This window comes from Vipera ursinii (assembly GCF_947247035.1).
Source record: "Vipera ursinii genome assembly, chromosome: 1".
NCBI lineage: Eukaryota > Metazoa > Chordata > Lepidosauria > Squamata > Viperidae > Vipera > Vipera ursinii.
The window spans coordinates 106,216,499-106,283,244 of NC_139512.1; the positions used below are offsets into that span (position 1 = coordinate 106,216,499).

Sequence of the window (66,746 nt, forward strand, 5' to 3'; positions counted from 1 at the left end):
GTTTTGGATCATAGGAATTATAAAGAAAAACCTCAAACTGCCATGTCTAAGTACCAGGGCTCATGCCTTGCTTCCTGAAATCCAGTTCTTTGATTTAATGCTATAAAATCCATAGCTAACTAGCCTGGTTCATCATGCTTAAACACACTTGCTATGCCAGCATGAACCATGGAGGCAAAAATTATCCTGACTTTTCAATGTATGCTCTTTGAAGCAGGTATGCTATGTTGATTTATGAAGCACATAGCAGCACCTTTTTTCCATAAGACTTACATTTTGCTGCTTTGGGTTTGGAAAGATATCACACAGTTCTCAGTTCTCTGCAATTACATGTTTCCAAGGTAGATTAGATTCAAATGACAGGAGGGAAAACTTTAACATGCAGCTCCTGCATATTTGAAGAGCATTTCCAGTAGATTCCAATCCCACATTCAAACTGAGCATTACGCTCTCTTTTTTCATTCTTCAAAAATCCAATATAGAAGCAATATACAGTAAAAGACATCGCGAGAAGCTGCAGATTATCACTTTTGTGCTGGATGCAGATATCAAAAAATAAGCTTTTAAGTCACATTTCCTTATTATCCATTCTTATTCACAGATAATAAGGGCGAGGAAAGTATGTAAAGGGACAAATCCAATGTAGTTTTTTTCATACATCTCCCTTAAAGGATTTCAGAGATCACATAGAGATGTTTATCTATGATGCTAAATAGTAGGGACTTTCCTGGGCCATTTGTATGGAAAAAGCAACATCAGATTGTATGAATTATTTCATATAATATGCTTTAAAAAGAATAAGTTGGAAAATCTAATTTTGTGATGATCTGGATGATGTAATTGAAGAAATGTGTTCTTAAATGTTAGCTAAACCACATTAACGACTCTTATTGATTTGGCTACTATAATACTGTGCATGAAAAAAAAACATAGAAGGACAATAGGGAATGAGACAGTCTTTTTTCCTTTTTGAAAAACATAAATTATTTCTCAGCAGGCCTAATAGTGTAAACTCAAATACTATTTCCTGAACAGAGCAGTCCAAGTGGAGTCAGAAATTTATGTCATGGAGGGTCTCTCAGTAAATTATTATTTTTCCACAGAGAAACAGAAACAGCCATTACATTCTCTGCTTGTTATGTACACTCCATCTGTGGGACAAAAGCTGTCTCTGCTCCCTCCCATTCCATGCAGGAAGAAATGTCCTATTTTCCATTCTATCTGGTGGGTAATCAAAGGAATCACGTTTTGTGGGTATTTATAGTAGCAAGCCTTAGCAATTCATTACAAGCTTACGGTTAAAAAAATATTAGTATTGCCATCAGTGTCCATTTATTAGTTACAATATCAATTTGGCATTGGGGATTCTAGGTAGCACAAATGATCAGACCTTTCTGAAGGAAAAAAGAAAAAATCAAAGCTGTTTAACTATTTAACAAAAGATGATGATTTGGCCACTCTTCATAATAATAAACACAGAGACACACATACACACATACACACCTTCTAGAACAGAGCTTTTCAACCAGTGGTACAGGTACCACCTGTGGTACATTGGCACCTGGCAGGTGGTATGTGACCATCCTAGAAAAGAGGTAGCAGGGGAAGGGAATGGCATCACTGCACAAGCTTGAGCGAGAGACGGCTGGAGCTGCAGGGCTGTCAGAGCTCAGATGGAGCTCGGCACTAATCCCGGTGCTTCTGCTGAGCCCAGAAGAAGCGCCGATCAGCTGGAATGTTGCAGCATCTCCAGGGTCTTGTGATTTACATTCAAATGCTTGGCAACTGATTCATATTTATAATGGTCACAGTGTACCAGGGTCACGTGAAGTGACCAAAACCTGCTGCAACCACACAGCCAGGGGGAATAAAAACCAAACACCCCCACCCCACCCCATCCCCACTGCCAATCCTCAACAGAAATGCTCACAACAATGAAAACCTTGGACAGGAGGAAGAACGCTGCCAGGCAGGCAGGCAGGTCTCTTGCTTGGCTGTGACTTGGGGAGCACTTTTTTCAGTGCCATTGTAACTTTGAACAGTCACTAAGCCAACTGTTGTAAATCGAGGACTACCTATACTTCATCACTTTTTTCCTTTCCTTTTTTTTGCTCATCAAGTTTTTGACACCTTGCTAAGCGACTGGCGTTACTCGGATGCCGCCATATCCTAAAAGTGGTACAATGGGTGAAAAGGTTGAAAAGCCCTGTTCTAGAACATTTGTAGTGTACTGCATCCATCTATGAAAATGCTATACATATGTATTTATTCCTGGAGATGGATGCAAAAAAAATACAGTTTTAGCATAATTTTTGAAAAGCTTGCAACTGTTTAGATGATAATAGTTTAGGCCTCAGTCTCCATTTCAAAATAACAGTCATCTTAAATGGTATTGACACCCGCCAGCATCTTTTCTAGACCCCAAGATTTGGATTTTTTAAAACAATGTTTCAGTTTTTGTCACTAGGAAATAGAGTCCAAGATAATGGCTAAAGGGTTAGGAATAATAATAATACTCAGGATTCAAGTAAGTTAAGATGGGGTTAAATTCTGTGCATTCACTGATTAAATATTGTTAAGTGATTCTTCAGTGTAGCCTTGCATAACAAAATGGTCAGCGGTAGCACAAACAGGACTTGATGTCTCAGGTGGTAAACCTTCCTGATCCCTTTGACTCCTTCTGCAACAAGGCACTGTGGCAAAGCATCACAGAGAAGGAGGTCACCAGGACTACAGGTAGTCCTTGACTTATGACCAAGCTTTTCATTACGAAGCAAGGCGATTGTTCCATGAGTCATGCCCAATTTTATGACCTTTTTTGCCATAGTTTTTAAGCAAATTACTGCGGTTGTTAAGTAAATCATGTGGTCTCTAAACAAATCCACCTTCCCCCAATGACCATGGGATGCTGAAACTGTCATAAGTGTGAAAATTGTTCCTCACTTTTTTCAGTGCTGTTATAACTTCAAACGGTCATTAAATGAAGGGTTGTTAAGTCGAGAACCACCTGTACCCTGGTCTAAGAGATCTGTGTGTCTGTTCCTGAGGAGTTTCCAAGCCAGGCTTGGATCTGCAGAAACCTATCGATGTAAATCTTCCTCTGATGAATGGCACTTGTAGGCCCACAGGGACCCTGGACTAGAGTCCACACAGCTTCTCCACCTAACAGAACTGGCCCTCAGTGATCTTTGGAACACAATGATCTCTCACTTGATGCTTAGACGGATCAGGAAGATTAGTACAGAACAGAATAACAGAGTTGAAAGGAGCCTTGGAGATCTTATAATCCAACCCTTTGTTCAGGCAGGAAACCCTGTACCATTTCAGACAAATGGCTGTCCAGTCTCTTCTTAAAAACCTCCAGTGTTGGAGCATTCTCTGCATCTGGAGGCAAGTTGTTCCACTGGTGAATTGTTCTAACTGTCAGGAAATTTCTCCTTGATTCTAGTTTAAATAAGTTGATTTGGGGTTATCCCAAAGAACAGGGAGTGACTGGTTATTTAATTGATCATAACTTCCATTTTTTTAATTGCTAGCAAAAGAGATGCACCATAATTTCATTGGCCTTAGGTATCTGTCTACATTTTAATCTGCAGATAAATGCCCTTATGCATTGCTCTGTTTTGGGCAGGAAAATGATATTTGCCTTTCCTTTCTTACTTACATTTTCCCCTTAGACATAACTTTTCCCCCCTTGATGACACCAGAGTAATTAAGTATCACCATTGGCTGTTGTCTGGCATTTTGTAACATTAACCCCATTCAATCCCTCTGTGTGTGTGTTCGTGTTTGTGCATATGTATGTATTAAGACAGAGATGTGTGTGTTGTGCATGTACACATAGAAATCTTTAAGATGTTTAAAAAATGACAGCTGTTTTCATTGATCACTGGAGAAATACCTAGTGCTCAACAGTGTAAGTGGAATAATAAAAAATCACATTCAAATTGCCGACAATTTTCCATCATATCTTCTGTTTATTGCATTCATTGCATTTTGCCCTTGGCACAGCTTCACTCAGATTTCCACTTTGCAAAGTTCTTTTATTTGGGAGACATCATCACTGGGAAAATGCAGTTCTCTTCCAGTTAGTACATTCTTCACTACTGTAGTATGAAGTGAGTATAAAATGTGATTGAATATGCAATTTATACAGGCATCTATTGAAAATAAGTAGTGAGATAATTGGTGGGTAAAGACACAGCAACTCTGAGGGCTCAATTTAAAGACTTGTGCAGAAAAGCACAATGCTCGTTTGCTAATTGAGTGCAATCAACAGCTCAAATTTGCCACAGTTTTCCAATGCATGATAGTGGGCTTAGTACATTCTCCGAGTCCCCAACATGGAGAGGACAGATATTTCTGCATGCCTTTTACATATTGCACCATTAAAATGAGAAATGATGGAATTATGAATACAGCTCTTGTCAGGGACCTTCACCATCAAGAAGGGGTTTACAAAATAATAATTTTGCTTCTGTTATCCTGAAGCATAACAGACATTTTTCATGTGGGAAGGGAGGAGTGTCTGCTCAACTTTCTACCCCAATATTCAGTCCCATAAATCTCCCAGATGTCTCCATCCGCAGTCTTCCTTGCTGTGAAAAAGACAACTCCAAATATATTGAAAACGAAGATTAAGATGCCGAAGTGGCTGTCTGACACATCTGGAGCATATTAAGTCAGATATATTGACAAGGAAAACATGCTTCCAATCTGAAGCAAGAAAAGGCTTAACCCCTGGGCTGGGGCTGGCATAGTGGAGGGAACAATCACAGCTTTGTGGTGGATTTACTGGACTGGGAACAGTGAATAGATCCACAATCTCAAGTGGAAAACAATCATGAACAAAACCAACCTTTCATGTAAGAGAAAAATAGGCTTAAGTTCCAACGCAGCAGGGAACTGAATAGAGAACCTATAAGCCATCTCAAAGCCCCTGGTAATCTGTCTTCACTTAGGATGATTTTGTACATTACAGAAAAGAAATCTGAAGCTTTGGGTCAATTAACAACGACACAAGAAATTCTAAGAATTCAAAGAACTGGTACATGTAGTTTAAACTGCATTTTCCACTCCCGGATAATCATTCTTCAACAGTGATTTCTTGCACCAAACAGCCTTGTCTTCCCTGTCTAATTCTCCTCTGTTTCCTCCTCACTTTATCTGTCTTCTACAGTATCATCATATCGCAGAAAGTCTATTTAAGGCTTACTGTATTTTGGGAACTACCCTCCTCGGAATTTCACATGAATAACGTGAAGAAATTAACATCAGTGTGGAAGTCATTTGACATTGGTGATCAAGGCCATCTTGTCCTTCTTTTGTATTAGAAGCTGCCCGTTCAAATGTTGAGCCACTGCGGATGAAAAGTGTAGCCATTTACACAGAAGGGAGTCAACTACCAAGGAAGCAAGGCTTGTTCGATTCTCATGAGCGTGTGAATGTGAGAAACAGTGTTTCAGTTTCCTACCAAGTTACTGTCATAAAGCAACCTTCACAGATGTCAGAATCTCAATATTTCTGCTTGTGTTAAGGTTGGGACTGATAAACCTTCTCTCATCTTATATGTTTCTGAAACCAGTTCCTCATCAACATGCCATCTGCACGGATTTTTTTTCTTAAGGTATACAGGTAGTCCTCAACTTACAATGCTTCATTTAGTTACGGCACTGAAAAAAGTGACTTATGACCATTTTCCACACCATTTTATGACCGTTGCAGCATCCCCAGGGTCATATGATTTACATTTGGATGCTTAACAACTAGTTCATATTTATGACGGTTGCAGTGTCCCATATGATCATCTTTTGGGACCTTCTGACAAGCAAAGTCAATGGAGGAAGCCGGGTTCGCTTAAAAACCGTGTTACTAATAGAACAACTGCAGTGATTCACTTAACAAATGTGGCAAGAAAAGTCATAAAATGGGGTAAAACTCACTTAACACATTTTTCACTTAGCAACATAAAGTCTAGGCTCAATTGTGGTCGTAAGTTGAGGACCACCTGTCTATTTTGATGAACAATTCAATGAATCATGTGCAAAGTGGATACATCATTTCCACTAATAAATGTATTTTTGTATACAGCTTTTGTGTCAGTGGGGGAGGGGCACCTTTGAATCAGTCTTGGCTACTGGAAAGTGGCTGGACAAGACCCTGAAGTTTTCTTGGCAAGATTTTGGAAGTGGTTTGCCTTTGCTGCTTCTTCAGGCTGAGAGAGATTGAGTTTTGGTTTTGTTGGTTTTGTGCCTAATGCAGAACGAGACTGCCGGTTTCTAGCTTAGTTAACACTACATCAGTCTGGCTTTCAGTTCTAAAATTGCATTGCAAAGTAAGAACAACCAAAGACTAACGTGTTTTGTTCTGAAGCAAATAGGGAAATTAGGTGACATCACATTAAAATGCAAAGTGAATGAAATTCTCTCTATTCGGAGATTGCCTCTAATGTTGCACTAGCCACCATTCTCCAGCTGCTTTTAGAAAATGACACAGTGGAGCCTGCCCCCTTGAGGGCAAGCAAGAAAATGCATCTGACTCCTTACTGCTTAGAAGGGTGGGGGTGTTTTCAAAGCGATCCTTACTAGTGCAATGTTTTGCTTCATTCATGTTATCTTGCTTGTGCAGTGATCATCGACCCTATTGCATTTTCCCAGCACTTCATCCACTTTTCAGTGCCTAAAGCCATTAAGGTGGGGCAATTGGAAAAATGATTATATTAGAACTGGTCTTCCCAGAAGCAGGGAGATGTTTTGTGCAATAGAAGTACCTCATAGAAATAAGATATGCACTCTCAGATGCATATTCTTATATTTAGGCCACTCCAAATATAATTTGACAGATGCAAAGATTGTATGTTAAAAGGGTAATATGATTCAAAAGTTGTAATCTTGCATACCTATTGAGAAGAAAGTTCCATCAGAATTTCTCCTAAGTAAGTATATAAAGCTCCAATTAAAATTAAAATTGAAATCAATCAATCAACAGGACAACTGAAGTGTCACCAAATCTTCTTTATTTGTATATATTTGTACATATTTTGTCTACATTTCTGCTCTCTGGTCTTCCTTAGCTGTTTTGCATAACTGTAACTGTTAATTCCACATAACATAGCCAGAGGGTATGGTATCTGTAGGTAATGGGAACTGTAGTCCAATGGAGTTACAAATACCAGGATGATGAAGCTGAGCTGCTTTTCCAGCCTGGGTTAATCTCTTGTGGATGAGGGTACTGTTCTAAACTAACACCAGTCATTCTTTAATATCAACATTGTCCCAATGAGTTACTGCCAAGCTAATTCACAAAGAATTCCGCAAAGGCCATACTTTAATAATCGAAGCACTGAAGCTTACAATTATGAGAGCTTGTGATTAATTGAAGTTTATAGCTCTGACATTAAATCAAAATGAATTCTGGCTCAGATGTACTTGGAAGCAGAGAACTGGTAATCCTAAATTGGGGCCATCTATATGATTGTATTGATAACTTTTTCCACAGCTGACAAAGGCCTTGGATTTTGCACCCTTACAAGAATAGCATATCTGGCTGCTATGTTATTATGACTGTAAAACTCAGTTGCATATACTTGACATTGTCAGGTCAATAAGGGGCTCCCAAATATTTTAGATAGTACCACCTTTGACCTTTTAAAAATACATGGCCACTCAAAAAAAATGGCTGACCTTGGGGAAAAGCTTTGTCCATTTCCAAAATGGCTGCCACTGAGGGTGGTCATTTACAAATCATGAGGTAGATTTCTGCCACTTTCCATTGCAACCCAGGATTCTCATGATCAACTCACAAATTACTTTTGCCTTTTTTCTGGACATATAGGTATATTTATAAGCAAAATGCTGAGTTAAAGCCATCTGCCATCTTCATTTTCTAAGAATGTATCATTCAATCTATGTCTGCTGTAATTTCTTGTAAGTTTATATGAGAGAGAGAGAGAGAGAAAGAGAGAGAGAGAGAGGTTTATTTTAAAATTTCAGTGCTGCCACCCTCCCCATCACCAATGATAAATGTAGAGTTCTAGTGTTGAAGTTATCTCCTCTCTTAATCAGAAATCTGTAATCTGCTAATAATCTTAGTAGCAAAGTATCTTAGGCAAAGGAAAGAGTTATTGTATTCTCTCATTTACTCAGAGAGCCAGTTGATTAGGTACAGCTATTCAATATAACATTGTATTAATATTTAGCATAGGATATAGGCTGCTTCTGTCTAGAAGTCCATCAAGAAAACTTTATGCTTATTTACAAAACAGTGGTTCAGTATCAGCTTGCGTTTCAGTTGGTCCATCTTCTAAGTCAGAGGTGTCAAACCCACAGCGCCACATGATGTGTTGCAATGTATTGTGACTTTTTTTCCATTGCCGGCAATGGGGTGGGTGCAGTTTTGCCATTACACATCCGCCCGTGGGCTTGCAATTTGACACCCCTGTTCTATGTCATCTGGACAAGCCAACTGCTGGATTGTCAAACCACAGTTTGAACATCTCTGCAGTAATTTGTTGTTTCATGATAGAATTTGCCAGCCCACTCCAAAGAAAGTATCCATAGGGCAAATGATCTTGGGTTTAACAACACAGCACATCAACTATATATGTTAGATTCCAAGCATGATATTTTACATCTGTAGACTACTTCCAAGCATGATGTTTTACATCTGGAGATTCCAAGCATGATGTTTTACATCTGTAGACTACTTCCAAGCATGATGTTTTACATCTGGAGATTCCAAGCATGATGTTTTACATCTGTAGACTACTTCCAAGCAGGATGTTTTACATCTGTAGATTCCAACCATGATGTTTTACATCTGTAGAGGTAAGATTTTTAGCCCAGGATCTCAGAGAACCATCAATAATCATTGTTTCTATTGGTCTTGTGCTCAATGTATGGCAATTATGGTATCTGTCACAAAGCCCAGAAAATTGTCTGAGAGATTCAGCAGAGAGTTGTTTGACTATGTTGTTGCATCAAGACTATGTTGTGCATCTTGTCTAAAGATCAATTACTTATTGATCAAGTTGGCAATTACTGTAGCAAAATATAGCTTTGTTCTACTATAGATGTTACACAGTCCTATGATGATAAAATAGTTATCAGTTTTATCTTGAAAGACTGCTGAATAATAATGAAAAAAATGGTGGCAGATTATCTATGTGGGCATGGCAACATATATTAATAGCATTTAGTCCAAATGCCATTATCCTGTATCACACAGAAAAATTACTGCTTGATCTTGCATTTTAAAGGAGAACCTTTGTTTGAAATAGTCATAACGTGATATGTCCCATTTCCCCACCTTCTCTGATGTTTCCTCTATATTGAATTTTAGACTGTAAACTCTTTGGAGCAAGAAACTGTTTCTTCATACTCAAGAAAGAACTGTAAGTATTTATGGCATAAAGAAAAACTGCCAGTTCTTTTTTTTCTGTGTTTCTTACCAGTTTTCTAGGAACATGTATAGTTTATTTCCATTACCACATGATACAAAAACTTATTAAATTAGCAGTTGTGCCTAACCTGATAACAGAATAGCAACCTTCAGTGGGCAGCATGGAAACTTAGGAAGTAAAAATCAATTCACTTGGAACATTCAGTTGTCCAGGGTAGGCAACCTCACCAATAACTGGTTTCCTTAAAACCCATTATCACAAATTGTGTAAGCCGTGACAAGAAAAAGAGTACGTACAGGAAGGGGTCTATTCACTAAAATAGAATGTGTAGCTTTTTTACCATCTTTAATACAGCCCCAGGCACTGGAGTTAAACATAGAGCAGTACCTCTTCTGCTCTCCCCCACAGAATGCAGTTCTGAGGAGTCCAAAGATGCCTCCTTGGGTATCAATTTTCTTAGACAATCTCCTTCCAGTGCTGGATATTTTTAGCCATTGCTGTAATTGACTTAGGACTCTCCAAGTCTCCTCTAAGAGATCTAGAGAATTCAGGACAGCTGAGGATGAACATGCAAAGGAAAGGCTGTAGCTCACTGGCCCCACAAAGCAAGTCTTAATCAACGACCATATATGGGCAGCCTCCAGATATTGAGAACAAGAAGCCAGAGCAGGAGGCAACCTTGAAGGTTGGGCAGGGATAACTAACCATGTCTGTAAGGAACTATTTTCTAGTTCACGAGCTCATAGCTCGAGCCACAAAAATGGTGAGACTCCTTCACACAACACCAGCCTGCGCTCACACTTCCCTGCAATCGGTGTTCTCTCTAATTGCGTCCAGTTTTGATTTATGCAAAATGCAGAAGTTCAATTATCGACTGAAATGAATGGCAGAGAATATTTGTCATGCATGCTAAGACAACCCCCTCAGTTATCATATTTGTTGGAGGCACTATTTAAACCTACACTTTTGCCAGCCCATTTATTCTCCCCCTAAGGTGACTTTGGGGGAGGAGAATTACTGGAAATTTAGGGCAAGACACATATTTGTTGAGAAAGGTCTACCTCAGAGGGAGAGGAAGGTTAGTAACGAAACAATAACTAAAACTCCTTTCCATTTCTATGGAACATTTTGTGCTGAGTTAGTCAGGAATGCCACTTCAGTTTTAGAGAACAATCTAGCCCAAAATGTTAAGCAGCAACAATTTATTTATGTCCAGCCTTCATTGTTTTTACAAATAATTCAAGGTGATGAATGAATCCAATGCACCTTCCTCCTCTTATTTTCCCTACAACAACCTTTTGAGGTTGGTTGGGCTGAGAGACAATGATTGGCTCAAGGTCAACCAGCTGACTTTCAGCCGCTAAGGCAGGACTTGAATTCATTTTCCCTCTTTCTAGCCTGGTGCCTTAACCACTGGCTCGGTTTTGTTTCAAAAGAAAAAAAAGTCTTCAAATGAACAGGCACCAATCCCCCAATTCAAAATGTCTTAGCTCCACATTGTAATTACTTCAAAAGATCAAAATATTGAAGTATTTTTCGCTCATTTTTATTTTCGTGTTTTTGATGTGGGTGCCTCTGAAGAAGCTGGGCCCTGTGCTTAACCTTATACTTTTATTAGAAGCATTCGAATACTAGTTTAAGATTTTTGCGGATGTCAACGAACTTATTCTTTAAAAAGACTAAGCTGTCTTCTCCAGTTGCAGCTAACCACAGCAAAGACACATCCTGATAATCTTTTTTTTTTGCCATATCCTGTGCCATCACCAAGAAAACGTAGTTTATAATGAAGTACTCTCATTCTAACCCCATCCAAGGGCAAAATCTCAAAGACTTTGTCACCCATTTCCTTCTAGGGAAAGAGAGAGGTAACTGCAGTGAATGAGAACAGAGGAAATTGAGACAGCATAAGGACTGGGTAACAGGTTCAGCAAATGTTATGCTGCTAGAGTTTTCTGCCAAATGTACCAAGTGATACAACCAATTTTATTCTGTGTCCTCACAACCCTTCGTTTGCCTCATCCTCGCATCAAGATTTGCATAGCTTTATCCCTGCTTCTCATTAAGTAAGTACAAAATACACAGAGCTAAAATACTCTAGGAAATATATATTTATGCCAGCAGATCTTCCTTTCACAACAGAAAGAGCTGGATTAAGCTATGACTTTGTACCTGTATTTGCATCATATGCTTAGACATGGTTGACTTTATCAGGTTAAAACTACTGCATCTGTGTTGCCAAAATCCAAACCATCACTAGGTGGCAACCTTAAACTAACTACATATACTACACATGCACAACACAGTTAGCTCAACTATGTTGGCTATTTTATGGCTAAACGTGTTGCATAAATGTAATCAATATTAAAATAATGGATTAGAATCCATTGGCTAAGTATGTTAGATTTCAAAATCATTCATTCATTTAGGATGGACATAGGCAGTATTAACTTCAGATTGTGAGAGTTCTAATCCAATATATGTGAAGACTGTTCAGTTAGAGAAGGCTGGGCATTGTCTTTTTTAGATTGTTACATTTTGTTGATGTTTTATCTGCTGTATTTGTTCTAATAGCTTAGGAGAGCATTTTCCAACCAAGGCATTATTGTGTGTCCCCAGCAATGATTTGGAGGTTAAGGGGGAGGGGGGAAATCACCCAAAGAATTTACATGATTTGGTATTATTTTTCCTTGGATGATCAGAAGAGATTTCCTGAACTCATTTAAATTGGTTCTAAGTCTTTGAAATAATACCGTACCTTCATAGTAATAATAGTACCTAATTTGCTCAGAATATTATGCCAGATTCTGTTTGTATGGTATTGACATTACTTCATTCCCCAAACTGACAGCTTAGCTAATATATAAAATTGAAGTTGTGACTCTTGCTGCATTTGAGAGCTAAAAAAGAATCCCAACCAATTGAAGCTATTTAACTTATAGGAGATTGGAAAGACATAGCATTATATTTATGGCAGGGTATGTATGGCATGGCATGGCATGGCATGGCATGGCAAAGTATGTTGATATGCATTCTGCACACATCCATCAATAAATAAACCAAAATGCATCATTTATAAATAAACAAAGAGTGAATAAGACTGAGATATCTATGGAGATTGTCAGTCATCCAGGTCATGGTTGACCCAAAGGTGCTTTTTTCAAAAGGCAACTTGACTCTGTTTTAACTTGAAGGAAAAATGAAGTTCAGTTGCCTTTTGAAAAAGCACCTCTGGGATAAGACTGAGGAATTAACAGCCTTGGGAAAACTCCCAATATTTTTAAAACAACAGTTTAAAAAGTTAGAAAAAAGAGGAAGTAAGGCAACTGTGAGTGTTATGTATGCAGGTACCTGCATAGCAACAGCCACCAGGGGGCGTTGACCTGGATGGTTTTCGGCGGGAAACCTAGTTCGGCGGGAAACCTAGGGCCAACCTCATTGGCTGCACGCTTACCTGGCCGGGTATTTAAGGAGGCCAGGTAACCCTCACTCCCCAGTTCACTTCCCCCTTCCAATAAAGAGCTGAACTTACACACCGGCTGGCGTCTCTTCCTTGCGTCGGACCCACTACACAATAGTGAGGATGGAGCGTGTGAAGTGAGTATAAAATACTGTTTTATGGGAAGATGACAAAAATGGAAAGGGGGAAGGAGACATCCTGAAAAAGGCCATGCGGTTAATCTGGAACCTACTGCAACATTTTCTTGTAGATCCCACTTCTCCTGAATTTCTGACTCAGTCGTTTTTGCTCACACTTCTTGCTGAAGAGCTAAAGTTAGTTAAAGAAAGGGAAGTCTACTTCAGATTCTTGCAATTCTTTTAGACCATTGCTTGTCTATAGCAGATATAATTACCTCAGGTTAAGCAGGTATTCAAGGAAAATGCAAAGGAAATATATTAAAACACACATGTGCATACATGTACACACACACAATATTTGATGGTGCATGCACTTGTAATTTTTACATCTTTGCTTGGGGGTATGCCTCACTAAATAAAGAAGAATTTAGTTCTGATTTAATAGTCACAGGATTACAGTATAAGCATCTTAAAGCAACCTTCCAGGTCTGGATGGGGAGGAACAGGCTTCGACTCAACCCTGACAAGACTGAGTGGCTGTTCGTGCTGGCATCCCGGGAAATTCTGATTATTCCATCTCTGGCCATGGGGGGGTGAGTTATTACCCCCCTGTAGATAGGGCTCGCAACTTGGGGGTCCTTCTAGATTCACAGCTCTCTTTGGAAGAGCATATTGGAGCTGTGACTAGGGGGGCCTTTGCCCAGGTCCGCCTGGTGCGCCAGTTGCGGCCCTATCTAGACCGGGATGCCTTGCGTACAGTCACTCATGCGCTCGTGACTTCTCGTCTAGTCTACTGTAATGCTCTCTACATGGGGCTGCCCTTGAGGTCCACCCGGAGACTTCAACTGGTGCAGAATGCAGCCGCGCGAGTTGTCTTGGGGGTTTCCCGATACTCCCATGTTACACCTTTGCTCCGCGAGCTGCATTGGCTACCGGTTGCTCTCCGGGTGAGGTTCAAGGTGTTAGTGATGACTTACAAAGCCCTTCATGGCATGGGTCCGGATTACCTACGGCAACACCTGCGGCCGGCATCAACTTCCCTCCGTCCAGTGCGCTCCCACAGAGAGGGCCTCCTCAGGGTGCCTCCGATCAAAGAATGCCGATTGGTGGCCCCCAGGGGGAGAGCGTTCTCTGTGGGCGCGCAAGACCTATGGAACCGCTTACCGGTCGAGCTCTAGATGGCCCCCGACCTTCGCTCCTTCTGGCGCGATCTCAAAACCTTCTTTTTTTGAACAAGCTGGCCTGGTCTGACGGGATGGGGTTGGGTTTTTTATAATTAGTTTTAATTTTTAATATGTATCAATTACTACGGGCATAGTTGTTTAATCACTTTTTAATTTTTGTATCCTGTTTTTTATTATGTATTGCCCTGTTCACTGCCCTGAGTCCTTCTGGAGAAGGGCGGTATACAAATTAAATTATTAAATTAAATTAAATTAAATTTATTCATATGGTACTTCCAGGGAAGACTTTTATCATGCATTGATGTTCCTTCATCTCCATTTTTGGAATTCTGCAAAAGGGAAGTTATCCAAACAACATCATTTTCACTATCAGCATAATTTTCCCATATTTTTCTACAACATTTCTTCCATCTTTTTTCTTATGAAAGAAAACAGAGATGGAAGAAACCCACACAAGCTTTTGATTGTAGGGGACATCTGTCTGGAAGTACCCTTTTTCTCATACACACAAATCCTTCTTCATTTGTATTTCACTTCTATTAAGTGCTGTCATTTTCATTCAAATATAAAGTTCAACATGCAGTTTACAGTGTCCTGTTTCAAGAAACTTGAGTTTATATTACTTTAAAATTGAGACGAAAATAGATTCCTTAAAGGGGGTAAAAACCCCAAAGGCTACCTAAATAAGTATGCCAGTTTTTTTGCTAAAAAGAAACTCTGAAAACTTTGCAGTTTTGTCCAAAGACCCATTCCTTACAGTATGAAGATATATAATATGTAGCTTCTGCCCTAGGTATCTAAAGGGATGACTAGAAATCCAAAAATATGGAAGAATTGTTGGTGTTTTTTGAAAATCAAATAATCATGTGTGGAAATAACCTCTTAAGTACATTCTGGTGAGATGATCTATCTAGGCCCAAAGCATGAAGTCTACATGAGTTCCACAAATACTTTCTGGCTCTACTTACCAGCTATAAACACCAGCTAATTAATGGGAGATCCTCACTAGAGTTGGAACAAGTTGACCAGCTTGAAAGAGACATGCACCAACATGGCCCAAGAAATCATACAACTGTTCTCTCATTACAACAGGTCTTCCTATAAGGCCTCCCCTAAGGAGTACTGCAGGTCTGTAGATGAGTCATACATACTCGTGGCTTTGTGCTGAAAACTTGTTGAATGTGTTAGGAAATATGTGGTGACTGGCAACTGCTACTTTACAGTGTGAAAACTGTCCTTTTGAACATTATGAATTGGGACTATGCATGCTTTGAAAATAAGCCACAGAAGTGTTTCAAATCTGCAAGTCCTGCTCATCTTTGCCATAGTTTTCTCTTCCTCTTCCTCCTCTGCTTTTTTTTACATCGCTAAGCTTCTAAACTGCTTTAAAGATCACATCAATCATTAATGCATTAAAGCAGCTGTACTCTTTTTTTTTTTAGAAAAGGCATGGCTGCTGGAATTGTCACAAAGAGAAATTGAATTCATGCAAGGTGCTGAAAAGCATTTCTGAATAAATTTGAAAGTATCCACTGCTATAATTGCTTTCTGAGTTGGTTATTTGTTTGTTTGATCAATATAATTTCAGTTTCTAGGGCTACCCATTCATAAACTCTCTTCCCTCAGTGGGGACAGGAAATAGATCCCCAGTCTTGAACCAGTGTGATCATTTACCAGGTATATCTATCAATATGGATAATTCTAAGACTATAATTTTCAAATCCATCTATCCATTTTTCAAGACAGTTAAATTTTTAAATGCTGGCTAGTTGGCAAAACTATCTCTGGAATTTGTAAAATGCTTGCTATTCATGAGTTCCAAACAATTTCAATTCATCCAGAAGAAAAATCAGAACTAGCTCCCAAATAGGGTAAGTAGAATCACTTAATACCTTCAATATGTTCATAAAGGCTACAACGATTACCACAAACTAGCCTCTTACTCTGAAAGATTGATGTCTACAGATTTGATTTTAAGGGAAAAAAACATAGGATCTGTTTGCATAGACAATTCCATCTATTTTATGTATTAACTTACATACAGTGCTGCCACATTTTTATGTTTCTTACAAAGGTTCTGAATGACTATCAGAAAAAAAAAATCATAAAAAGAATACCTCAATAAAAATACTACAACAACCCACCCACCCCCCGCCCTGCAACTCAACATTGACTCAGCCATGTACCTGTCATTTTGAAAACATAAAGGGGAAGTCTGTGGTTAGGAAACAGCAATGACTGGGAGTCTTTGCAAATCAAGATGAAGTCCTGCAAAGACCTTGAGACTTTCTGTCAGATAACACCTAAGCATATTTGTTCTGCAAAACAGGTTTCTTTTACTAATTCCATACATTGCTTTTTAGAATGGTGAAGGGAGGAGATTGGTAATAACCTAATACCAAAAGCAAAATCCAGGGACACTTGAATCAATTCACTGTTGTTATGATTCCAGTCTTTATCTCTGAGTTCTCAAGATTAGGTGAATTATCCATTGTGTGCTTTAATGACTCTTTGCAAGGAGAGTATTTAAAATGTTACCAAAATGATTGATCTATTGTTCTACATTCATTTTTGCTTCTTACTCCGTCACTGACTTCATGCAAAACTTACAGATATACAGTATTGAAGCAAAGTAGGGCATGTGACTGATTCTAATTGTCCACTCCAAAATGTTACTTTTCATTCATTTGTGATGAGGGGCCAAACCAAATGCTTGTGCCTATGATACTGGAAGGTCCAGGCAATGGGTTTCCCAAGGGCACTCAAGAATCGAGGATGCTGAAGAATGCCAACTTGGTTAAATGACAAACTACCATGTGCCCAAAGTTCATATCTACTGTTTTTCATTTGCAGAGTGGTCTTTATTTGATGCTTCTTTGCTCCTAGGACACTATACCACTAAATCTATGCTTACAATTACAAAATACTTGTAAGAGGAAACAAAATCTCTTCCTCATTAAAGCCCTTGGTTTTCAAGAAAGATCCCCATCTAGGGTAAATTGGAACTGGGTGGTAATAGTGGTGGAAATTTTTCATCAAGATTATAATATGGAGGGAAGATGATGAAAACCTTTTTTTCCTATCTAATATGCCACAATTTAAGTCTTGGTCATTTTAGTTTTGCCCGTGCAATAGGTGCTACCTTAAATCTACCCACCCAAAATCATAAGTACATGCAAACACATACAAACAAGGGAAGCATAGGTATGCATCTGAATTTTCAGAATTGTGATGAGAAAATATAATTTCTTCTGCATTTAAATCAATGCTACTAGGGAAGACATGCACACACATACTTAAAAGAAGGCCAAGATTCCTATGGGACTGTAACATCATGAGCATCTTCATAGTCATTGCATTTTCTGAAATCCAAGGCGGACATCAAGAATTTGAAAGGCTTAAGATTTGTAGCTGTATTAACTTCCACTATGCTATAAGATGCATAGCCTCTCTGTGTCTCATAACCATTAACATAAGACTCAGGCTAGGCATCAGGTTTTTTAAAAATAGATCTCCCACAATCTTGTAGAAAGTGAGAGGCCAGTGTGAGGAGCAAGAGGGGTACTGCCGTGAGGAGTACATAAAATTATCTTTTAGCCAAAATGTCAACTCTGCAGCTACAGTATTCCCTGTTGCTTTCCCATCAGCCCATTGTAGTTTGCATAGTGTGGAGTCTAGCTCAGAGAAAAGTGGTATCAAGGTAATGGGCTGGTTCATTTCCCAGCTCCCATACAATTCTCATGACTGAGGTTTAAACATATGGTGTCTGCTGCTGTTATATCTAATTTGCTCCTAAAAGTCCGAATTTAATACTTAAGACCATGTGGATTCATATGAAACACAATTTAGCCAATCATATCTTTACCTAACTTGTTGTACAAACCCAAACCAAGTGGTTCATGTGTGGGTCATGTGTACTGAGGAGTTTGGGTTAACTGATTAAGTTACCCATAAGAGTGTCTTGCAAACTCAACTACAGTCAAGAAGGCCAATGTAGCAAAGAAGCTGGACCCTGGATCCCAAATTGTTTACCTGATATACCTCTGGATTTGTCATTCCCTCTTTCTTCTAACGAGTCTCATTTTAGCTACTTTAAAGGGGGGAAAAACAGAAGAAAAAGGGACTAACTAGTAAACTGAACTTCCCTACCTTTGGGTCTCTCCTTCGGCACCTTCCAGTTCCCCGATTTCACCCTCAAGGTCTCTCAAACATTCTTGTTCCTCAGCCATTTTCTTTGCTGGCTTAAGATGGTGAGTTGAGTCACTTTTCTCTCCAAACTGTTTTGTAAGAATGATAAGAGTGCAGTTGTTCTCTCACCACTCTTCCTGTATTGACTCTAAAGCCAGATGCACCGGAAACCATGTGGGACTGGGGGGTGTGAGTTTACTTTTTAATCAGAAAGAATCATTCTTTTTTAAAAAAAAAGTCTTAAAAGAAGAGAACTGATCCCTCCTCTCCCTCCAAGAAAAAAAATCTCAAGTACTAATGCAGGCCATAAGGGGAACAAAGCATAATTGCAGCTCACAGAGCAATCTTGGTGTTTTAAGTCAAACTCACAAAGCAGCAGCACATCTGTACTTGCAAACTTTAGATACCTCACATTCTTCTTTCCAACCTTATCTGTGTTTTGTCTGTGTAAGGATCCTTAAAGCAAATAACAGGGTTGGAAGACTGGGCAGTTGCAACACAATTTCAAGTATCTACAAGCTGCATATTTGAAGGGATGGAAGGAATAAGAAATCCACAGTCTTGCAAAAGAAAAAAAAACAAACCTGCCCAGAGGGGCCATGTATAGGACAGCAAGAGATACTGTTCAAGTTAATGGGGTATGTGTGTGGGGGTGGGGGTGTTAAAGGTTTAATCAGTATTAAGCAACCTTAACTACATATAATGCATCTAACCACATGAAACAGTCCTTTTCTGCCAATCAGCCAAGTGACTTCCTTAAAAGGATAGGTAATTTCAAATTTCTTGAGAGGACATTGCATGGCTGTTTGGTTTTCTTTTAATGTTTTTACTTTTAGAAGAAGATACGGGTGAGATGAGCCATTTCAGAAGATTAAAAATGGAATGAGCGTCGCAAAAAAAAAAATGCTGACTCAGTTGAAAGAATTGAGGACTCTCATGCACTAGTTTATTCCGGACAGCAAAATATTTTGGATTAGCCCACTTAAACATGTCATTTCCCACCAATTGATCCAAACATATTTTTTCCAGAGAAGAGAGTGAACCAATTTATTAGAAAAGTGTAACTTTTATTTTATTACTACTGACCTGGTACCTGTAGAACCTTTCACATGTACCCAGAATGCCACATTCATACATTTCTAGGCATCAAAAACATACTGGTCACAGCTGAATTTCAGCTTTATGCTTGCTCCCTTCTAAAATAATCCTGTCTCTTGCCTTGGACTACATAGCTAGCTAAAGTATGTAATCTGATTAAAAAAAACACTTAGTCTTAATTGAACCCATGAGCATTAAATCTTAAAATGAGTTTTCTTCTTTCTTTTCTTCTAACTCACAAGAAATGTGTGCATGTATAATATTAATAAAAGAGAATATCTGTAGGTCAGAGGTGAACTGTGGGGGGTTTTGATGCTCTCTGAGCTGTTTGTTTGCTTCCAGATTTTCATTACTCAACTAGCTAACATCTTCAGTGCACAATGTAAAAAGAAACAACCAAGCTCAGAGAGCACCAAAGATTCCACATTTATAGCATTCTTTTTATAGGACTTTATTCCAAAATCTGCTAAAATGAACTGTAGGCAATAATAAAATTGCTGGGTTTGTTCTTTTTATCAGAAATAAATCCTATTAATAAGTTCAGCAAGATCTACATCCCTTTAGGAAACTGTGCATAGAATTGCTGTCTTATATTATTAAAAATTATGGCCTTAATACTTTTTATTCTCCTTGTGTCAACCTATACATAGATTGCTTCTGTTTAATTGAAAAAAGCCACAAAAATGTGTTTTGTACTTTAAACAAATTCTCCAATTTCTAAAACTAAAATTGTGGTTTGGGCATGTCTGACAAATCATTTTACTCTCATTAGGAATTATTAAGCTTTCTGACAAAATCTATCACATGCATTGCATTAAGATGTGATATTTTGATCACATGGCTATGGCTGCCATCTTGACTTTTTTGATATAACTAATAACTATCAGTTTTTACTGTTGAAAATTGTTATTATGTACTGGTAAGCATGAGAAAGCAAATTTCCTCAAAAGTTTTTTTTTCTTGTTACCATATCATTGTACAAAAATGTTTCAACTCAGGAATTACATATTCCATATGAACCTCAGTATGATAATGCAGAGGTTATAAAGAAAACTTTGCAATATGGAGGAAGCTTGGCCTATAATTAACCTGGATGTAAGAAAATGTAATTTTGATTTTTAAAAGAAGCAATGGTTACTAGCATTCTCAGCATGTCTTGACTTTCCGGATAGGATTTCTCCATAATGTTTTTTCCTGATGCAAGTACATATTGTATACCTGTCTGGCTAGGTTAAACTCATAAAATTAAAATGTGAGAAATCCAATATTTAGTTTTATTAAGAGTTTGAAGTTTACCCCTTCTAATAAATTTGTTTGCATGTTTTGCTTAAAAGGGATGCAAATTGCTTTCATTGTAATGTAGTAACTTAGTTGCTTCTTTTACCAAGATCAGTAGCAATTAAAATATAAATACAGCTATGGTATAAAGTGCACCTAAACTGTATACTTTTTTTAAAAAAAAGGGATAAAACAGTGCAATTATTTTCTAAAGCGTGTTCGGAAATCCTCCTGGAGCACATTAACCACATTTCTACAACTTTTTACCTGGGAAAGGCCATCTGAACTCAACTGAACTTATTTCTGAACAAATATTAGGATTGCCCAGTAAAACATTACTTGTCTAATCATATTAAGCCAATCAAGCTCTTTGACAAGAACCACCATTGTTAAAACTTGCTGATTGTACTCTGTTGCATAAGTACTGATGATCAATGTACTTTCAATGCTTGCACAAGTGAATTTATGGAGTGTTAGTACAAAATGGTATAAATGCTTGTCTGTGTTCCTTTAGGCACTTTACAAGCATCTCATCCAAAGCATTTGGGGCTCTGAATGAAAGAACTGTGGTTAGAAGTATATAGGGTGGGGAAAATGAAACTGCTTCGTTGGAACAGCTTGTACACAGATAGGACTCCCTGGAAGAGGAAATAAGAGCATGAAGCAACCATGCTCACCATTCTACCACTTCCTCTTGCTGTCTTCTTTTCCTTTGTGTTAATATCTTCCTCATTTTTTTCTAAGTTCATATGTGAAGCAAGGCCTTTAACACACAGCTTGCACGATATAATTTACAGTACCTCGGGTGGTTTGAAACCATGAAACCGTGTATTCTTTCTTGAACAAAGTTAGTGAAAAGAAAGAGATTGCCTTTAAGCAAGAATCCTCGGATTAATTACATTAAGCATGTGGAAAGCTTAGAAAATTTTAAGAAGCTCATATTTTACACGTCAATTGAGAAATCAATTATTCCTGGTTTATTATGCATAGGATTGCAGCCTGAAGCACTGAATAGATGCAGAAATATTGTATTCTGTTAGCAAATGGTAGCACTTTAAATGATTCTCCACAGCCAAATATTTCTCTAAAACCAATGATCATCTTGAATCTGCACATTTATCCCCCATGTTATGTTATGCTAGTTACTTAATTTGCATGTCACCCAATCCAGAGGTCTTTAAACTTCTGTGGAAACTCATAAAAGTGGGTCTGAAGATGTGAGATATGCTTGTAATCTCATCCGTCTTGCATGTTAATGTTCTCTAAACAGGCCAGTTCTTGTTTTACAGAAGGACAGCCATAGGAAAAGTCTTTTGATTCAAACAAACATGGCCATATTGTTTTCTTGACAAGAGCATAGAAGTGGCTTCTTCTGCTTCATTGCCTTCTTCCAGTACATATCTTTAAATGTCTCAGTCATGTCTACTGTAATGTATTGGGATTTTTACTTGAACTGATTCACGTGTCTGTTTGAATGCTGCTTAAGGTTGCTCAATGGTGTGTCTGTATAACGGTCACTGACTAAGCCAGACTTGTTGTCTCCAAGAAGATCATTGGTTGATTTGGGGTGGGAATGGGTTCCTTTAAACCTATTGGCCACTGCCTAGTGGCCAACCATATAAGTAGCTGCGCAGCAGCCTCTGTTTCAGTTCTGTTCCTGTTTGCCTAAATAAAGCATGTTACTGTTTGCAACCTTCCATCTCGCTTACTGCCTTCCAAGAACTGGCTACACAACATCTACATCTCTGGAATTCTCTGGAGGTCTCTCATCTAAGAATTACCCAGACAGACTGTGACTTCGCTTCCCAGACCAAACTAAGTTGACCAGGTGCTGCCATCTGCTGAAGATGGTCCTATTTCTCTATCTCCAAGATATGGAGCATAAGTGGCAAGATATTGTACAGTGCTGTGATAAATTAATAACAGTAGAATAAACCTGCAGCAGTTACATAGCTTTATGTGTAATTCTAATTGATATAGCCATCATTAAGAGTTACATCATAGGGGTTACACGTAACCCTCCCCTTTCAAATATGTACTTTTGCCACCTGGTTCCCAATTCTTGTATTGCACAGGTTGCTGAATATCACATTCTTTGTACTTGACAAGAACTTTTGTTTGGCACAAAATGGCTCATTATTCAATGGGACTCAAAGAAGTATTTAATATAAATCAGTTATAAGAGTGCCAAGTTTCACAGTTTGGTACAAATTCCCTGAAAAACTCTTGATTTTAGTTCCTAAGTTTCACATTCTGGATATATCTTTAGCCATATGTTATATTTATTATTATTTTGTTCTGGGGTTTCAGCCTGACAAAGAATATACAGTAGTCAAGTCAGCATTCTTAAGAGTAGTTGTTCTGTCATGAGCAATTGGCTCCACTTGAAGGTGATGACTGCTGCCATTTTCTGTTCTTAAACTGTCTTTCGGGGAATGATTTTTATAGCTAGCCCAGGATCTTTTTAAGTTTTGTATATTGCTTCACACATTTAGATGGGAAGCAGCAATCCATTTTTTTAAAAAAACTAAATCAAAAAACATTCTGCTCCCACTCAAATTTCTGTATGTATGTATTTATTTATTTATTTATTTATTTATTTATTTATTTATTTATTTATTTATTTATTTATTCGGTTTATATACCGCCCTATTCCCAAAGGACTCAGGGCGGTTTACAAGGCAAAATTTAAAAACAATCCAATATAAAATAAATTAAATTAAGTCTAGCCACAAAAATTAAATCACAATTGCTGTTGATATATGAAAAGATTCAAAAAGCTTTTGCCATAACCACCACTGCTTTTTCACAACCACCACTGCTGTTTAAGGTTGGGAATGCATTTGTGATATTGGGGGATACCTCAAGGAACAGAATGCAAACAAAGATTGTGGTGCATGGGCAAGCATGAATAATCCCAACACATCCCATCATCATCAGGGCAGAAGTATGGGTGGTGTGTCATGAAGTAAAGCATAGAGAAGAATTAAAAGTGCAGTCTATTGCCCTTCCCACTGTCGAATTAAAGTACTTTCCTTCTTGAGACAGCATAAAGTAATAATGGTACAAAATGTGCCATGCACATTGCTAATTCTTATCCTGCCACTGTTATATATGATTCAGGTCATTGGCAGATTGGTTGTCTTGACTGATGAGTTGACCGCTTATTACAGGCAAGGTGTTAATTTTTCTCCTCCAGTTTTCCTGTCACTGACATAGGGAAAAGATCAACCAATGCAACAGAGCAGCACAAACGGGATGGGTCTGACTTTGGGGCTCCATATAAGCCTAGTTTATCTGCTCCTTCTCTTACCTCTCATTTGGACATCTCCCACATTTAAAATTATATGACATAAAGAAACATAAGAGAAGACACCAATGCAAAAATAATTCCAGAAAGATAGAAGATTGGCCAACTGGCTAGATTCTGTAAAAATGGATAGAGCCTTGGTGGAGCAGTGAGCTAATGCCTCCTTAAGTAACACCAGCTGCCTGCAATTAGTGCAGGTTCGAGTCCCACCAGGCTCAAGGTTGACTCAGCCTTCCATCCTTCCGAGGTAGGTAAAATGAGGACCCAGATTGTTGGGGGCAATTAAGCTGACTTTGTAATGATGCCGCTTGGGGGTGTGTGTGAAAGCCCTAATAAGCAGGCATATACATAGAATGAAGGCTATTGCTAAGCACATTAATTTGTGCTGAGATTGTAAGCCGCCCTGAGTCTTCGGAGAAGGGCGGGATATAAATGGGATTAAAATAAATAAAAAATAAAAATAATTGAAATTGAGTAACTGGTGGCAAGCTGGTCTTTCATTTCAAGGGGAGCTTGCTGGAGAAGGGGGTTAAGGGTTAGGGTTAGGGAATCCAGGTAATCTGGAAAATAAACAGCAAAGATCCAGGTTGACATCTCTTGTTATTTTGTGGACATTGCAATGTAGAAATCTGTGGTTGCAGCACTTAAAAATAGATTCCCACTGATGCAACTATAAAATAATTATAATATGGAGATGCAAACAAAATAGCAATTCTGCAGATGTTCATGCCATGCATTATGATTATGACACTACTGAGTGGGAGAGTTGCGCCATTTTGCCTACTCTATTCTTGCTTTGGCAGCACCCAAATGTGAGAACTTGCATTTCATGTAGCCCAGTCCCACACTCCAGCACTTGCGTTCTCATTCTCTGGCAGCTAGGGAAGAAGGCAAGTTTGCCACAGCAGGATGGAACATAGAAAATGGCAAGCGGGATCTGTATTTTACAGCATTGCAGACAGTGAAAAACACAGCATAATGCTAAAAACATCTTGAGACAGCAGAAGGGTGAGTTTTTGATTCCATGTAACTGTTCCTTATGCTTTATATGCAGTGAAATTTAGACTCAGCAGCTGCTTCTGATTATGAAGTATGGAGTTTGAAAGAGAAAAGGAATTGTAAAGATAAAAAAAATATGAGTGAGGAATTATCTCAAAAGAAAACATTGCTGGTTAAATTCCCAACATTCCTTCATGCTTAAATGATACTTATTGTTGCATTTATTGATTTTACTATTTTTATATGCCACTCCAATCACTCTCAGCAGTGTCTAGTAAAACAACATTTCTCCTGAAGGGACTTCCAGGAAACAAAGGGACAAGTGAAGGCAGCTCCACAATGACCATGACAAAATGAAGAGTGGGTGTGACTAGACTAACTCATTCTTAATTCTTCTTTGGACAAAAAAAGAACTTGAGATTACTCACAAATGCTCCAGACAGTTCCTCTTCATGAGGAACTATTTAGATTTAGAACTTTGAGAGATGAGAGAATAAACATTTTGCTGAAACTGTGGTTGACACTTTTAAAAGGACACTGGATTCACATACTTCCCTCCCTTAACACTTTTGGAAATAGTTTGTTAACTGCTTTTCAGCTATTAGGAGCCTCTGGATTGACATGTTTTACAACACTGGGTGAGTTTCCTTCAATCCTTAGTGAAAAATGTATTAAACACAAGTTTAAAGACATTTTTTTCTTTTGTAATAAACAGCAAAAGAGTCATTAGAATTTTGATTTTTGGGAAGCTACAAATAGACTAGGGTTCCAGATGGGATTGAAATTAATTATAAGAGTGCTTCCTGTGGAAAATGTTTTTTTTTAAATCTCTTTTTTAAAAAAAGAAACACAATAGGATGAGACTTTGGAGTCTTGGTGCTAGAAGGAATCAGAAGGAATAAAAGTTTACAATTAAAGAAGAACATTTAAATCTGACTTACTAGTTTAGACTAGGACAAAATATTTTAACATTAGACATTTTTAAGCAATGGCCCCAGAAGTTAATTTTAAGAGAAACAGACAGACTCTACAGATAAATCCTATTTAAAAAGATGTTACGGAAGAGGAACTCATTTTACTGGACAAGGCTGAGACTAATCTGAAAATAGTTTTAAAAATGACAGATTATAAGAACAATATGGAAAAAGACGTTGGAATGGATATATAAATGAAATTGGGTGATGTCTTAATACTGTAATTAAAAGGGATATTCAAATAACAGACCCAAGGAGTTATTTGGATAATTTTTTATTTATTGGATTTACAAAACAGATTTGGTAAACGTTTGAAGAATTTTGTGAGAAAAGAAAACAAAGAAAAAATGAAAATAAATCAACTTTCAGGACATTATATGAAGGGACTAAAGATGAAAGGGACTAAAGATGAAAAGTTAGTAAAAGGAAGGAATATGAATTGGTTTATTTGGTCAGTGTTAAAATAGAGATGCTGTTTTCTCTGATAACCCTTAATGGACTTTTGCTGACCAGGACTGAATGATGAGGCTTTAAGGATATGTTCACAGACAAGTGATGGGATATGGGAAGAAATCATTTGTTATATTTTAAGAGAATGTAATAAATTACTAACATTGTTTGTACTTGTGGTGAACAGGGAAGTAATTTCTTTATATATTTCTTTTTTTATTTATTACATTCTTATTTTTTCTTTCTTTTCTATTTTTCCTTCTATTTCTTCTTTTTTGCACTTTCTATTTTTTCTTTTCATTTTTCTTTTTTTTACTTTGTATTCAGAAGATGGTAGAGGACAGGAAGGCCTGGAGGAACATTGTCCATGGGATCGCAATGGGTCAGACACGACTTCGCAATTAACAACAACAATTCGTTTTTATTTTTAAATTTTAATTTAATAGTATTATTTTTAAAAAGAAAAAACAGAAGTACTATTTGCAGAGGAAGTAAACTTGAGAAATTGCAAAGCAGATCTCAACACCATATTAATTTTCACGTCATCAAAGATTCATCTTTGCTTCCTCCTAGTCATGGCAGGAAGATACTCTGATAGGCATTTTTAATGATCCTGTCTGCTGATGTTGCCTTTGTCTCATCCCCAGGGCTTTTTTTTCTCATAGAACGCTCAGAACGGAGTTCCAGCACCTTTTTTGGATGGAACCTTGTAGGGTAGGCAAGGCGGGATGTATGACATGTGTGAGTTCCAGCACCTTTTTCTTTTACAAAAAAAGCACTGCTCATCCCTATCTGACCATGAAAGCAACTTAAGTTCATCTTCAGCTGTTCCAGTGTAAAAGTATTTTCCCTCTTCAACTGACACAAGCCTTGCTACATACAGTACACAATCAATGACGTTTGTTTTGTTGCTGATTTTGTTGATGACACAGTCACTTCTATAAGCCACTTTAGACACCTGTGTGCATGTCCCCTTCTCTCCAGTGACTGGATATTACCTTCTACGGCCACTTTTGTTTGGGATATGATAGAGATCAGACACTTTTTTTTCTGCAGAAGCACCTGCCTGTGTGTGCAATGCCTGTCTGTTGCTTATTCAGCTTTACTCAGGTTTCTTAAATACATGGGTTTAGTGCTTTTTATATTTGTGGGTTCAGTGCTTTTTAAAACAGACTAGAACTGTTTGTTGAAAACATAATGTTAGCTTTAGTTTGAAAGAATATTGGTTTTGTGTTTAAAAATAGAACTACCTCTCCTCGGAAAAAGCATTAGTCCTGTGTTTCACGGAAAGCTGATTTTTAAATCAGGGAAGAAAGTCAGGTTCTCCCAGGTCTGCATTGCTGATTCTATCCAAAATGTGTGTCTTACACATGTTTACTGCTTCTGCCAGCAATGAGTGTGCTGTTTGTATTTTTTTTTTGGGTAGGGAGCTGCCATTTTGTCCTCCTTCAATGCCATTTTGCCTACTTACCAGCTTAGGAGATATGGGAGCTGTGGGGGAAAAAGCGTTCTGTCTGTTTCACTTTTAGCCCATGTGAAAGTCAAATGTGGGACAGAGGGACATGGGGTGACACAGAAGGAGCCCTTAATGTTCCTTGCTACTCCTCCATCATTCCAGTGATCTGTCATGATAGCTATTTTTGAACAAGGGTCTACGACCCTTCTGGAAGAACATTTAATCCATACCTCCAAATAGCCCAGCTAACAGGTTGATGGACTAAAGAAAGGGTGTCCGATGAAATAAAGGGAGTTTTGTGCAATGAACCAGGAACCATCAGTTCTCCTTCATGTTGCATTCCTCCCCACCAGTCTGTAAGCTGGGCTATTTTTGGACATAGATTTAATACTCTCCCAGAAAAAGAGTAGACCTTTGTCTACTGAGCTTGAGTAATAGGTCACTGGTAGAAAGAACCTTCACACCAATGACCTGTCACTTAGGCAACTTAAAAGGTGACTAAAGCCTCCAATCCAATCCTTCCCCTCTCAGGCAGCCTCTTGGGTTGCCCCCTAAGCATGGTTACACGCAGTGGTGGGATTCAAATATGTGAACAACCAGTTCTCTGAGTGGATGTCGCTTCCGGAAGTCCATTCTGGGCCTGGGCAACAAAAAATTAGCTACCGGTTCTGCCGAAGTGGTGCAAACTGTTTGAATCCCACCATGGGTTACACATATTAATGACGCATCAAGGACACTATTCTTTCTTCCACCAGTTGGTGGCAAGAGGTGGGAGGGGAAACGCATCCAGGAGAACCACTAATCACTGCACCTGAATTTTCCTGCATGAAAACTATAAAGGCAGCTCCACTCACTGTCTCAGCACTAAGGCAGAAAAGGGTTCAGCCATTGGGGCAGTTTAATTTGTGCCAGCATGTTTTCTCCCAGTTCAAGGACTAGAGGATAGATATCAGTACAGTCATAGGAAAGAGCCTCAGAAATGTGTATTTCCTGTCCTCAGAGTTTGAAAAGTTGACAAAGAACTCTTTAGATTTAGAACATTCTGACTGATTCTTCCAGATCCCTAAACATGAAAAGGGTTTGCTTCATTATCCTGTATCTGGATGTTTTCTTCAAACGTTATCAGTGAAGCATAAGGAAGTAGTCAGCTTTGGAAATGTTTGTTTTCAGCAGCATACTGAATTATCTCTTTCTAAGCAGAAAACATCCCAGGAGACTAATCATCACCAGTTCTTTCTGCTGCGTTGTTCATATATTATAAAGCTGATCCCGCATGGCAGTTCTGGATCTGGTTTTACGATATGCAAGTGAAATCTCCAAGAAAATATTACAATCTGTATCTACAATACAGATGTGCTTTCTTCCAAGGCAGTCTCTTCCATTATAGCCTCCCCTTCCTAACCCATCTCTACTTCATACCCACTAAGCATGCTTTTTCCCCTCCTCCCTAAAAATTCCTTGTATAAATGTGGCATGGTTTTGGTACTTCTGCAGATCTCATAATTTTCCTCAAGCCTCCTGATATTTCCCAAGTGTGTGAGAAATGCCACTTTGGCTACATATGGAATGGGAGACAGATAATTGAGTTCCCGTAGAAAATGATCGCATGGGAGAACAAACAGTAGGAAAAAAGAGCTATTGGAACTATTAGTTCTGTGGAAGAAATGGGTAATGGGTAAAATTTAATTGCCAGCTATATTTTTTTTTCAATATAAAAGTGTTGGTGATCTAGAAGAGGAAAAATAACCACTGGGTTATTTTATTGCTGATCATGGGTTGCTTTTCAACCCTTTCTTGGTCATTTTGCAGCATATGTACTGAATAGTTTTCCCCTTTTTTCCTATAATTCTAGAATACACCTACATGACAAAAATAAGAATATATTTTTTTTCCTGACTAGACTGCAGACTCTCAGGAATAATCTATCAAGTCCATATCTGGAGAGTGGGCAGAACCAATGCTAGCTTTATTTAGGAGTGAAGTTAAAACTAGGCGATGTATCCTCATCCTCTTTTCCATCTCTCTGTCTGATTTTCACTCTTCACTTCTCTCTCATCTCTTTCCTTTCTTCCTTTTATCCTTTCGGCCTAGTATTGGGGGATGTACAAGTGCCCAACTAATTTTGCAAAATCTTTACAAAACTAGCTTTTCTTGCTCTTTTCCCAACTCTCTGCTCCTTTCACATATTCAGATATTGTATCTTTCTACCCACATACCAACCATAGACAATATATTAGGGTTCAGATACGTAAAAGGAAAAAATGTTTAGGAGCTGTTTCCATTGCCACAAAAAACTAGGACCAGAAATAGGCTTAATGGGTATAAATTGCAGCTACTTGGGTTTTGTTTAACTATAAGGGAAGACATTCTAAAGGTAAGATCTCCACAGCAGTGGAACAGTCTGTCTATTAACGTTGTGGTTTTGTTCTCCATCTCTGGAGGTTTTTAAGAAGAAGCTGGACAACTGCCTCTCGTAGATAGTTTAATTAATTTTCTTGCAAATTGCAGAGGATTGGACTATATGATGCTTGTGGTCCCTTCCAACTCCATGATTGTATGATCAGACAGATAGAAGGACAGACAGATGTAATCCATGTTAAGCCCTGAGTGGATGCTTCAGTTCAGTTGACCCTTATGTAATAAAGCCGTACTCTACTTCCAATATTACATCAGAGCCTCCCTAATACAGGGAATCTACCATTTAGCTGGCCTTGGAAAAGCAAAGTGGTCTGCATTCAGAAGTGTATTTTACTGATGCAAGACTATCATAATGCAAATTGTACTACCGTATATTATAATCAATGTATCAATTGAACCCATTCCACAGCCTAAAATGATAGAAAAACATTAGGTTGGGATAAATTACAACTATTGCCCTGAAGGTTCCAGCCAATCCCCTTTAAGGAGGACTTTCAAAATCATGGTTTGGATGCTACAACATCCCTCTCCTGTGTCTTTAAATAATTTTCTTCTGACAATGTAGGCAATTGAAGAAAGGCTGACAATCTTATAATAAACACAAACCTGTATGAGAAGAGGCATTTGAATGTTCAACTATTTAGGATTTAGAGTAAATAATATTTATACTTTGAAATGAAGTCACAAGGGAGAAGAAGTAAATGAGAAGTAAATTGCAGATGTGATGCATTTGATTATACTTGCCAGAATTCCAGAAGTCATACTCTTATGTTTTCAAATTATAGTCAAGGCCCACAGAGAGAATCCTGCAGGAAGCCAGCTGAGAAATTATTAGAGCATGGATGACTGTTGCAAAATTATTCCTGTCCAGGGTTGGCTATAACTTGATAAACCAGGCAACTTTAATAAAAGCATTTAACACTGCTGAGGCCACCTGGTTCTCTGGCAACAAAGCTGGGCCTAGAAACAGCTCCCAGCTATGGGCTTACTTTCTTGGAAGTAATACAACTTGACCAAAATAGATTGACTCTGTGTGTGTGTGTGTGTGTGTGTGTGTGTGTGTGTGTGCGTGCGCACGCGTACACATATACACACACCAGGCTTCATCTAACCATAGAACCTCTTCCTTCTCACCTTATCCAGGCATCTTCACATCTCCCTTTATTCAGATGATAGAGAGAAATGGGGTTTGAAAGGTACACACTCTGAATCACATGGAAATTTGCCCAAGAGTTGATGAGCAATAACTTCACAATAACTGTTTTTGTTGCTGAATGAAATTTTGGGATATATACCCTTCATGCTGTTCCTTGCTAAACCCTTTGGACTGATCCAGAAGAATGGAGAATTGCAGGCAATCATCATCCTAATGCCAGGGCAAAATAGGTGCCAGTTTGTTCTGACTATTCTCAGTACTGGGAGTTGCTTCCCATAGGAGAAGAATTGTTCAGTTAACATGTGAATGCATCTGAGAAACTATTCACCCATTCATGAACAATTCCTGTCATTTTTTTTATCATCCTGTTGCCACCTACGATTATCCTCCAGTGTTTCAGAAACATTTGATCATTTGCCATAAGATTTAGTTCAAAAATAAATCTGAGTGCAATAGCAAACTTGATGGCATTCAGCTTCGGAAATAGTTCTCAGTGGTACAGTTAATTTACTGACGGGTTCTTCATGTTGCTTTCCTAAACATCAAAGGTAATTTCTATCTATGAGAAAATTTATGTACAATTTCCTTATTAGGCAACCAAAGCCCAAGTGACACACAGCCCTTTCATGCCTGGACTTCCCAAATCTTAAGATAGCAGCCATACTTTCAAAGCTTTATTTACATCAGTTTTAGTTCATGTTGCAACACCAGATACTACCAAATGACAAGAGTTAATGAAGACTGAATAGTTGAAGTGCATACAACTACCTTTGTTGTAAAATGTATTTAAGGATCTTGTGGCCTAGTACCCAGAAATAAAAAGGGGTCAGACAGCAGGTAGGCTCTGTATGGTGGGCTGCACTATGAATGCAACTGTGTCATGAGGAAAGTCATCCCAAAAACAGCGCTGTAAAAGTTTGCAGAAGATTTGGATAGGCGTTAGGAGTTGAGCAGATCTCATTACTCGCCTTCAAACATCTTCTTCCTGCCCTCCATTCCAGACTTTTCCTCAATGTTTTTCCTCCAGTCACCCACATCACGCAGGTCCTTCTCCTATGGGAAGACAGGAGATAAAATGTTATGGTTGGCTAGTGCCTTTGACAGGGCTCATGCAGGGGGCAACCCTTGCCTTATTGATACGATGTCTCCCTGGGGAGAAAAACCCTCTGTTCATTCACAGATGACTGTCAAATGTGCTAATATTTATTGTGGTGGTTCACAAGTTTTCATCAAGAAAGCTGGAAGCTTAACAACACATTCCAAAAGAGTGAAATGTTCAACAGACAGTAAATTGGAAAGAAATTAAAACTGCCTATCCTGCTGAGAACTCTATAGTATTTTGGATATATTACAGTCAGAAAGCCCATTCTTACCATCACTGACTGCATTTACAAACTTTAGTAAGTCATAGATTGTTTAATGAAACACCATGGTTCACACAGTGCACTAAACTATATATTATTCTTTACATTCCACATTGGTTGAGTTCACGCATAATGATGGTAAAGCTGCAAGCTGAATGTCTCATCTACCAGTTCTCTTATTACACCATGTTTGGAATCTTCACTATTAGAAGTCTTTAAAAAAATATTCAATATATACTGTATCTCTTTCTCTCTCTCTCTCTCCATCCATCATCTATCATCTATGTCCGTCTATAATCTAATGTCCCTGTGTTCAATATGCTATGACACAATTTGTAGCTGCTACCTCTCTAGAAATCTGCAAGGCAAGCTTCCTGTATGCAATCTGGAAAACTCATAGGGAGACTTTCTTGGAGGGAAGGATCTATCAGTTCTGATGGAACTTGAAACAATTATTAATATCTAATTTTATTCTGTGTTTCACATATTGACTATCATATTTAATAATATTATCCTTCTAGCAGGAAGCCCTAAGTGACAATTAGGCAGAAGGAGGAGGTGATTTTTTTAAAAAAAAATGATTATATTAACTATGACCTCTATCTTAAATGATGTCATTTAATGTATTGTTAAATATTTCATTTTATTTGCAAGTCAGCAAATATAATCAAATACCTAGTAAGCATGATTGGCCTTACTTAGACAACATAGGATTCTACTTTGACCTTGATTTGAAAGCTTTCCCTGATCTAATGCATATCTAACTATAGCACACAGTGTACTCATTCAGTATTAGAATGTAGAACATAGAATACCAAGATTGGACGGGATTTTGGAGGTTTTCTAGTCTGACCACCTGCCCATGGCATGAGACCCTATACCATTCTGGACAAATTGCTGTCCAGTCTCTTCTTGAAAACCTCAAATGAAAACCCCCCACAACTTCTGGAACTTCTGGAAGCAAGCAGTTCCACTAATTATTATTTTTTTAATCCCATTTATATACCGCCCTTCTCCGAAGACTCAGGGCGGCTTACAATCTAAAGCACAAATCAATGTGCTTAGCAATAGCCTTCATTCTATGTATATGCCTGCTTATTAGGGCTTTCCCCCCCCCAAGCGGCATTTTTACAAAGTCAGCTTATTGCCCCCAACAATCTGGGTCCTCATTTTACCTACCTCAGAAGGATGGAAGGCTGAGTCAACCTTGAGCCTGGTGGGACTCGAACCTGCACTAATTGCAGGCAGCTGGTGTTACTTAAGGAGGCATTAGCCCACTGCTCCACCAAGGCTCTTTGTCAGGAAATTTCTCCTTAGTTCTAGGTTGGACCTCTCCTTAATCATATTCCACTTGTCCTGCCCTCAGGTGCTTTGGAGAATAGGTTGACCCCCCCTCTTCTCTGTGACAGTTCCTCCAGTTGTGGAAGACAGCTACCATATCACTCTGATTCCTTCTCTTTATTACAGACCCAGTTCCCTCAAATATTGGACTGAACAGCCAAGGTAAATATTGAGGATGATAGATGGCTGAGCATAAGTTTAACATACCCAAGCCATCAAGTTATTTGGTGGTTTGCAGTGAAATTCCTGAGAGAAGCATTTAGTTTAAAAGCCAAGCCACAAAAACTACAACTTTTCAACTATCTAGGTACCTTTTCAGTGTCTTCCTTCTTGACTTGCTTCAGATTAGCTCTAAGATCCATGCAGACTTTGTGTTTGGAACCCAGAAGGGCCCGCAGCATAGCATCAGCAGACATGCGGACTCTACGCAGGGGTGGCCTCTTGAATTTGCCCCTCAGGTCAAACAGTTTCTGGCTCAAATCTTCAAGCTACAGACAGAGTTGAAAATACCCAAATGACAAAAGAATGGCAAAGGAAGGCAAAATCAAATTTTAAACAACGAGCTGCCAGAGAAATCCAATCCATAGTCAGAAGAGAATCTGACTAACTCTAAGTATATTGAAACAATAGGAGCAAGTGCTTGTGAAGACAAAGGGAAAATAATATTAGAAGAGTTACAGAAAATCACACACAGGCAGTTCTGCATCAGCTGAAATAAAATGCATACAAACCCCCTCACTTTGCACCTTAACCTCAAATATCTTCTTTATAATCCTGTGCTTGGAATTTAATTACCTCTTCAAATAAATAAGCTCACAATTAATCTGTATATTATAAAAAAGGCTTCAACTATTTTCCCATGGCTCTTCCTCTGGGTTAACCATTTTGCTTTTTTGTAACTAGAATGGTGTGTGTGTGTGTGTGTGTGTGTGTGTGTACACAAACACACCCCTGCCAGACTTTTTTGCTGTTGATGTGGATGCATATATTCTGAGTGTTTTCCTATCCCACTTACATTTACTAGGTATACATCTTAAATGTTTACTAAAATGGAGAAGATGAGCAATGAAGATACAGTCTATCTAGGAACATAAGTCCAGCTATTTAATAAAGTTTTTTGCTCTGTTCAATCTTTCTAGCTCAAAGTTAGCTGCAATGTCAAAGTAGCCTACACTACTTTGAGCAAAGGAGGGTATCCAAAAAGTCAAGTTGGTAGCCCAAACCATGTGATCAGACTCAACCTTTTTGTACAGTATATGTGTCACAATACTTAAATATTTAAAGGGGTGTGGCTTTAATTGCATCATTCAATTGCACCTATTTTATTTATTATTTTAACCCCATTCCTCATGGCCACAGTAAATTTCAACCCACTTAGACACAAATGATTAGAAATTGCCCACACACTCAATAGAACATACTGTATGTATGGATGCTGTAGTAAGATAATTACCTCTTTGGTAGTTTTCTGTAATTTAACTTCTGTGTCGTATCTTTCTTCATCAACTTGCTCTACCTTAGCATGAAGTTTTTTGCACAGTTCCTGTTGAGAAAGAACAAGTGATTATTAAAGAAGGTTGCTCAAACTTACTTAACTTTTTTTCATGCCAACCTTCCTAATTCTTCTGCAGACTTGTATTTGATAGATGATATGTTTACTGTAGATGTGCAGTTTCAGAATTACTCAGTCTATTCTACATCTTTATTTTCTTTTGATTCTTGGAATTAAGTGAATATCCTCTTCATAAGTCAAGTAAAATTATATACGATAATTATGAAGAAAGAGGTAGAGATATAGTGAATTGGTCCTGCATCACACTGAGAAAATGTGAGGTATACCAAGCCAACAGTGTCTTTAGGGATGGGATATAAACCCACAGTAAGGGACGCAGTGGCTCAGTGGGTTAGGATGCTAAGCTTGTTGATCAGAAGGTCGGCAGTTTGGCAGGTCGAATCCCAAGTGCCACGAAACAGAGTGAGCGCCTGTTACTCGTCCCAGCTTCTGCCAACCTAGCAGTTCGAAAGCACGTAAAAATGCAAGTAGAAAAATAGGGACCACTACGGTGGGAAGGTAACAGCATTCTGTGCACCTTTGGCGTCTAGTCATGCCGGCCACATGACCACTGAGACGTCCTCGGACAAATGGCTTTGTCTTTGGCTTTGCAACGGAGATGAGCACCGGCCCCTAGAGTTGGAAACGACTAGCACGCATGTGCGAGGGAACCTTTACCTTTACCTATACACCCACATAACCCAGGTTGGTAAAGTTTTAGTCTAAACTATTTAGTTTTTAAAATGATGTGATATAGTTAACTGTTAGATCAAAACAATTAGATGCCTAAAGATGTTTCAAATGTAAGGCTGCCTGGCTGATGTATATACAGAGCATGGACTTCTGGGAAGAAAAGTAAGGCATAAATAGAGTTAATAAATGATGGGATTCCCTGTCACTTTGTGGTCACTGTTTTGTTTGGGGGATTTTCAAGGCCATTCAATTTGGTTTGGCTGAAGAAGAAGCAGGAGGAGCTGCCTTTCAGCAATTCATTTGCTATTACTTTGAGATTCAAATACCATAAAAAAATAAAATAAAACCACGTGAGATCTGAACACAACAGGACATTGGGGAGAATGAATGTAACTACTTTTTTTAAAAAAAAAAGAGGTCCTCAATCAGGGAAAGAAATGGGAGGGAATGCTCCATAAAAATATGAACAGCTGTAACCCAATGTCTCACTGTAATTGTACCTGAAATCCTATAAGCATTAATAGTTGTATCATCTAAAATAAGAGTACACAACTTTAAACACTCCCTCCCCCCAAAGCGTTGGATGTGACATTATATCTCCAAAATTTGCCACTGAATTTTCATATCGGATGCAACCAAAGGGGAAAATATTAAGAAAGAGGAATATTCATGTTAATTCTGGTTAACATAAGCAAAGATGTCCACAGAGATAGTTTTTAAAAATGGCATCATGAGCTGGGATCAATTATTATTATGTGCTGCCCGGCATTGTAATTACCATCTTGACTTTTTAAATTATACCCTGCAGACACCCCTTATATAAGTTTAATTTTTTTCAAATCTAGTTTTGGCTTAACACCACCAATATTTTGGAGTTAGGCTTTTGGTTTGCAGTTCATGGACAAAAAAGGTTTTGCACATCTTTATATGAAACTCAACCCGGCCAAGACCGAGTGGCTATACGTACCGGCATCTTGGGTAATCCAGGATATTCCATCTTTGGTTATGGGGGGAGAGGTGTTACCCCCCCCCCCCCGTTGAAAGGGCGCACAACTTAGGCGTCCTCCTGGATGCACGACTCAGTTTAGAAAATCATATAGGAGTCATGGCCAGGGGGGCATTTGCCCAGGTTCGCCTGGTGCACCAGTTGCGCCCCTATCTGGACCGAGATGCCCTACGTATGGTCACTCATGCGCTCGTTACCTCCCGTATAGAGTACTGCAATGCTCTCTATATGGGGCTGCCCTTGAAGACCACCCGAAGGCTTCAACTGGTGCAGAATGCGGCTGCGCAGGTTGTGATGGGAGCGTCCCGATACTCCCATATTACACCCCTCCTGCGTGAGCTGCATTGGTTACCGGTTGTCCTCCGGGTGAGATTTAAGGTGCTGATTCTTACCTATAAAGCCCTACATGGCTTAGGTTCGGGATATTTGCAGGACCGTCTGCTGCCAGGAACGACTGCCCATTGCCCTGTGCACTCACACAGGGAGGACCTCCTCAGGGTGCCGTCGGCCAGACAGTGTTGACTGGCGACCCCCAGGGGGAGGGCCTTCTCTGTGGGGGCACCTGCCCTTTGGAATCAACTCCCCTTGGAGCTCCGGATGGCCCCGGATCTCTGTTCTTTTCGTTGCAACCTTAAAACATGGCTTTTTCAACAGGCCGACCTGGACTGATGAAAGGGAGGTTTTCTTAATTTTGTTTTATTGTATTTTTAATTGGACTATTTATGGGACAATTTGATTTAATACCTTTTAATGTTTGTATTTTGTGTTTTTATCGTTGTTAGCTGCCCTAAGTCCTTTGGGAGATAGGGCGGCATACAAATCTCATAAATAGATAGATAGATAGATAGATAGATAGATAGATAGATAGATAGATAGATAGATAGATAGATAGATAGATCTTCATCACTGGTCCTTCCACACTGAGAAGCATCCTCAGCAAACTGCAGTTGGATCAAAATGCAACATAAGCGTATTGACATTATTACATAAATGCTGCCCCGAGATATTTACTTTCCTGATCCCTAATACAAACATATAAATTTAAGTTTTAATATCACATAAACCAAATTAAGAACACATATTTATATTTGGGGATGATGGGTCTTTACTCTTTATAGTTTGCAAATACCTAGTGTGGAAAGAAACTAATTGTCAGATCAAATCAGCAAATCAACTAATGCATTACACATGAAGTTAAATGTTCCTGTTCTTGCATATGGGATGAAAGGGATTAAATCCTTACCTGCAGTTCTTGCATGGAACTTGGCAAGTGCAGAGGTGGACAGTGTTCTGCAAGATAATTGGCTTTTTCTTGTTCCTTAGCTACAGCTTCTTTTTCAAGCTCAGAAGCAGCAATCTGGAGCATAACACTCTGGAAGATAATGTTGGAAGAAGTCGAATTACATTGACAGAAAAAATATTTATCAAGGAAGAGAAGGCATCATAAGATGTATAGTTGTGCCCAAAACAGCAATCACCTCTGCTAACATCAAAACAAAGGTCAGGGCTTAGAAAGCAGCACAGAACAGAATCAGTATAGTCAGGGCTTTTTTTCTCATAGAACGCTCAGAACGGAGTTCCGGCACCTTTTTTGGATGGAACCTTGTAGGGTAGGCAAGGCGGGTTGTATGACATGTGTGAGTTCCAGCACCTTTTTCTTTTACAAAAAAAGCACTGAGTATAGTGGTCCTTTAACTAAGACAGAGGTTTTCAAACTTAGCCTTTTTATGACCTGTGGACTTCAACTCCCAGAATTCCTCAGGCAGCGTGCCTGGCTGAGGAATTCTGGGAGTTGAGGTCCACAAGTCATAAAAGGACCAAGTTTGAAGACCCCTGATCTAAGAAGTAAAACATAGGACAAGAATAAGTGATCTATGGTCTTCCAGATGTTACTAAACTACAGCTCCTAGTAGCCATCAGCACTGGCCAAATGGACTGGATTGCTACTATTTGTGGCTCAACAAAATATGAAGACCATCATTTCTCCATTCCTACATCTAGAATGTTCATTCATGGCGAGGCTACACCAGGAATTCCCTAACAGATTTTCAGCAAATCACAATCACTCAAGTCTCAATAGAAGGTGTTTAAAATAAAATGTGTAATTATTCAGGATTATTAATTATGTTCATCATTACTAGGTGTTAAGCACAATGTCCATTAGTTTAATGAACGAAATACCCCAATCATGTAGGAAGATGGAATGAAAGTCTGAACATAGTAACATAGTGAATTTGTCCATAAGCAAGAAGTTTTTCCCAGTCACCAGTAGGTTACTGGTTGTAGATCTTTCCAGAGCATTTTCCCCCTGAGATTAATTTGATATCAGAAATTACTTCAATAGCAAAATGCATTGCTGGAATGGGGTGCATGGAAGGTAATTGGTATGGGGAGAAACGTCTTCCTCAGGTGCCCTCTTCTTTTAGGAACGAGGGAAGGGAATGGAGGGAAGGGAATGAAAATCCACTCCTAACACTTGGGCCAGACTTGCATTTAAAGTATTGTCAGAATTGTCACCGTCACAACTAACCCTCAGCTCCTATACTTGAAAATGGGACAGAAATCTTAAACTGTTCAAGAACTTGAAACATTCTTTGCTAATGACTGACAGCAGATATCTGTATACATGTTTTCTTCTGTCTCAGGTGCCCAGACATTGTTTGCTAGACATTCCAGAAGAAAAATGCTGCATGGCATAGGACTTTTCACAATTACCTTCCTTCTCCTCTAGGAGAAAGGCAAGAAGGCATTAAAGTAGCATAGCTTTTTAAAAATGAGCTCCACAAATAATATATATATATGTATATTTATATATACCTTGAGGTGCTGCCGGCGGGCAGTGATAGCCCTCTTCTTTTTCTAAAATTAGGAAAAAGAAAAAGAAGACTTTGAGCTTTTACAGTACCTTTTCCACGAGCCACATTTTTGCATACATATTTCCTAGAAATCTGACTGCCCTTCCCATGTAAACATGTGACAGCAACCCAAGAAAAACATCCATAGTTGAAGTAGACGACAAACCCACTTCTCTTCTGTCCTACCATTTGCTATTCAAAATTCTCTTTTCTCAGACTTGCTTTCACAATTCAAAGTGGTGAAAAGATTGAATTACAGTCCCTCACACTCTAGGGACAGGAAACAGTCAAGTCAAAAATTGATTCCTACTAATATTGTCCTATTTCTACTCCTGCTATCTTTTTTTTCAAATTAGCTGATATAGATGTCAAAATGTGTCCTTGAATTGTAAGAACTTTAACTTCTACAAATTGACTACAAATTTAACTTCTACAAAATATATGGTTGCCTACAAATATAGGCAACCATATATTTGTCTCTAATGGTTTGGTGTAATGGGAATAGTTACTCATGTTTTGAATAGCTTCATATGCTGCTTGTTGCACATTCATTTGAGGGCCTCTTATCCAAGTTAAAAATGTTTAAGAAATCTGATAAGGTCACTTCAGTATGTGGACAGCTTCAGCTCAGAATTTGGCCTTTTGAAAGCCATGGAAAGACCTGGCTCAACTTTAGTAAGCTTTGGTCAAATCTATCATTTGTAGTTATATGTTTGCTCTAAGATGGCTGTTCCAGAAACCAATTGTGTAACAGCTCCTCTTGTGTATAGATATTCCAATTCAATAAAGATGAGATTAAACAAAATGGAAGCTCTGAAGCTATTAAAAAAAAGAAACCCTGTACATTAAAGAGACTTAATTAGATGCAGAGCTGTATTATATTCTCTGAGTTATTAGATTAAGAACTCCTTCAGTTTGAGCTCAGTGTATTATGTTGATTCTGGAACACAAAAAGAGTTTGCTTATGTCAACCTGGACCACTGGTCCCTCTAGCTTAGCAGAGTTAATGTTAGGTTTTCAATTAGAGCTTTCCAGCTTCACCTGGAAATGACCAGGATTGAACAATTAGATAGGAAATATTTAGGTCCCAATTTGATTTCCATAAATTCTGTCATATCTGTACCCATATATTTTTCATGTTATACAGAAGTAAAGATAATTTTCCCATAAATTATGCTAATCAGAGACTTAACTTTTATACTATAATTTTTCTTCTCTGAAAGTGAAACAATACCTTTTTCTGACATTTTGGTCCAAAGGCAGTAATGATTTGAGTAAATGCCCAGAACTGAATGCCAGGATATTCCTGTATGCATACATGTGCTCTACCAAAGAATTATGACACTCAAGATAGAGTTTCCAATCATTGCTAAAGGCTGGAATTGAATCTACATTAAACTCTTTTCAAAGGAAGCAGCCAATCTACATTCTCTTTATGAAAATGATATATTTTATATTTTTCCTGTGAAACCTTTGAGAATGCAGCCAAGCATTATAGTATTGATATCTGTCAGCTTGTTTGTATTGACACACTGGTTTTCTTTACTGATTTTAGCTGGATATTTGAATGCAACTTACTATTTGGCATAATCTAGCTCAATTCAAGGTAAGAAGGTTGGGAAGAAAAAAAAACTAATCATGATTTTTTTTAATGTCCCTTTCACCAATTCAATACCTCCTGGTAATACACAACCTTAGAAAAGCTGTTGGTCTAGAATTCTTCAAATAATTTACAAAGCAATTACATAAAGAGAACAAATATCATTAGAGATAGAGCAAATTCTTCTGCTACTAAAAATTTGCTCTGGAAAACAGGATTCCAACTGTAGCAAAAGTAGTTGTAGAAGCATAACAGGGAGGGGCAGGCAGCATATATTCTAGAAGCTTTTTAGTTCAGCCTGTAAACATCTTCAGATTTAAGGTTGTATTTTTTTATTTCTTATTAAGGTGAGGGACATGGAAGTTTAAAGAAGGAAGGATGAACTTGGCAATTGATTTCATCCTACGTCCTCCTTTAATAGCTCTTCAGATAGCAACTTTGCAAATCCTTCAAGGCTACCCACACAATTTATAAGAAAACAGATTGCCTTATTACAGTGCCATGATAGTCACCAGGAGAGAAGGAACCCTTGAGGTATTGTCTATTTAAGCTTTTTAAGTTGCTTTAATAGCTTTTTATTATATAAGGAAAGCTGTGCTTGGCAGGATGACTTGTATAACTGTAGTTATCTGGTCCATGCAGTGTGTAGAGTGGTCCAAGGAGACTCTTTAAGAGGAAGGGCTGCATCATTCTTCCCCTACTTTACTGCTACAGCTGTTGTTCCTTCACTGGGTTTGCAGTCAACATGCACTGCTTTCAATGGGTCTTGAGAGTGCAGAATTCTGAGGTATTAAAAGATTTAAAGCAAGTCATCTTTGCCTGAAGCATGCCTAGGGGCCTGCTCCAGCTGCTTTCTTGCATGGTAGGGTGGAACAGGCTTACTTTAGTCCTTAAATTTTTGCTTTGGGACTCCTCAAAGCAAAGCTTTGTTTGTTCATAATTCATCAGATTACTCAAAAGCTTTACCCCCAAGAACATAGAGGAATCCTTTGGAACAGCAAAGCCATCCTGGTTGCAGTGTATGAACGTCACTCTGAGCAAGGTACTGAGATCAGCATGCACTCCAGAGAACTACACCAACATTTGAAACTATGAAATAGCCACTCCAAGAAATGGAAGGAGAGGGACAGTGGGTGGAAATTTATTGTAATCCAAATATTTTACTTGTGTGCTACCTAAAATACCGATTGCGTGGTACTTAACAATAAGGAGTCATTAGTGAATGTTGTTCCCTTTTGCAGGATGTTGCAAAAAGAATATGCAATCTACTATCAGAAATGGGAAGGAGACCTTCCCTTGCTATGACAGTATATTCCCAAAATGGTAGCACTTTATTAAATTTTGGGAGTAAGATCAAATATTCATGTTGGGAACAGTCTCATCTACAGCCCAGCTCTTTTGATCTAGCTATTAAACATAAGCCTTCCTCCTATGTATGTAGCCCTTCTTCTTCATTTGCATAGATTGCTTTTCTGGATTCTGTTTTTTTTATCACCCAAGAATATGTGATGCAATGTTGGGAACAGTGATGTCATATCAGCTGGACTTTGGGCCAGAAATAGAGGGCTTCAGTATAAAACAATGAGTCTCAACCCAGCAGGATTGACTTTACCCTGATTTAACTAAATTAGTATACAGTGTGGGTGTCTGTTTGTGTGGGTGTGTTTGGGGGGGTGTCTACTAATCTATAAAAATAACTCTGTAATACAACTGAACTGAACTGGCATTTATAGGAAAAGATGAAGAAGCTAGAAGATCTGTTATAACTATCAACTATTCATTGCCCTTCAGTTTCTTCTACCCAAGAGAAAATTTAGATAAGTCAATGGTATTATCAAGTTAATCATATTCTAATTCCAAATTGAGTCCCCAAAATAATCAACAAAGTAAAACTTACTTCTTCGCTGATAGAGAAGAAGAGATGATCACAAGAAGAAAAGAAGGGAGGGAGGGGAAAAAAAGATCATTAGTCTGAAGGTCTGAAAATGAAATATAGGCACCATTATCTGAAAAAACAACCATGAGACATTAAAAGCAACACTGATAAATATTTCCAAAGGTTACGAGGTAGGAACAAAGAAAGCAGAGGAAAAAGTTCAGTGCAGGAATTCCATAACTGCAAATGCATTTCCCATCTCTAGATGAAGATAAGAATAATAATAAAAAAAAATCCACATGCCAGAACTCCAGGTGAATTGGGGCACAAAAAACTATTTTTTTTTAAAAAAATTGAGAATTAAAAACATTTGAATCTGTAGTTCATAAAAAAAATCCATATTGCAAAGACCAACTTACTCTGACATCTTGGTTTTGTTGATGACACCCTGCAATAAAGCAGAAGGAATAAGCTTTTTTAATAAAATTGAATTCTTCAGATTAGTAATTATTGGACACTGCTTTAAAAAGAAAACCAGTTGGGTGATAACTGCTTCCCTAACTCTTCTCCTTCTGTTGAGTGGAGACACAGTTACCACATCTATGGACAGCAGCCAAATGTGTTGCTAATCATAGCTGGAGAAACCATGGTCCACCAAGCCTTTCAGAAAGTTCCCAACCTTTATTCCTTTTTCCCTAGAAATAGTGTCTGCTTGAATAACGGCAAGCACTTTTTTATGGCAGGGGATATTTACGTACAGGGCAGCAAAATATGTTTTGAGCTTTAATCCAACATCTTATATTTATTATAAGGATTCTTGGCCAACGGCATCTTCTGTAGTCAATGTTTGCATACTTACTAGTGAGTGTGCTCACTAGTGCAGAGAATAACTATAACTTTAGGCACTACTTGTGTTTGAAGAATATCAGGATGATAAGGTGACATTTTCTCTGCTAGCCTCAGTCACCACCAATGTCCTTTTGAGTTGGAATAAGATGAGCAGTTAAAAGTTGCCTAGCAAGGGCATCCAGAAGGCAGTGGCAAGACTCCCAAAAGAAATCTTATCCTAAAAATGTGTAGGGACCTATCACATAACTGAGAAGAAAGTGCTTCTAAAAATGGCTTGTAAGGAACTGCAGCTGTCTCCTTGGGTTGTAGCCTTTTCCAGTCCCAATGGCACGAGTTGTGAGGGAGTCACTGTGGCAACGGCATGAGCCCAAAGTATGAGTGACAATAAGTTTGACAAAAAATGTCAGCCCCCACAGCTTGGGAAAGCGGCACAGCTTGGCTTCCCTAAAATGAAAAGCCATCTCTCCCTTCTAATTTTCTTTTTTGCCAGCAAATGTGAAAAAGACAGGCAGCCTAGTGTGATAACTTCCCCCGCTCCCTTTGAACAAGCAGTTTTAGTGATTGCTGCCTGCAGCCTCAAACTGCTTCTTGAACAGAGCATCCATTCCATTTCATTCTGCCCCAAAACCTCTTTTGGAAAAGTAAAAACTGATGCTTTTGGCCAAGCTTCCTCATCTGACAAGGCTGGATGAAGAAAAAACAACAACAAAAAAAACTCAGGTAAATTTAGCTAGCATGCAGATTTACATTTTTCAATTTTCTTACTTAGCATATGAGAGTTAGAACAGAGGAGTGAAGAAGAAAGGTAAGCATTTTCCTTCTGAAGTGCCACAAAACCGTCATTCTTGAAAGGAGTGAGAGCAGAAAGAAACAGAGAGGGGAGAATGTCGGATGAAAACAGGTAGGTTAAAAATGGGGATTGGGGAAGAAACTGGACTTCCTGACAAGTGATGGAGAACAGCTTTTTGATTCAATGCTCATGTTTAGATCCTTTCACTCAGCCAAGCACACACTGTTAATCTAAGCACCAGAGCACTTCTATTCCTTCCTTTTACTCTCTTAAAGGTAAAGTGAGATGAGTAAGAGACATGCAAAGGGCTCACCCAAGTCCCAAGGAGAAAAACAGAGAGCGCTGGTGGGAGGGCAGGTTCAACTGGCAAGCCACAAGCAGTCGGCTTCCTCTGGAGGTATAAATGGGTTTCTTAAACAGCTCAGCAAAAAAAAATCTCTCTTTAAGGGCATGAAGCCTTCCTCAGACCAATAGAGTGCAAGGATCCAGAAATACAAATCACCACCCTCAGTTAATGCAGTTAGGTTGGGAAACCTTCAAGGAGCCCTGGAGAAATCAGGCAATCCTCCTAAAGAGAAATACGAATGTTTATGGGTGGGTCAGTCATTGATTTTAGGCAACAAGTAGGGAAAATTAATCTGGTGAATGGGAGGGATAAGAAGATACACCCACTGAACTGTGCATTAATCGTGCATGTTATCTAAGTTCTACACATCCTTCCTTAAGAAGAGAGAGGTAGCTGTTGTGTAGTGAGTTCTGAAGAGCAGGAAAGATGCCAGGCAGATGAGTACAGAAGAATCATAGCTTTATTGTAATTAGAATGAACTGTACTGGGGCTTTTGGGTTAACGTTACACAATATATATAGTCCACATGCTCTGAACAACCAATCAGATTGAACCCATTATTCCCGCCATGTTAACTGTTGCCAGGCTGGAGACGTCCAGTCTGGGTTTGATTACCAGTTCTTAGTTGCCTGCTCATGTAAGATATTTTTTTATTATTATTAATTTTATAAAAGTTACAAAATAAACCCAGCCCACCCCACCCTCCACCCTCCCTCGCTTCCCAGAGTTGAATACAGGGTTACAAATAAAATAAACATAATCTAACTAACATTAACCAACTATGTAAGTAACCAAGTTCTTAATGCGCTTTAACTCCCTTTAAACTAAAAATACAAACCAAGTTGGAATATACATACCAATAACATAAACAAATAATATCCTTATTATTAAACTAATCAAAAATTTCACTATAATAAACTACTAATAAAAATAACAATATAAAATCTATTCGTAAGCTAAATGAAACTTTTTTTAACTTTTGACATTTTTTAATTTCATTGTAGCTATCATAAGGTACTGTTAGGTACTGTAACACTACTGGCAGAACAGCAGAACTGTCATTGGTGTCATAAGCCCCCAAAAGCTCAGTACATAACACCCCTTCCCCTTTTAAGAACAAATAATATAACCAATTACAAGTTTAAAGAATACAATTCACTCCCAACTTCCAATAAGTAAGTGAATGTTTGACCCCATTCATAATGCAACCTTCTCGGACGTGCTATGCCCAACTGCATGCAATGAGACTAATGACAGTTCTGCTGTTCTGCCAGTAGTGTTACAGTACCTAACAGTACCTTATGATAGCTACAATGAAATTAAAAACTGTCTCAATGAAAAGACTCGCCCTCTGTTAATCCCTTTTCAGTATGCAATGCATCACCACTCCTGTGTTGATTAACAAAAGAATCAAAAAAATATCTTACATGAGCAGGCAACTAAGAACTGGTAATCATTTTACACAATACTTTGTCCTTTATTTAACAACATAGTCTGTAAGGTATGCAGGAGGTTTGTGTAGCCATGAGGAACACCTTGGGGTTCCTACCACTTTGTGTTCTACCCGCTTATCTGGCATTCCATGTGAATTCATGTTCTCCTGTGCTGCAGAATCTGAAGACGGAGAACTGCTCTGACTGGCCTCGCCAGGTTGGCCCACCCCAGAGTCAAGACTTGGAGCAGAATGAGCACAACTGTCACTGATGCATGGCTGATCTGACTGATCAGGGGTCCCATGTTGCACCTCAGAGCTGTTTTGGTCCTCCTTGGACTCGAATTCCACTGTGTGCTGAAAATACTGGTGGTACAGATGAGAGCTTGCTTGTGTGCCAGCTGGAGAACTACGGGAGGGACTTGTGCCAAGGTTCTAGCTTAGTGACCATTCTGGAACTCTTTTCCTTAACTGGTCAACATGCCGTCTGACCAGCCACCCTCCCTCCACCCCTACTGTGTAAGATAGGGGTCCAGTTTTGTCAACCACCTGTCCTGGGACCCACAAGTGCCCAGGCCCATAATTTCTGGCCCATACCAAATCACCAGTCTGTAGCCCCCTCGGGAGTTTGGGTTGAGAAGCATCTGATGCCACTCTGTCTGGATGAAGTCTATCCAGTTTAGTGATGAGTCATCTACCCCAACAAAGCTCCGCCGGACTTTTACCTGTGGTCTATGATGCCAGTCCCCTGTGATGATGCGCTTGAGGGCGTCCTTGGTTGTTCTCACCATACGTTCAACTTGCCCGTTCGACGATGGGTGGAAAGGCGCAGATGTGGCATATCTGATTAGATTCGCTCTGAGGAAAACCTGAAACTCAGCAGCAGTAAATTGAGCCCCATTATCTGAAACCACGACATCAGGTAGCCCATGCGTAGCAAAGAGTTTTCTCAACACCTGGATGGTCCTAGCAGTAGTCATATTAGGAAACGGAATCACTTCCAGCCATTCTGAGTTACTATCCACTACTACTAAGAAGAGCTGTCCTTGAAAGGGCCCAGCATAGTCAATATGAATCCTGGACCAGGGAGTATGAGTCTCCTCCCATCTATGGACAGGCGCTTGGGGCATTTCAGGCCTTGACCTCTGGCAGATATAGCATCCGTGTACTTGCTCCTCAACAGCCTTATCTAAACCTGGCCACCAAAGGTAGCTTCTAGCTAATGCTTTCATGCGCACTATACCAGGGTGTCCTTCATGCAAGGACTGTAATACTCTGTCCCTTAATACTGAGGGAATAATGACTCTGTTTCCCCAAAGCAAACATCCTTTATTTGCAGACAATTCATGCCTTCTGACAAAGTAACTTTGGAATTCAGGGCCTGGACTTTTCTCTAACCATCCCGTGAATACCCATGACAATACCCTGCTTAGGATTCTATCTGTGGCTGTTTCTGCAGCAATGTCTCCAGCATGGAGGGGGAACTCAGGCAACTCTTGTATAGATAATATCCTTGCAGCAGGAGCTGGGTCAGGATCTATAATTGGCAGTGGTAGTCTACTGAGGCCATCTGCATGGCCCATTTCCTTTCCAGGTTTGTGAATTAACTTGAATTTATAAGCAGACAGAAATATAGACCACCTGAGCATCCTTGGGGATAATATGTGGGGCATTTGTTTATCTATTGTAAATAATCCCAAAAGGGGTTTGTGATCAGTGTACACAGTGAAATTTTTTCCATATAAATAATCATGAAATATTTTGACCCCAGCCACAATGGCCAAGGCTTCTTTATCAATTTGTGCATAATTGTGTTCAGCAGCAGATAAAGTTCTGGAATAGAATGCTATGGGAACTTGTTTCCCATTCTTTTCTATGTGGCTCAAAACTGCCCCCACCCCATAAGGAGATGCATCACATGCAAGACATACAGGTTTAGACTCTATGTAATGAGTGACCGTGGATTTATCTGATAAGAGGGCCTTAAGGTCCTGAAAACTCTTTTCATGTACACTAGTCCATTGCCATATAGCTATCTTATCGAGTAGCCTGTGGAGAGGCTCTGCTATAGCTGCCTTATGAGGTAGAAATGTGTGATAAAAATTCAGTAACCCCAAAAATGCTTGTAATTCCGCTTTGTTCTTAGGACTAGGAGCCATTTTGATGGCTTTTACCTTTGATTCTGTGGGGTGAATTCCACTGGCATCGATACAGAAACCCAAAAATTCCATTGATGAGACCCCAATACAACATTTATTCTTTTTCAGTTTAAGGCCCGCCTCACGAAGTCTTTGGAAGACAGCCCTGAGCCTAAGTGCTAATACTTCTGCGGATTCTCCAGCAATGAGAACATCATCAAAATATGGGCAAACACCCTGAATGCCCTTGAGGGTCCGTTCCATGAACACTTGGAATATCCCTGGTGCTACACTTACGTCAAATTGCAACTGTTTGACTTTGAAAGCTCCTCTATGAGTCACTATTGTCTGGGCCGCTGCTGTGGCCTCAGCTACTGGCAGTTGTTGATAAGCCTGCGCTAAATTGAGCTTAGCAAAAATGGCGCCCCCTTGCAAAGAGGCTAGAATATGGCTGACTATCGGGACCGGGTAGGCATGCTGGTTTAAAGCTTTGTTTAGGGTACATTTGTAGTCTGCGCAAATGCGAACCTTCCCATTTGGTTTAAGTGGGGTGATGATAGGGGTCTCCCACTCTCCCCCTTCAACAGGCTGTAATACCACTTTCTCCACCAATTTATCAATTTCTTTATCCCATTTATATCCCGCCATTCTCCGAAGACTCAGGGCAGCTTACAATCTAAAGCACAAATCAATGTGCTTAGCAATCGATTTTATGTTTTAATGCAAAAGGAACTCTGCGCAGTTTGACTCTGATTGGTATTACATTTGGGTCTAATTTAAATGAAATAGGTGGGCCTGTATAAGTTCCTAATTTAGAATCGAACACATCTGCATATTCCTCACAGACAGTTCTGAAGTCAGTACTCTGCATTCGGTTGATGCCTGTTATCTGAGTTCCTAAAGCCTCAAACCAGTCAAGTCCTATAAGACTTGTTCTCTAACCCTCTACTACTATTACATCCAGGTGCCCCAAAAATGCTTTAAATTTTACTGATATGGTGGCCTCCCCCTTAATTTTATCTTGGGCGTTCTGAAAGTGGGTTAAGATAATGCTCGAGGGCTTCAATTTAACCCAATGATTGCTGCGTTTACAGACATATTTGAATGTCTCATGTGAAATGATTGAGACTGCTAAACTGGAGTCCAACTCCATTTTGCACGGAATGCCTTGCAGTTCAATGGAGAGCTTAAGTTTAGGTTAAGGGGACGACGAGCCCCTATGCGGCAAATACTTCTCCGGCTCTTGAAAAAACTCACACTGGTTGGACCCTGGGCCCCAGTACCTTTCCTTGTTGGTTCCCTGACTGATGCTTGAGTTGTCCGTCTCTCTGGCGAGCCGAGCATACAACCGTGATGTGTCCGCTCCTCCCACAGGCCCTGCATGTGGCCATGTGGAATCTGCAGTTTGCATGGGAATGGTTGCCTCCACACCCCATACATCTAGAGAAGAGAACTGCCTTATAAGTGTTTTATTTTTGTTGATTTCCACGTTCTTGTGCGCCTGGCTGTTTCTGTAGCTTGTCTATCTCTGTCTCCTCTTCCACTGCTGGTTCACTGCCAAGTTTAGCGACCTCGTGGTGAATGGTTTCTTCGGCCTTGATAGGTTTGGTAGGTTGCACTACTTGCACAGCTGCTTCGTCGGCCATTATTTCGTCTTGTGCCTCCGAGAATGTTAAATTGGATCTGGCGAATAGTCTCTGTTGGAGGGCTTTGTTTCTGAGGCCGCAAACGAGCCAATTCCACAGGCGTTCTTCAAGGTTTGCGAACTTGCAAAGATGCGTGGCCTGGCGCAGGCCCACAATGTATTCTGATGCCAATTCTACTGGACGTTGTACCCTCTGGTCAAACTTGAATTTCCACACCATTTCTGACATTTTTGGCTTAAAATGTCTGTTACATTTTTGTTTGAGGTCGGCAAATGATACTGCTTCGATTGGCGTGGGGGCAAACAGGTTTTTGGCGAGGTTGAACATTGCTGGCCCACAGACGCATAGCAGAACTGCAGCTTTGAGCCACTCTTCAGCGATCTGATTTGCCCTTAAGTAATTCTCGACTTGAGAAAGATACAACGGCCATTCTTCTGGGTGGTGAATGTTGAACTCCCTTAATTTGCCGACCTTTGGCATCTTGACTAATTTCCTGCATTTCTGATCCTGCTTCTTGAGCTCAGATGGGTAATTCTGAGCAAACGGCCACTAGCATAGTTTGCTAGCTAACCAAAGGAGGGGGAGGAAAGATGCCTCTTTCCACCAGCACGTAAGCCGACCCCTCGTGAGTTCAGTTCTTTATGGTAAAGCAGGATCCCACCTTCGTCACCACTGTTGTGTAGAAGAGCAGGAAAGACGCCAGGCAGATGAGTACAGAAGAATCATAGCTTTATTGTAATTAGAATGAACTGTACTGGGGCTTTTGGGTTAACGTTACACAATATATATAGTCCACATGCTCTGAACAACCAATCAGATTGAACCGATTATTCCCACCATGTTAACTGCTGCCAGGCTGGAGACGTTCTCCAGCAGCACACGTGATTAAGCCCCCAAAAGCTCAGTACATAACAGTAGCTTAGGCCAAACACAGATACTTGCTTTTATTTTTTATTTACTAAATTTTTATGCCACACATTGAGAGACTCTTACACCACTGTTTGTGTGATCAGTTCTTCATGAAATGTAATTTAAGTAACCTCCAGCATAGATCTATATTAATATCACCATGTAATATTTTAAGGGGAAATACAGTACTTAGTTTGTTTGCTGCAAAAGGGAATTCTGAATTCCTGACTTCTCGGTTGAAGTGAGTGGGTGCTTTATTAGGGCTGTGCACTTCAAAAATGGTTCAGAGGAAGTACTTCAAACTTTGTTCATGTTCCCACCAGGAACTGGAGCAAAGGACAAGAGCTCACCCTGCCCCATGGCAGCACTTGGGTCTCGAACACGGGCTTGCTGCTTGTCAACCCAGCATCCTAACCACTCGACCCATCATGCTCCATAGGCAGGAAATAAATAAATAAGTTCACATGGATATTTAAACTTTTGCATCTCTCCTTAAGATTAGAAATATATTTGCATGTATTCTCAAACTATGTGGGCTGGGGGTGGGGTACTTTTCTAAAGTTTGCTTTCAGTAGATTATATTAATATATTTGTCAACTTATGCTAAAATTCAATTTTCAAACTACCTCAACATTCAGAACTTGAATATAGGGTTGTTGTTTTTTTAACTGAAAGAGGTTAGTAAAGAAGTATGGCCTTATTTATAAGAAGTAAAAGCTATGAGATTGAGAAAAGTTCCAGTATCTGATTTATAATTTCCATTAAACCACAGACAGAAAAAAGAAGGGCTAATTCATTCATTCTGTTGAGATGCCAGCTATACACTAACACTTTTTTTCCCCCAGTCCTGCATGGAGATTGCAGCAGGGAGAAGACAGATAAGCATATTCTGCATAGCTCCTTCTTGCCAGAAGAGTGGACATTTTTTTATATTTTTTATATTTTTATATTTATATTTGCAATGGAGAAAGGCACCTTCCTTAATATTTAAATGCCCAAGTTGTACATCACTGTTGGAGACAAGATAGTTTCCTTTTGCCACCTGCTGGTAATGCTGCAGCCAAAACAGCAGCAGAAGACAGTCGATCCAGCTAATGCCAACAGATCCTCGTGGAAGGGAATCAACAGGTATGGTGAGAATAGAACCTCAGGTCACAGAAGTTAGGACTGTTTCCACATGCACACCTTCTTCCCTTTGTTAACATTTCTTGAACCACCCACCTCTTGCCCCAAGAGCCTGAAGTGACTCCCAAACACCCTCCCCCCAAAAAAAACAAGCTTCTGAGGAGATGGAGCAAAGCCAGTATGTATAAAGTATGCACTCAGAGTACATGAAACTGTTGATATACTGTGACATCCCCCTAGTATGGACTACAGAACAGAATTAAAACATATGAACAGCATCACCATTATGTAAAACTGCCCCAGGCATGGGCAGGAACCTTCAAGAGAGTGATTCATGGTAGAAAATTGGAAGATCTACAGACTTTCCACTATAGATGGCTCTGCTCTGAATATGAAAAAACATATTAATCTATTTTGGACGCATCCAGGAGGTGGTGCTGGGTGGCTATCATTTGACACCTAGGGCGCTAACCCTATGATGCCCTATATATGATTCTATTTTGCCCTCTATGCTGTTTAGCATCTAAATGGAGAGAAGGACGAGGGGTGACATGATAGCAGTGTTCCAACATCTCAGGGGTTGTCACAAAGAAGAAGGAGTCAAGCTATTCTCCAAAGCACCTAAAGGCAGGACGAGAAACAACAAATGGAAACTAACCAAAGAGAGAAGCAACCTAGAACTAAGGAGACATTTCCTGACAGTTAGAACAATTAATCAGTGGAACAACCTGCCTCCAGAAATTGTGAATGCTCCAACACTGGAAGTTTTTAAGAAGAGATTGGACAGTCATTTTTCTGAAATGGTATAGGGTTTCCTGCCTGAGCAGGAATTAGAAGACCTCCAAGGTTCCTTCCAACTCTGTTGTTGTTGTTGTTGTTGTTGTTGTTGTTGTTGTTGTTGTTGTTAAATGAAACCAGTGGGTGAGATCATGTAGAGTGCTAAGTGGGGTGCTATTAGGATGCTAATGACAGTCAGCCTTACTACTCCCTGCAGTCTAATTTTAAAGAAACAATTAGCACCTGGGAATGTTACCTAAGATAATGGGGAGGGAGAACAAGGGGAACTTAAATACAGGTCAGGCAGAGATGCTGTCAGTAGAAGAAAAGTGAATTTAGGGATTGTTCTGCACATCCCTGGAAAGAATAAATTTGAAGTATGGAGGGGCTCCTTGACCTCCAGTGCTCACACCCTCTTGACTACTACAAGGTGCCTTCCATGGGAATATTCCTAGAATATGTCCTAGAATCACACTTGGAATAAAATGCAGTGAAAGATATTGAGACTACAGGATGCCTGAAACAATAGATCTTCAATGATAATCTGTACAATGATTAAGATGCTAATATTGATCTTTAAAGCAATGGTGCTTAGGGCCTGACTAAGCCTGACTCTGAACCTTTTCAGCTATTTACGTCAGCAAGAAATCCTTTTGAGCACCTTTATTGCTAGAACTCGTGTATCTGACAGTGGGAAAAGCCTTTCTCCTACGTGGCTGCTAGGCTATAAAATGCCCTCCACAATGGAGTATATTTGTCACCCTCATCCCCACCCCCATTTGTCCAGTATTTAGGAAAACAGCAAAATTTAATCTCTTACACAAGTTATTGACTGAACTGATTTAGGTGACATTAATTTTTACATTTAACATATATTTATTTATTAATTTTTTTTCCTGTCCATCCCACTGCAATGGTGCCTTTGTGTTTTATAATTTGCACTTTAATTGTCTTAGCCCACTGCAAATGTATCAATAGAAAGGTAGGATGCAAAATTAATATAATAAAAAGAAGGGATAGTCTCCAGAAAAAGCAGAAGTCACCTAATCAAAGTCAGCAACTACATGATCTATAAGGTTCAGGAGCTCACCCATACCCAACTTTTTCCTCCAAGTAGTCAGAACTTGAGGTGAAATATAAAAGAGGAGGAGAATGCCTAGAGAAACACCTTTGGTTGCATGAACACTTTAAGATCTAAATATAATAAAACTCTAGCTCTCTCTCTGGAAACAATTATATCACTTAGAAAACTATGGAATGCCACATCTAATTTTAAAAAGATTCGACTCTTTTTCCTGTGCTAAATTGAATTTGTGGGGAAACTCAACTTTAAAAACTGGGGAAGGAGGAGGAGGAGGAGGAGGAGGAGGAGGAGGAGGAGGAGGAGGAGGAGGAGGAGGAGGAGGAGGAGGAGGAGGAGGGATGGACGATATTGACTTTGGACTAAATGATAGATGATGAAGACAAATTTTAACATATTTGTTAAGAAACAAATACAATCTCCCAGGTGTAACTCAATGGCAATATTTATAGTTATAACATTTGTTAAGTACATTTGGACCAGAAACAGCATTTTTAGCTTCTGAGACACTAGAACAGGGGTAGGCAACCTTGGCTCTTTTGTGACTCATGGACTTCAACTCCCAGAATTCCTGAGCCAGCCAAGGTTGCCTATCCCTGCACTAGAACAACATGTTAAATCCTTTAAAACCATGAGTTTCTATGGATACTTGTTATCAATAAATTAATGTGATGTGGAATTGTTAAGACCTGAATGGAATAATGGAATTAGAGGCTTCTGTGTTGCCTAGACAATGGGACAGTATTTTAACTTTCATAGCAAGAATGTCAATAACAACTAATGCAACAAAAAGTACAATTTAGAATGTATTGGGCTCCATTACATTTATATAGAAAAGGACTGACAAAATCAGAATTTTGTTGGGGATGCAATAAAGATCATGCTTCTTTGAAACACATGTATTTGCAATGTCCTACACTTACCTAGATTTGGGTTTTTTAAAAATTGGATTATATAAATATAGTTGTGTGACAAAAACAAAAAATTCAGATTATAATATTTTTGAACTATATCCCTAGTACTTGAAATCTGATAACCAGACAATATAAATGGCCTTACCATTATGCCCTTACCATGGCCAAAAGAGTGAGATTGTAGCACTGGAACGATAAAGGTATGGCCTGTTTCGACCAATGGTTTGAAGAGTTGATTGCACTTGCCATTTATGAGCAGATGGCCTATAGACCTGGGCTTTGTATATGGACAAATATAATGAAGTATGGGACTCATTTATACAAAATACAGTACATTAAAATGATAGCTATATAAATGTGTTAGATACACACACAGACACACACACACATATATATATATACATACATATATACATACATACACTTCAATTATTGCATTAGATAACTTTATAGAGAATTCTTTTTACTGTTAAAATGATATACTTTTTTCTTTTTTTGTATTTTTTCATTTTTAAAAGAACACTGAGTGGTTTTCCTTTTCCTTTTCTTTGACATGTACTTTTATCTTTGTGGGGGGAGAGGTTTAAAGCAAAAATATATATTAAAAAATGCAAAAGACAAAATAATTAATCATCTCATTCCTATTTGAGCAACTTAGCTAACCAGGAAGAATTAATTTAGCCCGTGTAACTCCAGGACTATTTTGTATTTAAACTAACTCTCTTTCCCCTCAATCCTACCCCAGAGACACATGGCATAAGGACAAGGCAGACAATTCAATGAGAATTAAATGAGGATCAAAATCTATCCTGAATTATTCAAAGTTTCTAGGCAGCAAAACAGTTCCTCAAAATATTAAAAAAGGAACAACTTTATAATTCATTCTATTACCCCAAAAGGTGCTTTTTCAAAAGGCAACTGGAATTTTTCTTTTTCCTTGAAGACATTTCACTTCTCATTCAAGAAGCTTCATCAGTTCTGACTGAATGGAAGGATTCATTGCAGTCATCTGGTCGTTAGCACTCACTCTGAGGTCATTGAGGCCTGCCTGTTTTCTGCCCTATGTCCTTTCACTATTGAATACAGGTGCAGGCTGTTGGGGATGAGTCTGTATTGTCTGCATCTCTGAAGTTCAAATGGTTCCTGTAGTCTGCAATGTTTTCTGGAAATCCGTTCATACTCCTGCACCATTCAAAGGGTGCTCATCCCAAAGTGCATAGCTAAATGTCTGTGGAGATTCTCAGTCATTCAGTTCACCGTTATCCCAGAGGTGCTTTTTCAAAAAGCAACTGGACTTCCTTTGTTTTTCCTTGAAGACATTTTGCTTCTCATCCAAGAAGTTTCTTCATTCTGTTACCTACATTCCTTCTGCAATTTGGATTAAGTGAAATCATAGTTCAATGAGGCATCTCCTATGCAAGGGACATTTCATCAGACCAATGCAGTGAGTCAGAGTATTGCCTGAAAACAACACTTTCAAAACGTACACATGAAGTAATTCAGGAAATAGCTCCACTTATTGCAATGAACTGTATGGGCCGTTTGGTTACAAACCTTACCATTTTTCGATAAAGAGAGAGCCCTTGAAACTGCATTTTTTGCAATATATTATCCACTGAATATTAACTTTAGTAACCTGTGCTATAAATGTTATAGCATGCTAAACATCATGGTTTAAAGGCAAACAGGTCCCAAAGACTGACCAGTGACTTACTTCCATCAAAAGAAATTTCAAATGAATTGGTACATGTCTGTGACCCACTGAAGCAAAGAGGGGGGAAAGGAAAATAACATCAGATTGTCACAAAACATAAAAAATGCACTGAAAAGTAAAATTATCCAGTTTGTGGAAAAGTGAAAAAGGAAAAAATTCCTACCCCTAAATCTGCAGGATTGGATTTGCCAACCATACAGAATCATCTTCCTTTTACTTTTCTGTAACCACCTTTTCCCTTGCATTACATTTTTTTATTCAATGCTGTTCATGTAACTGAGTATGAAAGTATAATGTAAACTCTGGAGGAAAAAATGGTCTGAATTTATAGTACAACTGCTCATCTGATTTATCAGAGATTACAAGAGATTTAGCATGTTGCAAGGAAAAAAAATAGGAAGACTGAATAGTTTGAGATACTGTGATGAAGATATCCAAGTGCACACGCTAGATAGAAACAACCTCATTCATTCCATATAATTTTCTGAATATAAAACTTTGGTGAAAGCCTGTTCTTTATATATGGGGAGGCAGTGAGGGATGGTGAGATTGACTGGGAAACTGCCACAGAACTTTGCAAATGAGGATCATGTAATCGCAGCATAGCAGGAGACAGAGGGACTGAAGCAGTCACATCTTTTCCAAATTTCACTTCCTCAGGAGTCACAGATCCCAGAGTTTGAACACATTCTGTAAGTTAGCCCATTTGAGGTACTTGGCTTTAAAAATTGTTGCCCTGTGACGCACCATTTCACCAGTTAAAGGTCATGACAATGAGAGTTTTAGTAGTACATAGACTAGAGATTCACAGTGGATTTAAACAATGACTCACTGGACCTACTACTGTGTTCTGAGTGCTCTGAGTTTGTCTGTGCTTCCGTGTTCTGGGCGATGGTCTTGAAAGCTGCAGTCTGTTTATAATATGTTGACAGTGGTGGGATTCAAATATGTGAACAACCAGTTCTGTGTGTGGATACTGTAATATGCACTTCAGCCATTACAAGTCTTAACCCTTGCTTGGGTTTCCTTCTCACTAGTCCCCAATTTTTTCCTTTACTTTTCCAGATGTTTCACATGTGGATGCTTGTAGCCCCTTCCCAATTACCTCCTATGTCCCTTCTTTTCCTCCCTTCCCCAATGAGGATGCCCTCAAAGTTCCAATCCTACAATAATCAATACAAAAAGAACAATTGTTTTTATGGTCCTCTCTTCCTTTGCAGGAACAAAGTGGCAATGTACTTATTTTGCTACCTAAAGATGCTTTTAAAAAAAATAAGAAAAGGAAGTTTTGCAAGAAAAGGACTGGAAAAGCAAAGGTTTGTTTTACCCAGCCTAGGTAGAAATTGAAAAGATGCCCACTGATGAGATAAAAGGGTTGAACTGAGTTGAGTCTTTAGGGTTAAGGATAGTCCATTGACTTAACAGGTTAACATTGGATCTCCTGCTAAGCATCAAAGAACGTAGGTCTGATAATTCAGGGTAAAATGGCTACCCAGAACCATGGCCAACCACTGGAGGACAACAGACATGAGAGGCATGGCAGCCAGTGGGAGCTGGGGTGGCTATTAAAATAGAACAAAGTACTGGAGAAGAGTTTATGGCAACTTAGATTGGGAAACAACAGTTCTGAATTGAAACTCAAGCATACAGAAAAGGTGTGGGGACCATTGAGATTGAGATAAGGACAAAGTTATCTGTTCTTGTACCCTGGAAACAGTGAATGTGCCACATGGGTGATAGTTGTCAGCCTTGCAGGGGTGTTCAAACAAGATACACACCCAGAAGTACTAGCTCTAACTTTATTGTTAGGTTCCCCTGACTGAAACTCGCAAGTCTAAAAATACATCTCTCCCTCCCCCACTTTTACAGTCCAAGATTATATGGAGGGTCCCTTCTGAAATGTTTGCCATGTCCACATTCCTTCTGCAGGCTAAGCTGCCACTTATCACAGAATATAGAACACCAGAGTTGGAATTGATCTTGGAGGTCTTCTAGTGCTCTAGCTGTGGCTCTTCCCCCTGTATCTCAAGGTTGTTCCCGCCTGCCATTACAATAGTCATTGGCAAAGGGCTCTGGAAAAGGGCATGTGCCTCCATCTTTGCTTCTGGGTGTCCCACAGATGGCCTGCTTTGCATGTGGCTCACTTTCTTTTCATCTTATGGTTTCACCCAGTAAGTTTTAATGCAACTGAATTTATTAATCTATATTCTGTATTCTGGACTTCATTTCAATTGGACTACACCCTTGCATTCAGATATCTTCCTGCTGATGCATCATACATCTTATTTAAGGCTATAACACTTACAGCAACTGAAACATTGAAGTAAACAGATCAGTTTTCAAATTCTGTTGTGCAGAAATATTAAAGTAATTTAAAAATGGGCCTGTATACCCTGTATTTTTAACTACAATGAATCCTTTGATATCCTTTTTTTACTTGACTGGTGGGCTAGTTGACTATAATATCCATATTTAACTTACATGAATAGTGAAAATTACTAGAATATTTGTATGGTGACATATTTGGTTGTTACATCAGTGTCAACAACAAAAATGCCTTGAGGTTCAGGAATATATTCACATTTTTCTCAGTAGGTGGTACTAAATTTTGAAAATTTGAACATTATGCTGGCTTCTTGCTTGATAAGGGTATTTATTTTTTACTTTCTAAATTATACTTACTTTCTAATTGTGTGTGAGTGCATGTGCGCGCGTGCGCATGTGTGTGTATACTTCTATTATATATAGTTATACATATACATGCTTTCCCATAGCTATGTGCATTTTATTTTCAAGATATATTTGGTAAGTAAGCTATGCAGTCAAAATTAGCTGTCTCACATAATAGTTTATAGTTATAGTTTATAGTTTATTTGATTTATATACCGCCCTTCTCCTTGGTGGGACTCAGGGCGGTTCACAGGGCATACATAAGAAACACTATACAAAAATTAAAAAGAATTAAATCCATGCCCAATTAAAAACAGAAGTACAGATTAAAAACAATTAAAAGCCCATAATCCCCCATTAGGCCAGACCAGCTAATTCGAACAGATGGGTCTTCAGGCCCCGACGGAAAGTTCGAAGGTCTGGTGCCATCCGGAGCTCCACCGGCAATTGATTCCATAAAGCCGGAGCCCCCACAGAGAAGGCCCTCCCCCTGGGGGCCACCAGTCGACATTCCCTGACTGGCGGCACCCTGAGGAGGCCCTCTCTGTGGGAACGCACAGGGCGGAGGGGAGTCGATGCCGGCAGCAGGTGGTCCCTGAGGTAACCCGGACCCATGCCATGTAGGGCCTTAAAGATCGTAACCAACACCTTGAACCTCACCCGAAAGACAACTGGTAACCAATGCAGCTCGCGGAGCAAAGGTGTAACATGGGAGTACCGGGAAACTCCCAAGACAACTCTCGCGGCCGCATTCTGTACCAGTTGGAGCCTCCGAGTGGTCTTCAAGGGAAGCCCCATGTAGAGAGCATTACAGTAGTCAAGGCGAGAGGTCACGAGCGCATGAGTGACTGTACACAGGGCATCCCGGTTCAGATAGGGCCGCAACTGGCGCACCAGGTGAACCTGGGTGAAAGCCCCCCTAGTCACGGCCACTATATGCTCTTCCAAAGTAAGCCGTGAATCTAGAAGGACTCCCAAGTTGCGAGCCCTATCCACGGGGGGTAAGAGCTCACCCCCCATAGAAAGAGATGGAACATTTGGAATGTCCCGGGATGCCGGAATGCACAGCCACTCAGTCTTGTCAGGGTTGAGCTGAAGTCTGTTCCTCCCCATCCAGACCCGAACCGCCTCCAGGCAACGGGACATCACGGCGAGGGCATCACTGGGGTGGTTTGGGGTCGAAAAGAAAAGTTGGGTATCATCGGCATACTGATGATACCCAACTCCAAAACCACGAATGATCTCACCCAGCGGTTTCATATAGATGTTGAACAGGAGAGGCGAGAGAACCGACCCCTGAGGAACTCCACAAACGAGAGACCTAGGGGCCGATCTCTGCCCCCCTGCCAACACCGACTCCGAGTGTCCCAGGAGATAGGAGGAGAACCACTGAAGAACTGTGCCTCCCACTCCCAATCCCCTGAGACGCCGCAGCAAGATACCATGGTCGATGGTATCGAAAGCCGCTGAGAGGTCTAATAGGACTAGGACAGAGGAATGTCCCCTATCCCGCGCCCTCCAGAGATCATTCACCAGAGCGACCAATGCCGTCTCCGTGCTGTACCCGGGCCTGAAACCCGATTGGTAGGGGTCCAGATAATCCGCTTCATCCAGGACCAGAGGGAGCTGATGCGCCACCACACTCTCAACAACCTTCGCAAGAAAGCGAAGGTTGGAGACTGGACGAAAGTTGTTCAAAACGGCTGGGTCCAGGGCAGGCTTCTTGAGGAGAGGTCTCACCACCGCCTCCTTCAAGACGGTGGGGAAATAACCCTCACTCAAAGAAGCAGATATAACCGCCTGGAGCCAGCCTCGTGTCCTCTCCCTAGCTGCATAAACCAGCCAGGAAGGGCACGGGTCCAACAAACATGTGGAGGAGCTCAGCCTCCCCATAATCCTGTCCACTTCATCAGGGGTCACAGAATCAAACTCTTCCCAGATAACATTGACAAGACCGCCCGTGTCCTGATCGCCTGACTCTGCCCAGCTGGAGTCCAAACCGGTCCGAATCCGAGCGATTTTATCCGACAGATGATGACTAAATTCCTCGGCACGACCTTGCAAGGGATCCTCCCTCACCTCCTGATTGAGAAGTGAGCGAGTCACCCTAAACAAGGCGGCCGGGCGATTATCTGCGGACGCGATGAGGGTGGAGAAGTAATTACACCTCGCCACCCTCATCGCTGCGAGATAAGACCTAATATAGGTTCTTAACCGCAACCGGTCGGGTTCGGATCGGCTAGACCTCCAGCAGCTCTCTAGGCCCCGTTTCCGGCGCTTCATCTCCCGGAGCTCCGCGGAAAACCATGGAGCTCGCTGGGATCTGCGCCGGGTCAGGGGCCGCAAGGGTACAACCCGGTCAAGTGCCTCAGTGGCTGCCCTTCCCCAGGCTTCCACTAAGGCATCAGCCGAGCTGTGAGCAGTGGAGGCAGGTGGGGACCCCAGCGCCGCTTGGAATCTATCAGGATCCATTAAGCGTCTGGGGCGGTACCATCTAATTGGCTCCATACCCCCACGGCGGGGGGTGGCAAAGCGGAAGACCAGCCGCAGGAGATGATGATCGGTCCATGACAGGGGCATAATAAATGGAGAGCCCCCACCTAGATCATCCAACCACCGTCTAGATAAAAAAAACAGGTCAAGGGTGTGGCCTCCCTCATGAGTTGGCTCTGAAATTACTTGCGTCAGGTCCATGGCCGCCATGGAAGCCATGAACTCCCGAGCTAGCTCAGATGAACCTCCCAGGGATGGTAGATTGAAGTCTCCCAAAACTATAAGTTTGGGAAACTCAACCACCAAACCCGAGAGGATATCGAGCAGCTCGGGCAGGGCTGCCGCTGTGAGACTAGGCGAAATGTACACCAGCAGCAAGCCCAACTGCGCCCCAGGACCAAATCTCATGAAGAGAGACTCACACCCGACTATCTGAGAAACGGTGGCCTCCCGCGGACATAAGGTCTCCCTAATGGTAACCGCCACTCCCCCACCCCTACCTTGAGCTCGTGGCCGGTGTAGCACCCGGAAACCTGGTGGGCAGAGGTCAACCAAAGGGACCCCACCCTCTGGGCCCAACCAAGTCTCCGTGATGCAAGCCAGGTCCGCATGCTCACCCTCAACTAAATCCCTAACGAGGGGAGCTTTATTAACCACGGACCTGGCATTCAGGTACACCAGCCGGAGCTCAGGAGGCTGCACATCCCCGCTCCCGGGACCTCGGGGAAGAACCAGAGGGTCGGAGCGCCTCACCGCTTGAAGACAGCGGAGACGGCCCTCCCGGTAACGATATGGCCCCCTGTCTATCCGCCTGCTGCCTTTCCCCGTCGTGGGAATTGGTAGTCCCACGACCCGCTCAAGAGCCCCAGATGTAACCACAACCCGCTCCCCCCGAACGCCGTCAGACCCAGGCCTGGCCTGCAACAAAGTTGTTTGGCTACCCCCCACCGCCAGACAACCACTACCCCCCACCCCCCTCCCCAACCCCCTAAAAAATTTAGCTAAAAAATTAACCAGGGGCCTCTTATTAGGTTTATATCGAGAGCCCCTGGCCTTTCCCGGCCATCTCTCAGGGTCCCAACAATTGGGCCCCTCATCGAGATTAGGGAAAGAAAAGAAGGCGGGACGCACCCAGGAGAGGGGGGCACCCCTGAGGGCGAGCAAGTCCGTGTCGGAATATTGATGCATCCAGTCAGCAAGTCCAGAGAGGGCAGTCCAATGATTGAAACCAACAGGAGGATCAAAGGAAAGGAGTGGGACATTTGGGCCATCCACCAACCACTGCCACTTGATTGGATGCTCCCAGAGGCATACCACAACCCGTCCTCTCACAACGGGACGCGAGTCTGCCTCCGGGGATGGTCCAAAATGCCCACCCTGGGTGGGGCAGCACCCACAGAGCTCCCACCTCTATGGGGCTGCCGATGTAAAACAGGCCACTCTCCCACTGTGGCCTGTACCCAGGTCCGTCCCAGTCCAAAGGGGAAAGAAGGAGGCAAATGGAAAGTTAATAAATAAGATAATAAATAAGTGAATAAATAAGTTGGCAGTCCGTTGTATCGCCATCGTTGTCACAAAAGTCGTTGCTGCTGCCATCATCTCAAGCAGCCAAAAACCAACGAATTGCTGTCGCCATGGTCGTCCTCTCCACCGCCCAAAGCAGCCCGAGGACGCCGCCGCCATCGCCACTTCCATCGTCAGCAATAACTCAGAACCCGCACAAAGGGCAGCCCTATCAGTAAAATAACAAGCAGCTGTCTTCTCCGCCGCCAAACGGCCCGAAGACGCCGCAGCCGCCAACAAACGGCACAAGCAGGTCCAACAATAAAATGTCTCCACCGCCGCCGCCGCCATTGCCACTGCTGCTGCTGCCGCCGCCGCCAGAATAATCTGCGAGCTTCTCATACAGGCTCTCCTCCCCTCTCACGGAAGCGCCGATCAGCTGGGGCTCTGAAGACGCCGCGAGCTCCAGGGACGCCGAGAACGCCGCCGAAAACGGCCGAAAGTCGTCCGAAGCAGCAGCGCCGACCCGACAGCCCAGGCAGCCCAGGACAGATGTAAACGCCCCCGCTGCCGACCGCAGCCTCCTAGGAGAGGTCCGGAGACACCAGGGCAGCAGGGACCGGCTAGCCGAAAAAGCCGAACCCAGCAACGCCGCGGGAGACAAACAGGCGAGGGAAAAGCGACGCGCAGATGGAACAGGCCAACAGCCGAACTGCCTCCTCATTTGCCTCGTAATTCATTTCGTGGATCAAAATCCACATCCCCTACTCAGCGGGCCCAAAAAGACCCCCTGAGGGACTCCAAAAGGACGCCCCCATAGCCGGAGCTCACGGAGCTCAGCCTGACACGTCCGCCATCTTCAAAAGCCGGAAGTAAAAAGTCTTCTAATGGAGCTAAAAATCTATGTATGTACAAGTCCCAACTGTTCTCACTAAATAAACTAGGGCCATATGTAATTGAAATCAACAGAGCTTATATTTTAACATACGTTTTAGTTTATTTTATTTTATTTTATTATTTTATTATATTATTTTATTTTATTTATTATTTTATTTTATTTTATTATTTTATTTTATTTTAACAAACATTTTGTTTGATTTGTCTCATTCATCGGAACCATGACACACTGAACACCAAAAGTGCTTTAATTATGGAGTTCAATTTGAGGAACTGCCACAAAAGTGAAGACTCTTTGATATCTTGCAACAAAGGTTACAAATGGGGAAGGGAGATAAATAACATGAAGGAATGTCTGCTTTATGTGCTTGTGGAAATCACTCTGACCCTGAAGAAATGGCTTCTAGCTCTTTATATTCAGAAGGCAGAAAGAGGCACAAGAATGTGAAATTGGGTTTCTTTATCAACACGACTTACCTTTGATAACCCGCAGTCCCTGGAATTGTTTTGTAATGGCTTCATTAATTTTTCTACAATAAACCTCTTTATCAGAAATCCTTGTATTCTTGAATGCCTCTCTGGCTGTTTGCAGTCTAGCTTTCCAAAGACGTTTGATTGTCTAATGTAGCAGGAGATGTCTCATACTATAGTAGTAGTAGTAGTAATAGTAGTAGTAACAACAATGATGATGATGATGATGATGATGATGATGATGATGATGGAAGGGACCTTTCACTTAGAAGTCTAAACATGAATTGCTTGCAATAATCCAAATGTCACCTAGTTTTAAAAGCACAATGTTTAGCTGTTTTGTTTTGTTTTTGCTTTTCCTTTGCTTCTTGTTGCTACTTCTAGACTGTCTGGTTAAATCAAGCAACCTCATTTAATAAAGGATAGACACAGATAGATAAGAGTACATAAAATATCATCTCTTCCACAGAATTGGCTAGTGAAGCTGATTTTTGCTATCCAATTTGCCATGTGAGGCCCCATCTGATGTATCGTGACCCACCTGCCTCCCTTGCTCACAGCTCGGCAGACGCCTTAGTGGAAGCCTGGGAAAGGGCAGCCACTGAGGCTCTTGACCGAGTTGTACCCCTGCGGCCCCTGACCCGGTGCAGATCCTGTCGAGCTCCATGGTTCTCTGCGGAGCTCCGGGAGATGAAGCATCGGAGACGGGGCCTAGAGAGCGGTTGGAGATCCAGCCGATCCGAATCCGACCGATTGCGACTAAGAACCTATACTAGGTCTTATCTCGCTGCGATAAGGGAGGTGAGGTCTAACCACTTCGCCACCCTTATCGCGTCCGCAGATAATCGCCCGGCCGCCCTGCTTAGGGTGACTCGCTCCCTCCTGAATCAGGAGGTGAGGGAGGAACCCTTGCAGTGTCGTGCCGAGGAGTTTAACCAGCATCTGTCGGACAAAATCACTCGGATTCAGACCGGTCTGGACTCTGACTGGGCAGAGTCTGTCGAGCAGGACGCGGGCGGTCTTGTCGATATCACCTGGGAGGAGTTTGATTCTGTGACTCCGGAGGAAGTGGACAGGATCATGGGGAGGCTGAGCACCACCACATATTTATTGGACCCATGTCCTTCCTGGCTGGTCTATGCAGCCCGGGAGAGGACACGCAGCTGGTTCCAGGCAGTTATATCAGCTTCTCTGAGCGAGGGTAGCTTCCCCGCCGT

The 66,746-nt window shown here is 40.4% G+C and overlaps 2 protein-coding genes across 3 annotated transcripts in view; both read right to left on the reverse strand.

Moving 5' to 3' along the window:
* LSP1 (lymphocyte specific protein 1) overlaps positions 1–18,911 on the reverse strand; it is a 110,440-nt gene extending 91,529 nt beyond the window's left edge. The window contains exon 1 of the mRNA XM_083359093.1: positions 18,310–18,911. Within this exon, the coding sequence (XP_083215219.1) occupies positions 18,310–18,389 (80 nt within the window). The 5' untranslated portion in view covers positions 18,390–18,911. The remainder of the gene's footprint in view (positions 1–18,309) is intronic.
* A 13,235-nt stretch (positions 18,912–32,146) lies between these two features.
* Positions 32,147–45,772, reverse strand: TNNI2 (troponin I2, fast skeletal type). Of its 2 annotated transcripts, XM_083356928.1 has the most exons (7): positions 45,727–45,772; positions 44,186–44,222; positions 40,261–40,302; positions 38,687–38,815; positions 35,646–35,735; positions 34,504–34,680; positions 32,147–32,540 (listed from the first exon to the last, which is right to left on the reverse strand). In XM_083356928.1, exons 4-7 carry the CDS (start codon positions 38,807–38,809, stop codon positions 32,448–32,450), a joined length of 483 nt encoding a protein of 160 aa, XP_083213054.1. In that variant the 5' UTR covers positions 38,810–38,815; positions 40,261–40,302; positions 44,186–44,222; positions 45,727–45,772; the 3' UTR covers positions 32,147–32,447. The 2 variants fall into 2 exon arrangements, with proteins under 2 accessions (XP_083213054.1, XP_083213055.1); XM_083356929.1 differs by lacking the exon at positions 45,727–45,772 and having other exon boundaries at positions 44,186–44,204.
* Between the last annotated feature and the right edge of the window lie 20,974 nt (positions 45,773–66,746).

Coding starts and splice junctions, on each gene's coding strand:
- TNNI2 (XM_083356928.1), bottom strand. CDS start 38,809: ATGCTCCAGATTGCTGCTTCTGAGCTTGAAAAAGAAGCTGTAGCTAAG. Junction 35,736..38,686: donor GTTCCATGCAAGAACTGCAG/GTAAGGATTTAA, acceptor CTTTCTCAACAG/GAACTGTGCAAAAAACTTCA. Junction 32,541..34,503: donor AGAAGGAAGACACTGAAAAG/GTACCTAGATAG, acceptor GTCTTCCCATAG/GAGAAGGACCTGCGTGATGT.